This window comes from Helobdella robusta (genome assembly GCF_000326865.2).
Source record: "Helobdella robusta unplaced genomic scaffold HELROscaffold_59, whole genome shotgun sequence".
Classification (NCBI taxonomy): Eukaryota; Metazoa; Annelida; class Clitellata; order Rhynchobdellida; family Glossiphoniidae; genus Helobdella; species Helobdella robusta.
Genome location: NW_008705322.1, coordinates 616,268 through 688,356, shown reverse-complemented (window position 1 = coordinate 688,356; position 72,089 = coordinate 616,268). Strand labels below are relative to the sequence as shown.

The following is a 72,089-nucleotide window of genomic DNA, read 5'->3' as shown; positions in this document are numbered from 1 at the left end:
TAAGACTTATAAAAGTAGCTGCAGCTGGTATTAATGATTGGCTTAAAAGATTGGCAACAGCTGATCCAGTATGTTGGTGTTTGATAGTATAAAAGTTCAACATGCATTCTGGTCTAGCTTTTTTATGATTGAAAAGGGATGCGATATAGCAAGAAAAGATACCTCCAACTTTTTTTTAGTCCACATTTCCATACCAAATGTAATGCAGTTTGACGTCTTTAAAACAATTTTTCATTAGCTGTGTAATTAAATAATTTTGTTCTTCCTAGAATTAAGAATACATTTTTTATCATATGATATATAAAATTTTAATGTAAAATGTCTAAAATTTTTAATTAGAAAATTATTTAATTTAATTAAAAAAATTAACCTAGAGTTTTCGGTTTTGGATTTAGAGTTTTGAACATTCTGTATTTTTTTCTTTCTAAAATTGTCAGCGGCAGGTCTGCATCTGAAAAGCATCAACAATAGACTGTATTTTTTTGTTGTACTCAATCGACTTTTCAGCACAGTATTTATTGCTGCTATTCTTGACTGTTTCTTGAAAAAATTTCAGTGTTACGCACTAATTTGTTTTTCTTATTTCTTCTTTAGCAACTTTTTTTTTTATTTTCCCTGTTCCTGTTCAACAATTCTTGATACTCTTTAAGATGGTTTGTTTCCATGTGTAGTGTATGTATCTTTACGGTTGTTGGATTTTTTCGTTAATTATTTTTTTGGCAATTCCCTTCATTACATTAACATATGTTTAATTGATATTTAAAATAATCCCATACTGGACTATTTCTACGACGGCCTGATGATCCTTCTCTTTCATTACTTGTTTCTCACTTAATTGAACCTAAACGCTCGGTTTACGATCGTCTTCTTTTTCTCCCTTCTTCTTAACTCGTGTTAAACACACTTTTGCTATATCTGCTTTTGCATTTTCTGGCCTTTTTCTCTGGAACTCTCTACCTACTTTTCTGACTACTTCTCTATCACTTACGAAGGATCTCAAGACCCATCTGTTTGCAAAATTCATTGAGAAGCGCTGTTGAACATCGCATATAAAGCGCTTTACAAGCTAATTGATTGATTGATTGATTGATTGATTGATTGATTGATTGATTGATTGATTGATTGATTGATTGATTGATTGATTGATTGATTGATTGATTGATTGATTGATTGATTGATTGATTGATTGATTGATTGATTGATTGATTGATTGATTGATTGATTGATTGATTGATTGATTGATTGATTGATTGATTGATTGATTGATTGATTGATTGATTGATTGATTGATTGATTGATTGATTGATTGATTGATTGATTGATTGATTGATTGATTGATTGATTGATTGATTGATTGATTGATTGATTGATTGATTGATTGATTGATTGATTGATTGATTGATTGATTGATTGATTGATTGATTGATTGATTGATTGATTGATTGATTGATTGATTGATTGATTGATTGATTGATTGATTGATTGATTGATTGATTGATTGATTGATTGATTGATTGATTGATTGATTGATTGATTGATTGATTGATTGATTGATTGATTGTTTACTGGTCTTATTTTGAATTGACTATTGTAGTTTACTTTATTTTTAGCTTCCTGATTCTACTTTATACTCTATAACAGTTAAATAAAGCTTTCAATTCTGCGTCGGATAAAAATCAATAAAATGTACCATTTAAATGATAGCACCAAAATATTTACACCCGTATGCATTGAAACATTTGGTCCAACTGATTGGCAAACACACATGTTTATCAATTAACCAACAGCAAAAGTTATTGAGGTTTCCGGCATTCAAGGAGACAAACGTTATATAAAGCAATATATATCAATGTTATAACAGAAATTCAATGCTTTTTGTATTTTGAAGGGAACAACGAAATAACTTTGTGTGTAAGAACCCCAAACAATAAAAACACTTATCAACAATGGCTCGGGCCATATACACATACATACATATGCACATACACACATTCATTTCTATGTATAGATAATTAGGCAACTCTAGGTTTTTTCAAAAATTTGTATTTTGTAAAAACGCTTGAAAGCTTTTATAGAGCATAACAAGATATTTGATGCCAATAACTGGAGAAAATAAAACTTTAAATCAAGTAATAAATCGTATATCAAACCATTAACTCTTGAACAAAATGTACCAACGCCCCTGGGTGGATTCGAACCACCAACCTTTCGGTTAACAGCCGAACGCGCTAACCGGTTGCGCCACAAAGGCTTGCGTGTGATGCGATAAGTAAGCATATAGATATAGTATCTTACCATATATAACAATGAATGAAGCCTGGATATTGAATGATTTATTTAAGTGTAATCGATAAGCTCAACTGTTGAACATTTATTTTTTACACTATTATTTATATTGAATTAATTATAATAATTCAAATAATACTAGTAAAAGAAATTCAAAGAAACAACATTTTTATAAATTTGCAGATAGAAAAGTTTATTTTTCAGTTTAACGACGATTTTTATAGAGAAAGAATTGTTCCGTCTTAGCGAAATGTTAACATAACGCGCACACATCATTTGAAAATTTCTGCATTTTATATACTTGATTTATTTATTTATTGTTTAATTAATTGATAATTTTATATTTACTGGTTTTGATTTATTGTCTTATTGTTTGTTCAATTGCTTGTTTTAGTTTTTCTATCATTGTTTAATTGATTGCTTGATGGTATACTTGTTTTATAGGTATATCGTTTAATTTTGGTGTTTGTTAGGTTTATTATATAAATTTTAAATAATTTTTTTGATTATTTGTTAATATATTGTGTAATTGATTTGACGTATTATTGATTATTTGGTTGTTTTTTATTAGTAGTTGACTGATTATTTCGTTATATGGTTTATTTTATTTATTTTAGAGACTAAATTAGAATTTTGATTGATTTCTTTAAGTAAATTATTTTTGTTTGGTACATTATTTTTTTATTTTATCGTAAATTCTGTTGACCAATTTTCTAGATAATAGTGCTTGCTAATACACTCATAATAATAAAAATTAATATAATACTAATCAAAATGTTGAGCAGACTGAAAATGGTAACTACAGACCTGACGGATACACAGTGGTTCCTTAAAACCAAGGACGCTGCTTGGCGTGGGACGTAACTTTTTCCCACACAATGGCTAAAAGATTATATAGATTTTAAGTCAACGGAGGCTGGGACGGTTACGATAAAAGAGTCGGATAAAAATCAATAAAATTTACCATTTAAATGATAGCACCAAAATATTTACACCCGTATGCATTAAAACATTTGGTCCAACTGATTGGCAAACACACACGTTTATCAATTAACCAATAGCAAAAGTTATTGAGGTTTCCGGCATTCAAGGAGACAAACGTTATATAAAGCAATATATACCAATGTTGTGACAGAAATTCAATGCTTTCTTGGTAAGAACCCCAAACAAAAAAAAAACATTTATCAACAATGGCTCGGGCCATACACACATACATACGCATATACATACGCACACTCATTTCTATATATAGATTATTATGCATCTCTAGGTTTTTGTAAATGAGTTTGCAAAAACGTTTGAAAGCTTTTATAGAGCATAAAAAAGATATTTGACGCTAAAAACTGGAAACTTAAAATCCAGTAACAAATTGTATTTCAAAACCATTAACAAAAAGTAGTAACCCCCCTAGGTGGATTCGAACCACCAACCTTTCGGTTAACAGCCGAACGCGCTAACCGGTTGCGCCACAAAGGCTTGCATATTGTACGAAAAGTAAGCATATAGATATAGTATCTTACCAATAACAATGAATGAAGCCAGGATATTGAATAATTTTGCTAGTACGAACTTCTACTAACAAGACACCTTGTTTCATTCAATTGACAAATTTCACGTAAATGAAAAAAATCAAATTCTAAAGACATAAAAAATCAAAAAACCAAATAAATCTCAGCATATTTTTGATCTTTTGAAACATTTCGTTAATTGAATTTGCGCGTTATATTTTCGGTTTGAGTAATGTTTAATTTTCTTGTTTTACGACCGATGAATTTGTATATTTTTTTCTCGTACATGAAAGAAGCATTTGATACAGCGAACTAGTTTATCTCGTTTTACTATATCAGATGAGCTTGCTGAAAACAATGATGAAACTCTAAAAGTGCGATTTAGCAAATGTTTAGCTCTTGAGGAGAGCGCAGGCATAAGTGATACGGCACAGTCGGTTGTGTTTGTGTGAGGTGTAACAGATCACTTTGAAATTATCGAGGAACCAATAGACAAGGTTTGTATAAGTTCAATAACTACTTGACGTAATATTTGCGAACACGTAATGATCAACTTTAACCAACAAGATTATGGGCTTAACAACTAATGGGGGATTCTCAATGCCAGGAAAAACAAATTAGTTTCATAAAAATATTTTTAGATGCTATTGGACCAACATGCAAACAAATTATATCACTTTTCGGAAGCACGTACTGCAACAGTTTTTTCCAAAATAAAATTCATTAAAAATAGACACAGAAGTCAGCTAACGGATGAACATCTGGCTAGTCAGCATCGAGTCGGTTAAAGCTAACATTTATAAATTGTACAATTGGTCAAAGATTCAATTTTCCCATTCAAAAAATAAAACAATTTGTATTTATATTCACTGATATTATATATATATATATATATATAGAATATATATATATATATATATATATATAGAATATATATATATATATATAATATGGGGTGAGAATATGTATCACATCATGTATAAATTTCTCATGAAATATTTTTGTCAACGATGACTGTTGTTTTCCTTGTTTCGTACAGTAAAAGTGGCCCGCCATTGAAAAATGTGGCACACCGCTGTATTGCTTACTAGACTTTTAATTCTAGCATTAATTAACAATGTAGTTGACTAAAACTGAGGTTTGGAATGATTAGCTATCAGTAGATTTTTATGTGGTTTAAGCAGCAGTTTTTAAATGTTATCTTACAAGCTAATTTCTAAAATATCTAGCATAATATTTTTGCAAATCCGGTGTACAATCTAGAAAAATTAAAATTTTCAACAACCTTCAACCACATATTATTTTCTTGAATCTTTTTTTTTGTTGCTAATGGTTGCTAAATTCAATATATGATTTCAGGTTCTTGCCTCATTATTGAATATGAAAATAAAATGACTACCGCCTAACTGAGCTATGAGTATTTTATTTAGCAAAATCTGATCAGCTCTTCCACTATGTTCCAAACTGTGCAGGTCCAATTTTTTCGACCTGTTACTGTACTCAAAACCGTAATGTGAGAGAGTTGACAAGACCGCAACATAAGCCATTGCAAATCACTAATTTCATATACCAATTATATAATCAAATATAAGTTTAGCAGAATTAAGTTTATTTGTTAAATTGCGTATTTATCTAATTAAAAATAAGCATAGCTCAATAAATAGAAGAAAACCATTAAAACAATTTATAGAATCTAAACAGCAAGGAAATTAAATTTAAAAATTTTATTGTTTACAAACACGTATTCATTTTATTTAAAATCAAGCCTGAAATTAAAAAACAAGTATAGGAAATAAAGAAATGTCACACCTTACTGACCATACACTTCCAACTCGCAAAGAGCCATCAAGTGATCGGTATCGTTAGCAGACTGTACAATAACATATCTGTGTTTATACGTGTAACTGTTGCAGAGAGTCACAAACCAAGAAGCAGTTTCCGTTACTTTTGGATACTGTCCACATAGGTCGTAGTCCCATCTGTTTATTTTCGTTTGCAAGCTGTTGTTCAAACCAACGATGTGGTTGGATAGTCTCTCTCCTGGAAGGCAAATAAAATACAAATAATGCAGTAGTTCAACGACCTCGTAACTTAATGTTGGACATTTTAAGTGAAGGTAGCCAATTATTCCATCTAATTGTGGCTCTAAGTGGTTGCGTAACAAATTATACAGGCTGTGTATTTAAAACGCTCGTTAAATGTAAAACAACAAAAAATGAAACCCCAACCCAGCAGCAAATTTAAAAATTTTACTCAATAAAAGTTTGTTTATGGAAATAGAAATATTGCTCACCGCAGCAATCAGCTCGATTAACCAGCAGAACATAATAGACGGTGAAGACATCCAACAAATCAACTGCCATCCAGTTTGGAGGTCCCGTCTTGCTATGGAAACAACTGCCCTCTAAGTAAACAGCCGCTCTGTTGCCATCAACGGCCTTGTTCGCTGTGGAGAAATTTGCCAAGTAAACTGAACTGCCTTTTGCAGGTTTTTTGAGTGCCAAATTTTTGAAGTTGTCTTTATGGGTATCATTTTTTGTACATAAAATAAAATTTAATAGATCGAATTGAAAATTCAGTAATTAAAACGTAATTTATGATTTATCATAATTGTGCAAAGTGAATGAAACATACTTCGAAAGTGGTTGTCAGAACCCTCCATCGATTGAAATACAATAACATCGTTTCAGACGTTTGATGAGTTATCGATAAATATTTATTGAAGTTAAATAACCAAAATATCAATTTTATTTCAATAAAAAAATTCAAAATTGAAAAAATATATATCAAATTGAAGTATCATCTAAGGGTATCATACCTTAAAAAAATATTCACAATTTTTGTCTTCTGAGTTTCCAACATGAAAATGTTTTGCTAAGTAGGAAAATATCTGACAAGCACTTTCATTGGAAAGATAATTGAATGATGAACAGGAGGAGAACTGCGTGGCGCACATCAGAGCGCAGTGCAGCTTGTTGCTTCCAGGGAAAGTACTTTTGCTCTGAAAATCTTCTGAACAAACGAGAAATTCTCCATTCCACAACCCATACTGCCAGATAGAGAGCTTGACATTTTCAGCTCTCGACCGCATCAATAGATAGCAGTGGACACAAAATTGAATAACGAACGATGCACTTGCAAGCAATTTGTAATATGGTTTTGTCGGCAATTTAGGCATCGATAAATATTTATTGAAGTTAAATAACCAAAATATCAATTTTATTTCAATAAAAAAATTCAAAATTGAAAAAATATATATCAAATTGAAGTATCATCTAAGGGTATCATACCTTAAAAAAATATTCACAATTTTTGTCTTCTGAGTTTCCAACATGAAAATGTTTTGCTAAGTAGGAAAATATCTGACAAGCACTTTCATTGGAAAGATAATTGAATGATGAACAGGAGGAGAACTGCGTGGCGCACATCAGAGCGCAGTGCAGCTTGTTGCTTCCAGGGAAAGTACTTTTGCTCTGAAAATCTTCTGAACAAACGAGAAATTCTCCATTCCACAACCCATACTGCCAGATAGAGAGCTTGACATTTTCAGCTCTCGACCGCATCAATAGATAGCAGTGGACACAAAATTGAATAACGAACGATGCACTTGCAAGCAATTTGTAATATGGTTTTGTCGGCAATTTAGGCATAATTAATTAATAACGGATTCTTCTTCTTTTCTTTCTCGTGCCTTATCCTTTCAAAATCCGATCTTATACACTTAGTGATAATATTCAACAAATGACACAAGGACTTAACGAATGTTATTCGTATAACGGTTAATATTTTGTTAAAAAAAAGAAAATTTGAACATTTAATCAAATAATGCATGAAGAAACTCATCATGCACTAAACAAACAACGTAGAAACTCATAAATTTATTCAAACTCATTCAAGAAAAAATATTCTACAAACGTTTGTTGAGTTGCAAATAATATAAAATGTAGCAGAAGGCGATCAATAGACTAAGACAATAAACTTTTCCTTTCAAAATTTCTTTATACTTTTTTTTAACTCGAAAAAAATAATTTAGCTAATTAAAATTGAAAAAATTTGTATAAAATTTTTAGACAGAACTACAAATATTTTTTAATTAAGGTAAATTAAATACATTTATCTCATTTGTGGTCATTTTATTCTAAAAAAGGTCATGTCATATATCATCTGTTTTACTCATTTTCAATTGCATCTCTCAAACAATATTTTTTCATTCATATATAATGTGCAATATCAATGGTAGCTCAACTGCGGTGCTCTGAAGGATTATTTGGAGCCCTCGGTAAATGTACAAGAGTGCCCTTATATCGTAAATAATTGTTATCGTACCGTCTTTTAATTTAACGACAACTAATATGAAAGACCGTGTACAACGTTGCAACAAATTGCATATCCCTCCAAGTTACGAACGATATGACTGACTGACGGATTTGGAATTTATAAACAACGGACAGTTGAAACTGACTTGTCTGAAGGCAGCGAGCCTTCAACAGCATTAAAAAATTTGCATACAAACGACTGTATAAAGTCCAATGTACGTAAGGTTTTAAAAAATGTCAAAAAGAGAAAATGTTGGAAATAAAATGTTTCAAAAAAATATTTAAATAATTTTAACTTTATAATGCGGAAAACGATCAATTACATGTCTCCAAAATATTTTCGCCTGATATATCACCAAAACACTTTTCCATCCATCATGAAGAATCAAAACTAAAGTTGCAGTTTGTAATGTTGTGATGAACTGAAGTTTAATCTGAATAATATCTTTAGTTAGTAAAACTGCATCAATGTGTGGCACCACATAAGACTCTTATTAATGAATCTTTATTGGTCCATATTGAGGAGTGTGCCATTTAGGTCAAAGAACAAGAAGCCAATAAAAATCAAGCGATCAAAGTCGGTGAACCAATAAAATCACGATGTTTGAATTCAAAATTATTCAATAACAATATCTAATAAAAAATAAAAATAATAAAAATGTTTTGTAATAAAAATTCTTTCAAAAGAACATTGAATACTTATAAATTATAACAAGAACGATGAGAAGGCGTATAAATATATCTCAAATGTGTTATCGATCTCAAAAGTTCATTTTATCTGATTCAGTTTGGATTTGATTTGCGACTGCAGTCAACAATAACAACAACAACCACAAATACGATTTCATTATCAGCTTCAACAACAAGAATATATATCGTTTTCTATTTTTATAGTCAACTACTACAACAACAAATCTGCAACAATCACATTTACCTTACAAAATGAATAAAAGGAGCAACAGATTCCTGCTACCTTTGTTGTCGCAACAACATCAACAGCCAGCTTTGTACGAGTTCATCCGACTTAGCAACGGTCGCTATGATGCGGTAGCAACACGTGACATCAATGCTGACGTCATCATTGGAGAGTTTAAGTGGGTGGAAGATATGATGAGGTATTGGGAGGAGGAGAAAAATGATGTTGACGACAATAATGGTGATGATTATGATGTAACAAGAAGAGATAAAAATAACTTTTCTTTCAGCATCTCTTGTCTCATTGGTGGGAATCCAGCCAATCATAAAAGAGATGAACGGTCGAAACCAAAACCATTCCACTATATTCCTCCTGCTACAGACTTTTTCAACCAGAATATTCTCATCATCTTCTCCGGCAGCAACAACAACTCAATAATGTTAATGAGAAGCAGAAGATTTATTCAGAAAGGCGAGGCGTTAAGAGCCTGGTTCTCCGCAGACGTAGCCATCTTCCTGAACATCTGTTTCATTCTTCCACACCACAACAACAATGGCAACGGATACAGATGCCATGTTTGTGGCAAGTGCTGGGAATATCCAAATCAATTGAAAGCACATTTGTATGTAAAACATAAAAATATTTATTGCAACAACTACTTTGGAGACAACAACAACAACAATGTTTTTAAAATTAGCAGCCACAACCCTCCAAAAACAGCACAAGGCTTCAAATGCATTCGCTGCGGTAAAGTTTTTTCACGAAAATACGATTTAAAGATTCACATGCGAACGCACACAGGCTTCAAACCGTTAAAGTGTCGCTTTTGTGGGCGAGCATTCAGCGACCCAAGCAATCTCAACAAACACACGCGACTGCACGCTGAGATGAGGGCTCCGTACACATGCGAGGATTGTGGCAAGCTGTTCGTTCGACGGAGAGATCTCCAGAGGCATGTCAAGTCCAAACATTCCAATGTTACCAGTAAAACCGCTACTACTACTGCTGCTGCTACTCCTGCTGACTCTTTCGACAATGACTGGCTTACATCATCCAGCGAGGAACCAACTGAAGTGAAAGAAAAAAATGAGGAGCTGATGGAAATTTACGATGCGGATGATGCAGAAAATGATGAAGATGGAGAAATTGATGTACTGAAATGAAATGTTTTCCACAATAATTTTATTTTGTTAGACAGCTTAATGTTTTATTAGGACGATGTATTTTTTTGCATTATATTTTAATTATATTTCTTATCATTGTCACCTAACTTATTTTTTGTTACTATGATTGTTTGTTTTTTTTATTGTTATTAATATTATTATTATGATTTTTGAAAGCAACGAATGAAATGTATCTTACAAATTATATTCAATATTAAAAATACGAGCATACTTCGAGTGTATTCATATGCAATTACTTGCTTTCCACTAGATTTTATTGCAACAGGAACGAAGCTTGATTAATTATTTGCAATTTTGGCATCTTTGTGTTAGAAAACAAAAATTTTTTTAAAAATTAATAAATCAGAAAAAATTTAAATATTTGCAATAAATAATAAAGACTAAAAAAATTCTTATTGGACGACTTTGAAAAGTGTGCCAACCAATAAAAATCAGTTAATCAAAGGCGGTGAACCAATAAAAATCTATCATCGAATGTCAAACCGTCCAATAAAAATATCGATTTTAAAACTTCAAACAACCATGCTCGGAAATATTCTGACTAATAATTTAAAAATTTTATTTTCATATTATTCATAAACCTTGAAATTTCATATATGCTCGTATAATGTTTGTGAAGGGGAATTCGGTAACTTTTTAAAATTGAATATAGGTATTTAGTAAGAATTTTAGGCAGGGTGGTAATTTAAAAACATGAAATTTAAAAAAATTCCGCTCGAATCATCTTCAAAATTGCAGTCCTTATCTTCAAAACCCTTTTATTAAAATCCCCAACATAACTATACGACTTCATATCTAGACATGAACATACTAGATACCGCAGCAGCTCAACAGGTTTCCTAAACATTCCCGTTGCCGGATCCCGCCTGGCTGACCGCGGTTTTCGTCACGCTGCTCCGTGTGTCTGGAATGCGTTACCTCCTGAGTTAAGACGATATTCCTTGTTGAGTCTTTTCAAAAAGGGATTAAAGACTCATCTTTTTAACACGGGCTCATAAATGTTTATATTATTATTATTATTATAAAACAGTTATAAAAAATTATCTAATGAACATGCATAACTTATATACTGCTAAATAGATCAATTTCAAAATTAATTCTAATATTGCAATTAGCTAACCATTATAACAACTGTATCTAACAAGTTGAGGATTCTGGTGGGCTATAATGTTAATGATAGCGTGGCTGATGTGTAACATACTCAATTGAAATAATAAAAAACAAACTATCAAAACCAAGTAGGTTTAAACTTATTCAGCTTTTATTTTTGATTCTACATGACTGGTAGTAAATGATAACTCCTCCGATGCAAACTTGATGAAACAATGGCAGGTTAAAAATTTTACAGGTGAGGCTAAAGTTCTGTTTTTACCATCAAATGCTTCCCATTGAAATTATTATGGCATTTTTCAAAATCTTTTGAGGAAGAGTCTTTATGGCACTTTGGCGGGTTTCACAAATTGTTAGAGAATGTTCGATTCATTAATATTTCGCCTTTGTTATCGAATTATAAATTGGACAATTTAAGACAATAAAACAGTTTTAATAAATTAAACAAAACCAGCAGTAACTATCTAATGCAGAGGTGTGCAAACATTTTGCTACAAGGGTCACATTGAGAACTATTTTATCTTTGAAGGGCCGCATATGTACTTAAATAGCAAATTTTTTCGGCCACGGGAAGATTTTTTAAAGATTCGTGATTTTTTTTGTTTATAATGCCTGGCTGACGACCTTTATGGCGAACAAGGCCTCGCGAGCCTCATAAAATAGCTTCGCGGGCCGCATAGAATAGCTTTGCGGGCCACATAGAATATTTAGTTTGCCCACCCCTGATCTAGTGTGAACGGAAAAAGGGAAAAGTGAAGCAAAGAAAAAGTAGTAATCAAATTCAAACATAGATATAAAAGTTATTAAACGTTAATAATAACGATGAATTATTTAGTCCCCTATATCTTCTTCAAACTTGCAGCACAATGTCAACCATGTATCATCGCTTATCTCGTTAGTACCAGAATTACAATCATCGATACACCAAACTTAATAATCGCAACTTCTACAACCGTCACCAGCATCGATACCACAGCAACTGCACGTAACATATATATATACACTTTTATGCGATTTTTTAAACATAATAATGACTTGTTATCACCTGTTTTAGAAAACATCATTTAAAATAGAATGACAAGACAACAACATACTATTTATATCTACCCAGCAAGACTAAAACTGTTGCACGTAAGTTTATTTCACAGTGGACCTAGAACTTGGAACGAAATAATTCTGTGACATCAAAAATATTTTGAATTTATCACATTTCAAAATGCACTTAAATTTTAGTTTGAATCGTCATCCTGTTTCTTGATTGTTGGTTTATCAGATTGTTAATGGTGTCCTTTATTATATTTTTTAAATAAAACCACAAATTTGTATAAATTTAATAATTTCAATCCACGAGAACTATTGTTTTGCTTAAAAGAATCTGATCTTTTAAACATAGACTCTGCAGGTCTTCCCGATTTTTTTTCAGCAAATAAAACAAAACGAAATCATTCAGTCAGTAAGTTATTTATGCATAATATATATTTTAGAGTAAAATGAAAACATAACAACACAGAATAAAAAAAGTTTCAATCTTTAAATAACGATATTGAAATTCCTCAAAACAATTTTAATTTTTTCTAATAAGAAATAAAACGAAATATTTAAAAAAAGCCAATGCAACTAATACATATTTTTTAATTTGAGCTAGTTAAATGTATTTGTAAAAACTGATAAATTCAAGATCACCACAGTTTTTGGTGATACTTTTACGATTACGTAAATTGTGATCATATTTGTGGAAGTATTTTCTGGACTGACACAAGTTCATAAACGACTTACAAGATAAATATTCAGATACGTTATAAGGTAAGTAAATTTCTTCACCTAAAAATTTGTCTCTGATCAGTGGAAATATAACATCAGAATTGAGAATTTGTTTATAAGATGATTTATCTTCATCAATTACAACTGTTCCAGATTTTACAAATACAAACACGTCCACGAACGGAAAGTTGTAGAGATCGTATACCTTTGTGAAGTTCACAGAATCATAAAGTTTGTACATTCCATCATAATAATAGTTAAATTTTGGTTCAGTTAATTTGAACGTTTTTGTTGTACGATTAAATCTTTCAACTTCTTCACCAAATGTAACTGTAAAAATATGAAGATCATCTTGTGAGATGACGACATCAATGTCATCGTCCCACGGGATAAGTCGTTTGTCGTGTCGAACTTGTCCAATCAACGATCCTCCTGATAGATAAAATGTGGCATTTGATTTTTTGGCCACATGTACAAAGAACCTGTAAAGTTCTAACAACGTCAGCAAATCATCTCTGTGCAGTTTAGGTAGAAAATACAGTTCGTCGTGGGAGCACCCATCTACCTCCATCTTGAACAGGTCTGTACTGTTCTGATGCACGGGAAACTTCAACGTGAGCATTGCGAAATGTAATTCCTTCATTTCAGTATATTCGACCACGTTTCGTTCCAGCAAATTATGAAAACATGAAGACGGTGAACTCATGTTCATTTTTTCTAAATGTAGGCCAAGATCATAAAATTTTTGAAACCATAAACAGAAAAAAACAGATAATATAAATGAAACAATAAAGAATCGAAAAAACAAAACTTTCAGCATTTTATTAAATTTTGTAAATTTATCATCAAAACGATAATTACGCGCAACCGACAGACGCCGACAATCAAATGACAGTGAAGATTTCAACGCTTCGTAAACTTGACCTATATGTATAAAAAATCATAAATAATAGAGATAGGAATAAAAAGAGCAGACAGTTATATATATATATATATATATATGTATTATTAGATTATTTATATATAAATCTAATAATATATATATTATTATTATTAGATTATTTATATATAAAGCGCCCTTTATTGTTCTCAAAGGCGCTAACAATGTAAAAGTTGATTAAATGCGCTAATGCAAAAGTTGATTAAATGTTTCACTTCAATATATATATATATATATATATATATATATATAAGAGCTTTTGAACAACTTCCAGGAAGTTTATTTTAATGCCTACAGTATAAAAACATGCAAGAATATTCGTTTACTTTTGTGCCTACAATGTATATGAACTTTCTCTTTAAAAGCATACCAAAATTGTGATTTTAACTAGACAAAATTTATTAAATGATTTATGACAGTTATTATTTTTAAAACTTATTTTTAGTATTTCACTTTAAATCATATTAATTTTTATAATTCTAATAATTAACAGTCCTATTAATATACATGTTAAAACGCGTGCAAATAAATGCATGGAAGTTTACTTAATGTCTGCATGATACGTTTTTTATGTTAAAATTGGTTAAAATGCGTGCAAATAAATGGATGGAAGTTTATTTTAATGTCTACATGCTAAGCAAGTTTTATGTTAAAATTTTAACTTAAAAAACGTGCAAATAAATGCAGGGAAGTTTTATTTAATTTCAACCGCACATAACCATTCAAGCATGTGATTTTACTTTAATGTCTACAATTTCTCTCTAAAAGCCTACCAGAAATACGATTTTAACCATACAAAGTTATTAAATAATTGAAGACTGTTAAAAAGATGTTTAAACTAACCTTTACAACAAAAAAAACTACGAATTTACTATAGGAATGCAAAGACATCACACCTTGAATTTATAAATTTGATGCCTGTTCAATTTTTTCTCTTTCCTTCTTCTTGTTTCTTTCTAATTTTTAATAATTATATTAAATGATGTTGTATACAAATAATAAAAATATTAATTTAAAACAGGATGCACACACAATTTCATCATAAATGAATTCATTGATAGGCATCATGAAAATAACGTTCCATGCATGCACACAATCATACACAAACATACATTCGGCTAACTGTTACGATGGATGTTGATACGTTGATAGCGCAGCCAATCTGCGAATGGGCAACTGTTCTCGTTAAATAGTTGTCAGCCAATAGAGCCTGGATGGAGCATATATTATTTCTTTTGTTTCGATATCGAAATGTTTTAAAAACAAAAAACATTATTGGCATCCATTGATAAAAAATGATCGTCACGTTGAACAAGTGTTTTGCGAGGATTAAATATTTTATAAGTAGGATCGGAGCTGGGTTTTTGTTCAAAGTGTCAATGAGTTCGTTGTGAATGTGTTTATGTGTGTACGCATGTGTGTACGTATGTGTGTAAGTAAGTATGTATGTATGTGAGTGTATGTATGTGTGTGTATGTATGTATGTGTGTGTATGTATGTATGTGTGTGTATGTGTGTGTATGTGTGTGTGTGTGTGTGTGTGTGTGTCTGTCTGTATGTATGTATGTATGTTAAAACCAAAACATGATGAGTGACACTGAACCGTCAAACATCAAGTAACAAATGGATTAACACTTTGATTTGTCGTTAATTGCACATGTCGGCATTCAGTTGGATATTTTCAAGCACACAGACACGCAGGAACCGCTGCAACAAGCACGAAATGTGGTTAGTTGCGAACAACAGTTCCCTGCTGTCGCCTGATCTGACGCTGATCATTTTACATATTGCCTTAAGAAATTTAAGGGTGTTGGGGTCCATCGGGCCGAGAACCTCGATACATATTGGCAAGAATTCCATCGAGGAGAGGGCGTTCCCATATGTATGTATGTATGTATGTATGTATGTATGTATGTATGTATGTGTGTGTGTGTGTGTGTGTGTGTTTGTATGCGTGTATGTGTGTATGCGTGTATTCGTGTATGCGTGTATGCATGTACATTGTACAAGACCTCAATCTTCCAGGTCTCCAGGTCAAACCTTCATTGTTTTGATGAATAAACGAATTGTGAATTGTGAATGCATGTATGCATGTATGCATGTATGTATGTATGTACGTAGGTATGTATGTATGTATGTATGTATGTATGTATGTATGTGTGTATGTATGTTAAAACCAAATCAGCGATGAGTGACACTAAACAGTCAAACATCTGAAAAAATCGGTTAACAATTGATATCTCGTTATTCGCTCACGTCGGCGTTTAATTGAACATTTTCGGTAACACAGACGCGCAAAAACCTTTGCAGCAAACAAGATATATGATTCATGGCGAAAAATAGCTCTCTGCTGTCGCCGGACCTGCCACTTATCATTTTGCAAATCTTTTTAAAAAATATTGAAGTGTTGTTGTCCATCGGGCCAAGAACCTCGATGCAAACAGGTAAAAAATCCATCGAGGGCAGGGCACCTTCATATTTTTTAAACTTTTCATCCGATGCCCTGGTTGCGGCCAAACCACTTTCTTTGCTGGTTAAGTGCACGTACCGTTCCGCTAATGTGCCCGGAACGGTTACGTCCCACGCCAGGCATCTACCGGCTCTCCAAGGAATCAACGTGCAGCCATCCGGACGTTTTCCATCCAACGCGGAAATTCCCGAGGGCTCTTTAAGAACGGGTATTGAAGCCTTGGAGAAAAGCCGGCAGATGTAATCATTTAATGCGGAATGGCGCAACTGACGACCTCCACCTAAACGACAGACCAGGCCGTGGTGACCGAGTTCGTTAGCTTCCGCACCGCACCTACACAGATATTTATGGTGGACCGTTAAACCCAGACGAAAACCAATAGCCATCCTGACCGTCTCATCATCCAGTCGGGTACCCACCGATGAGTTGGGCCAGGATCTCAACCAACCACAGCTCGCGTCGCTTGACGCGGCCAGCAGACGAGCCGAAGTTGCATCGTCGGGACTAGAGGACAACAAAAACTGAAAAGTTGTTTTGTATGCCTCTTCCAGCAACCGAGCTTGAAAATGTTTTGCTCGGTTGGGTGATGCTGGTGGGGTACCAAGATTCGTGAAAGATTGCCGGAGCAGGGCAGACTGCAGGTCGAGCGTGGCAGCGGCAGATGATTTGTAAACAATAGGTGCCAGCTGGACCACGCTTAACAACCCCAGTCCCCCAAACCGAACCGGCAACTGGGCCTGAGACCAGCCCCTGTCTGTCAACTCAACATTGCATAGGGCTGACAAAGCTGACCTCAGGGCGCCATCGAATCCGCCCAAAATAGATGCATCAACCGAGAAGGATGTACGAAGGAAGTACATCAATCTAGGCAAACTAAGGGCGTTGCGGACGATGGTCAGCGCGTCGTGGACCGGAAGATGAGACACTCGGTCGAGGGCGAATTTCAGCTCTGCGAGTTTTTTATTAAAAAAAGTGTTTTGAAACTCACCCTCCATCAATGGGGTGCCCAAGAAGCTCAATGATGCCTCAGACACTAAGGGCACTTCCGCCAGTGTCTGTGGCATTTCAAAAGAGTCGTTTGCGTACAATTCGCATTTTTTAATATTAAGCTCAAGCCCAATGATGGAGGCATTGTCTTTTAAAGACAGGAAATCAGTAGCTAAAATTGCACCCTCGGCGGCCAAACTGATATCGTCCAGGTAGCCGCAAACGAATTTTGAAAGAGATTTTTCCAACACCGGGTGTAGGGTCAGAGCAAACAACATCGGCCCCAAAGGGTCACCCTGTTGCACCCCCTCGGACGATTCCATCACCCAGGTGTTATAACCAAGAAAAGAGATTCGGCCATATGCGGAGTGGCAGTAATTGTAAATTTGGGGACAGAGCCGTTTGACTGCCTCCAGCATCGAATCTCTCCTCAGGGTATTAAAGGCATTCCTGAAGTCAATTTTTAAAAAACCCCATTTATCGGGTAAGTCCAGAACCAATTTACGGGCCGCATGTACGGCCGCCTCTGCTCCTCCTTTCACCCCAACGCCCAATTGAATTGGGTAAAGTTTCGCCTTGGTTTCTTCCAACACCAAGATCAGAGCACATTTGCTGGCCAACCTTCTCCAAAAGTTACCGACCACAATAGGTCTAACTCCCCCATCTTTTTTTGTCAACGCTATCAAACGACCCCCGAAAAAGAAACGGCTGGCGACGGATGGGCACGCGCCAGATAAAATTATATTTATAAACTGTGTTAGGGAGCTTACAAACTCGTCAATGGGCAGTGGGCCTGAAATTAAATCTTTAATGTGCTGGGGCCTTAGGCAGTCAAGGCCTCCAGACGAACCATTCCTAAATGACTTCAGGGCTGACAACACCTGGGTGGGTGAAACGCAACCATTTACGGTTTCCGGTGCAGGAAAGACTCTCCTGTCCGATGGTGACCTGGGGTGGATGGCGTTGAGTCTAACCAATGTCTCAGGCGAGTCCCCCGCCAGACCCTCGGGGGAGCAAACAAGCCTGACAGCCGCCGAAAGATTGCCCTGTTCTATGCGGGCGATTGCGGTTTGAATCCAACTGTTTGGATTGTTTTTTCGTGGCTTTATTGTATTGTCGATTTCAAAGCCAGCCGCAATAGACTCAACCTCCAATGTAGAGTAATCTGCCAATCGTTTGTTAACATGATTACCCTGGTTGAATCTTCGACCCCCTCTGGCAGGCTTTTTGAGGATATATGGGAAAAAACAATGGAGCCTGTACCAGTGAGTTGGGTCGCAAGGTTCATTACAAATTGCCGCCATGAGGGACATCAATTCTTTTATTACTTTTTCCCTACATGGTTTCGGCACATGATCAATAACCGGGGTTTTTCTCAAGGCGGCCGTCAGTCTGTCAAAAAAAGCGTTAAGGTCAGTTCCCATGGGAGCCTCCGTGACCGAAGCTGATGTACGTGCGGCTTCGCGACCCTCGTTGACAGGTGCAGCGCGGGGAAAAACTCTCCTGTCCGATGGTGACCTGGGGTGGATGGCGTTGAGTCTAACCAATGTCTCAGGCGAGTCCCCCGCCAGACCCTCGAGGGAGCAAACAAGCCTGACAGCCGCCGAAAGATTGCCCTGTTCTATGCGGGCGATTGCGGTTTGAATCCAACTGTTTGGATTGTTTTTTCGTGGCTTTATTGTATTGTCGATTTCAAAGCCAGCCACAATAGACTCAACCTCCAATGTAGAGTAATCTGCCAATCGTTTGTTAACATGATTACCCTGGTTGAATCTTCGACCCCCTCTGGCAGGCTTTTTGAGGATATATGGGAAGAAACAATGGAGCCTGTACCAGTGAGTTGGGTCGCAAGGTTCATTACAAATTGCCGCCATGAGGGACATCAATTCTTTTATTACTTTTTCCCTACATGGTTTCGGCACATGATCAATAACCGGGGTTTTTCTCAAGGCGGCCGTCAGTCTGTCAAAAAAAGCGTTAAGGTCAGTTCCCATGGGAGCCTCCGTGACCGAAGCTGATGTACGTGCGGCTTCGCGACCCTCGTTGACAGGTGCAGCGCGGGGAGCCAAACCCGAAGTTCCTGTAGACCCGGCCGATGGTTGGTCGACCGCTTTCATAGACCCAGGGCATTCTTGACCCTTCTCTTTCCGTCCGTGCCGGTGTAATTTCCCGTCCGGTCTTAATTTATAGTAGTTGAAACAAAAAGTGCATTTGTGTAAAACCGGAGCCATAAATAAATATAAAATTAAAATTATAGGTAAAATACTAATAAAACTGCAAACATTGTTAAAACTTTAAACCAAAAAATAAAAATTAAAACAAAAATATTGCAAGGATGGTGTACATAAATGAAAAACGGAAAGCTAGTATTGTATACTATTTAATATTCATGAGTTTAAAAAAAAAATTTTGGAAACGAAATAAAATTTGATAAAACCCACCAAACCACCATAAAATATCCAAAAAGCAAAAAGAAACAGTCCAAAACGTTAAAACCAATTTTAATAACCAAAAATTAGTCAAAACTGAAAACTAAAATCCCTAAAACCTTTAAAAACGCGAAATGTTACCAGCAAAATGTTTCAAGTCGGCCGGACCGTGTTGAGCTAACGAGATGTATGTATGTATGTGTATGTATGTATGTATGTATGTATGTATGTATGTATGTATGTATGTATGTATGTATGTATGTATGTATGTATGTATGTATGTATGCATGTATGTATGCATGTATGTATGCATGTATGTATGTATGTATGAACCCATAATTGATTAGAACTATAAGGAAGTAATAATCATATCCGGGTTCAGCTTTAATCTATAATATGTATGTATGTATCTGAAGTATCATGATATCAATTTATTTTCCACTTTTTTTGAATTTTGATGGTTTCCTATGGATACACGTACACATTCAAATACTATATATATAAACGTCAAAAAATAACACTCAATGAGAAAACAGCATGTTGAAGTATTTGCGTGAATCTGAAAAATGTCAAAAAAAACATTTATTGCTGTATTTTTGTTCATCTTCATTGGTGAGAAAAATAAATCTGTTCTTTGTGTTTTTGTTTCAATGAAATTGATTTATAACTCAACTTTTACAGTAAAAGTTCTTGCGTCGATTTCAAGTGTGATCTCTGAAAATTTGGCCTTAAAAAAATTAACAAAAAGCAGTTCTGTGTTTCATAATAACAACACATGGCACTCAAGTTTGATGGTGGATGGCGATGCAAATCCTTTCGCAGATTTGGGACACTGTTTTCATTCTGACGATTGGCCAGGTGGACCTAACTGGGTGGTTGTTGATCTGGCCGATGATTATTATGTGGATCGTGTTAATCTTTATTCAAGAGACCGTTGTCGTGAGTATTTATAATAAATTCTTCAATCGTTGAATGTTTGTTTGTTAGATAGCTAGTTTGTTAGTTAGTTTGTTTGATTGTTTGTTTTGTTTGTTAAAATTTGTTCTGTTTGTTTGTTCACTTTCAACAAATTAACCTTTGAATATAATTCAGCCGAAAGATTGGACTACTTTATAATCGGCCTCACCTCAGTGAATTATTCCGCAATACCGAGAGGAATCTACCCTCTCTGTGGTCAATACAAGTACAAGGCAGTCGTCAGGAGCAAGCTTAAACTGAAATGTAATGCCAATCTTCCTTCGTATCGTTACGTAATTTCTCAACAACCTGCTGACGGAGTGGGGTGGCTTACAATCTGCGAGCTGGAGGTATATGAAGCCAGAAATTTGAACTGTTAGTCGGATTGTTTGTTAAATAAATTTTCAATTTAAAGTTAAAATTTGTATTATACAGCAAAAGTATGGAGTCGTAAAATGAACCACAAATTAATCGGTTACACTTCTCATGAAATGGTGACCAACCGCTTGCTGAAATGTTTGTCCAGCTGCGTGCCGGGCCTCTGTCATTCCGTTAACTTCAAACATGAGGAATCCATCTGTCAGTTGAACCAACATTTGTTCGGGTATCCCCAAACTGCTCTGAACAACAACACTGGTGGCTGGAGTTTCTATGAAGTTTATTATGCTTAACAAACTATCAAGTTATGATCTCGTGCAGGACAAAACACAATGTCGTGAAAACAATTATGTGACATTTATTTATTAGTTTTTACAAAAAATTAATGGTACCTTGATATAATCTATCACTTATTCTGAAATTTTTGAACTAGACCGTTTGTACGAATAAATGCGTTTTCTCATTTCTGAAGATGTGAAATGGAAAAGCTGTAGATTGTATAAAGGTTATTGATTTTCAGAAACAAAATATTTTTTTTGTATCAGTTATCATAGAACATTGGATCATTATTGTTTGTGTCTAGTGCATTTTTTCCACTTTCTATTCAGTGAACAACCATAGCGCTATAATTTACTATTTTTCACATAATTAATGAATTTTGTTGCCAATTAATTTTAGTTTAGGATTTAAATAAATAGCTTGTTTGCAAATCAAAGTTGTTTATTTACAAAACTGTAATAACATTTAATCTTAAATAATATAAATAATGTAAATGGTGCAAATTTACAATGAAAAACTTGGCTATCACATGCACTCTTTTAATGTTTGTTTTAATTGAATATATGAGCCTGGTTTAGTGTTCTGGGCATGACATAAAACTGCATCCACGCTGCCTTGTGTGCTTCTGAGCAAAAAGGTTAGGCCCACCGCTTATAACTGGTGGTTCTTGTCAGAATGGGTGTCCGGATGTAAAAAATTTTCCCAAAACTATTTTATGCCATCACAAACAAAAACAACGGCCCGTAGTCCCCAGCAGGCCTTAAGTGGTCAAGGAGTGGTACATAGATTTGAAACGCTCAATGTTGGATCACTGACTGGCCGCAACATAGAAATCGCAGAAAAGCTTGAGCTCAGAAGGATTGACATCTGTGCCTTCAGAAGACCCGATGGAAACTGAATGGTGTCTGTCATATCAACTCGGACAAAGAAAAATATAAACTATTCTGAAATGGTCAAAAGACGGCCCAAAATGGTGTTGAAATGAAATTTTTGTCAAAGAACCGCTAGCCCAAGAAGTACTAGATATTAAAAGAATTAACTCATGTCTTATATGGATCAAGCATTGCCTAGAAAAGCAAACAAGGAATATTTTTTCTGCATACGCACAACAGACAAGCAAATCAGAAGAAATGAAAAATGACTTTTGGGCTGCGTTTCTGACACCATCTCAACAGCACCGAAATCTGAAACAATCCTGATTGGAGGCGATCTCAGTGGCTACGTTGGAGAGGAAACAGATGGTTTTGACAACTTGCATGGCGATTTTGGGTATGGAGAACGGAATGAAGATGGCAACCGCGTCTTGAGTTTGCTGAAAGTCACGGGTTTTGTTTATTAAACACATATTTTAGAAAGAGGTTGGAACATCTCATAACATACAAAAGTGGACCATCAGCCACGCAAATTGATTTCAAGCAACAACACCGATAGCTATTCAAAAATGTCAAAGTTATACCTGTCTGTTAAATAAAACAAATCCCACCAATGTCAACTTTGACGCTCCAGACATCACTGTAGAGAAGCTTACAGAGGCTTTGAAAGCTATGAAGGATGGAAAAGCAGCAGGGCCCGCTGGACTCACAAATGACGTTATCAAAGCATCTGGTACTGCAGGTATCCAAACGTTACTACAACTTTGCCGTGAATAGGGCTCCCATATGTCCTTTTTTTAAGAGGACAGTCCTTTTTTTTGCATTGGTGTCCTTTTTAAAATCTGTTCTTCTATTTCTTTAATTTTGTCCTTTTTTTTAAAATGTGTCCTTTTTTTGTCCTTTTTTTTCATTATTAAGTCTGAAAATATCAATACAACTTCACATCATAAATATAAATCAATAATCATAATGCTTAAAATAATTAAAAAAATAAAATAATTATTTATACATCATAAATCATAATGCTGCTCTTAATAATTGTTTCCAGGTATATAATGCTTATATTCTGTCCAATCTATAGATTAAAATTTTATGGTTCGAAATAACTTCTATAACAATACTATTTATGATTTCATGTCCATCTAACTTCACTGTGCGTGGAGCGCGTTCTCTTCTTCGCGTGACGTTTATATTATACAGCCACTTTTTTTAATCTAAATTTTTTTAATTTTATCAAATAAATTAATAAATAAAACTAATTTAAATTATAAAATTAACGATGTCAAAAAGAAAAAGTGTTTATCGTGAACAGTTTTCAACTTACTTTCCAGGGATTAAAAAAAGTAAAAAAGGTGAAAATTATGCCTTTTGCGAATATTGTTTAACTGATGTTAGTATTGCGAACGCAGGCGTTTCATCTATTAAACAACATTTTGAAAAAGAAGTTCACAAAAACAACGTGAAAATTAAAAAGTCTACTGTCGGAATATCAACATTTTTTCATAGTGATAATTTGCCCACATCTAGAAAAACTGCTGCAGCAGAAGGAGCATTTGCATATCATGTCGCTTTTCACTCGTTATCGTTTAAAGCTGCAGATTGTACAAATCGTTTAATTTCAACTGTTTTCGCTGAATCGGAAACTGGTCGGAAATTTTCATCTGCTCAAACAAAAACGCAGGCAATCATTTCAAGAATATTGGCTCCGAAATCAATTGAGAATCTTTTGTCTGAATTGGGCAGCGAGCCGTTTTCTATTGCAACCAACTCGTCAAATTTTAAAGAAATCAAAACATTCCCTATCATTATTCGGTATTTTTCGCATGAAGGATTGAAAGTTAAATTGTTAGAGTTTTCAAATTTGCCAGGAGAAACGTCAGAATTGATTTTCAAATATGTAATGACTGTGCTTGACAGATTCAAATTGAGTCCTAATAATTTGGTAGCGTTCAGTGCTGACAACGCTAATGTAAACTTTGGTGGAGCAAAACAGAATGGTCAAAATAACGTTTTTGCCAAATTGAAAAACATTCAATCAAAACTGATTGCTGTAGCCTGTCCAGCTCACATTCTCCATAATGCAGCTAAAAAATCCTGTGAAAGGTTTTCACTTGACATTGAATCGTTGCTGTTCAAAATCTTAAACTATTTTAATGGATCCACGCTGCGACATGAAAAATTTAAAGAATTTTGTGAATTTATGGAAATTCAATATGCTAAATTTCCAACTCATACTCGCACACGATGGTTAAGCTTTCTTCCATTGATTGAACGAATTTTACAGTTATGGGGTGGCTTAAAATTTTACAGAATTTTACAGTTATGGGGTGGGTCTATCAACGGATGACATTCCAAAGGTTCTGGAAAATTTATTCTCTGATGATTCAAATGAAATCTACTTCTGGTTTCTACAGAGCTCATTGCAGCTGTTTCAGCAAATTTTGCTGATACTTGAAAAAAAAGACCTTGTGCTTCCTGAAATGATAGAATCTGTTGAAAATCTGTCACAAAAACTCACTGACAGGATGCAGAAAAATTTTTTTGGTGCCATGACTCAATCAAAGTTGCAATCATTAGAGGATTTTAATTTGGCTAATCGCATAGAAAAGGAGTTTTCAACATTTTATTCGACATCTGTTGATTACATTCAGAAGTGGTTCAGAATTACTGATTATCCGTCTTCTTCTAAGTGGTTAATGGTGAAATCTGTCGATACAATTTCGTATGAGGATATTCGAAAATCTGCAGAGTTTCTAATGCCAGAAATTTCTGTGAAAGATTCTCTGTTTGATGAAACGAGTCTTCTAATTTCACTGTTGAAAGATTCAAAAAAAGTTTCCACGAATTGCCCATTGATAAAAAATGGGCTGTTCTGTTTCAAAATGAACTGTTTTCAGATTTGAAGAAATTGGTATACACAATTTTTGCCATTCCTACCTCGAATGCTGCTGTTGAGCGAATTTTTTCATTATGTAAAAAACAATGGACTGATGATAGAAACTGCCTAAAAATTGATACTGTTAAAGGTTTACTACAGGTAAAGTTTAATTATTCTTTAACATGCTCTGAAATGTACACTTACTTGTTAAAAAACGATGACTTAATTAAGCAAATACAATCAAAGGATAAGTATGTTGGTTGATTTCAGTAGTATTTTCAAGGTTAATTTTATAACTAATTTTTCCGTAGTTATATAGATATCTAAACAAAGTAAGTTTGAAATTTCAAACCTAGATTACGAATACGAACATAAAAAACTAATTCGAAAGTTGGAAAATCTAAAAAAGAAAAGAAATAATTTAATAACAGCGATCGATTTCAACAAAATATGTATAAAAGAGAACCTACTGACGAATTACACAGACATATATATATATACACACACACATATACATATATCTGAATCTGGTTTTATATTTTGAAGTTCAATAAAAGAAGTTTCCATTGTTATTAGTATTTACTGAATTTAGATTTTTTGTAAAAATTGTCCTTTTTTTTGCAAAAAGTAAATGGGAGCCCTAGCCGTGAAGTGTGGAGAAATTGCTCAATGCCGACTGAATGGAACGAAAGCATGACAGTTCCGCTATACAAAAGCAAAGGTGATTCATTGAACTGTTCATCATATCAGGGTATACGTCTGTTAGAACATTCTTTTAAAATTGTCGAAAAAATCATTGAGAGAAGATTAACGTCGTGCATCACAATTGGAAATTATCAATTTGGTTTTCTAGCGGGGAAATCAACGATTGATGCAATTCACATCCTTCGGCAACTGCAAGAGAAATACCTCGAAAAGCATCAACAACTATCACACATTTTTGTAGACCTTGAAAAACCTTGATTGACTTCCCGTGAAACAATCAGGGGGAGTTAACGTCGACAACTCATTCCAGAATATCTTGTTCGACTTGTGATGGAAATGTATAAGAACATTAAGAAATCACAAAACCGATACGCACTGGTAACATTTGGAATCTAATATATGCTGATGATATCGTTTTAACAGCCACGTCTGAGCAGAATGCAGCGCAGATGTTTGAAGATTGGAACACCAGACTCGCCGATCATGGATTCAAAGTCAACATCAGCAAAACCAAAACAATGAACACTGGTGAACCCATCCAATCCACAGCTACTGGACGATGGCCCTGTTCAGTTTGTAAAGCTGGTGTAGGTAACAATTCAATCAGGTGTCAGCAGTGTAACCAGTGGTGTCAAAAACGTTGTTCAAAAATAATTGGTACTTTATCTAAAGTGTCCAATTTTGTTGGTCCTGCTTGCATCAATCCACAACAACAAATTCGAAATAGCACTGTTTTTGAAGCCATTAAGGTAGAGAAAGTCACATCGGATGTTCTGGATTGTACTGGAACAGCTGAAGCTGCCGTTTGAGCACGCATACGTGCAGCCTGGAATAAATGGCATCTCCTTGCCTCTATATTGATGCGACGTGACATCCCACTACCACTTCGATCAAGACTTTATAAATCTGTGATACGTCTGGTGTTGTTATATGGTGCAGAAACATGGCCAATGACAACCAAACTGGAACAAAAACTTTAACGAACCGACATGAAAATGCTCCGATGGATGCAACAAATTAGTCTGAAGGACCACATCAAATCTACCAAAATCCTGCGTCGTGCTGGTTTATATGATATAAAGGGCGAATGCCGGCAACACCGTCTGCGGTGGTTTGGTCATGTCAAACGAAGTGGAAACAGTGCCATAACTTCTCTTGCAAATGTTGAAGTATCTGGCACACGTCCCAAAGGCCGTCCAAAAAAGTCCTAGTCACAAACAATCGAGCAAGACATGAAAGCTCTAAATTTAAATGAAATGAATACAACTGATCGCCTAATTTGGCGCAAAATTCGATGGCAAAGAAAACAACGTCCTACCTAGAGGAACTGGGTCTCTGGACACTCAACGAAGATTGATTGATTGATAGCCTGGTTTAAAAAAGTTTCGATTTTTTCTTTCAACCTGTCTGTATAACGAAATTATCGCATTCAGGCGGTATAGAAATGTGAACACTTGAACGGTACTCTAGAACGTGGCTAATAAACTTAACTACGGTGCATTGCATTCGCACAAAATGATGTCTACCTTCATCAAATAAAATATTGAGTCCATTTTTTAAAATGAGGAATTAAAAAAATTAATAAATATTAATAACATTTGTAAAATATAAAAAAATTAAATAAATAACACACATTAAGATATTTTAAATGTCTTGCTGTTAACGTTATCTTTCTAGGTTGATTGAGCGGTGGTTTGACGCTTATGTTCAAGTTGACGAAGGTTGTGGGTTGTACTTTTAATTCGAGGTAGTATTACGTGATAGGTATTTGTTACTATTTTTTTAAATAATCTGAAACTGAGTGTGACCGAATCATTGAAGGTAGTTAGTTGATTTACTTTTTGATGGTAGTTGTTGAAGCTGTTGAGTGGCGAAGTCGAACCAGGAAGGAGCTGTATACTTGATGTGTGAGATGACGAGTGATTCTATGATCCCGAATATTTCATATCTACAAGACCATATAAACGAGTCCCGGGCAAGGTAGCGATCACCCAGACAAAGAAGGTGGACGTGTTGAGCCGTCGATGGTGGGTACGATCGCCAATCTGACTGCGGCGAAGGCAATGACAACATGGAGATGACATCTCCATGTTGTCATTGGTAACGGAGAAAAAAAATGACCACATATGTGTATGTTTGTATTCGTGTGTAATATTAATAAATCGGAAACCAAGAGTTAATTAAGTTTGCTAGTTGATCATGGTCCGTGATGGTTGGCGCTATATTTTGGATATATTTAAATAGTTCTATAAATTTTTTACTAATCAGTGAATTAAAGTTAATGATTGGCTAAACAACTGATTGAAAGCCCAGATATTGTGTTTCTCATTAATAAAATTCATTTAAGAAAAAACATTTTAATTTAGTTTACATAATTTATTTTATTTAATTTGGACAAAACAAACCTTAAACGAGAGGATGTTTATAATTTTTTGTCATTTAAAAACAAAACCGTCAAAAATACAAAAAGAGAAAATACAAACTACAAAATGACCACAAATGCAAACAACACAAAATGCTGATGGATTTCTAAGCTCGTTAATTAATTTCAATATGCTAAAAGAGGTCTACAAAATATTTTTACACAAATTCGTTTATCACTCATAAAATACAAACTATAAAGAATGCATTGAACAAATCGTTATTCATTCAGTAAAACATCCATCCATCTATCCATTCATCCAACCACCCATACACCTATCCACCCACTCAAACATCTACCCATTCATCCATCCATCCATCCATCTAACCACCCATACACCCACTCAAACATCCACCAATTCATCCAACCATCCATTCAAACATCCACCCATCTATCCGCGAACCCATGCAGTACAGCAAACAATCAATGAAACAGTCATGTAGATTGAACTCAGCATCAATCAAATGACTCGACTCTTGAAGTAGAGGGTGAAGGCGAGGGCGAGGAGGATGATGAGGGTGATGAGGCAGGCGGCCACCAGGGTCCACGTGGCTATCTGGTACTCGATGCGCGGCCGAGGTGTGGGGATGGGAGTGCTGGTGACTGCAGGGTGGAATGAAACCTTTTTTTATCCATCCATTCCATTAATATTTAATTATATTTAAATATTAAATGGAAAACATGTTACAACTCGAATTATTTTTTACTTTTGTAAGTAACGAAATTTATGATGAAATTTTAAATGTGATTGAGGTTATGGAGCAAAGTGACTAAAACTAACTACAGAAACTAAAACATCGACAAACAACCGTTAAACTCCAGCGCACAATTGAAGAGTGGATGTTCGTAATAAAGTACAACCAAACCAAACCGTCGAATAAATTTTTATACATGGAACTAACTAAATTAAACATTCAACGTATTTTGCAAATCCTACTATCGCGTTGCCACCCCACAATGCAGGGACGCAGGGATATATACAATGCAATGCAGAACAGGTGCGACGAACTTGGTCTCCTAACTGAAACAGTTGGGTAATAATCCCTCCAGAAGGCGTAGTGGTTCTGCCTATAAGAAGAAGTATCAATTCATCAAGTTTTTATCTGCATTCGTAATTATAAAAAAAATAGCAACTGGAAAATCCTGCGATGAAATAATTTTTGAAGATAACTTAGTTTAATACAAAATTTATTTCGAGAAGTTGATGTTAAAAACAACGATGAATGATAACAACAAATAAATACTTGAATAAATAAAAAATAATTAAATTGATGAATAGCAAAATGAAGTAGGATAAAAATAATTTGCTCCACCTGTAATTGAGATCCATGTAGCTGAATTCCGATATGTACAAATAACTCAAATTGTAGCGCCAAAACTGGAACCAAGATATATTCCTCGTCCAATCGGGTGTCGGGTTGCTGAAAAGTGCGGGTGATGATTGACGCTTCAAGTCAAAGTTAATGTTTTCTCCAAAAAAATTAACTTTAATAAAGCAGGATATTTCAAATTTTATTTAATTAAATAAGCCAAAAAGAGAAGCAGTCATCATTTGAATTCTGAATATATTTAATTTTTAAAATTTTCTCTTTTGCAAAATACGAACCCGTATCTGGTGAAATTGATGATCATCATTTGGAAGAAATCGCTGATGTTCCTGTCAACAAGAGTCCAAGAGGTTTGTTCGGGTACGATGCCAGTCAGGTTGCCCATGGTCTCGTTGAAGAATGGGTACCCGATGAAGTAGTCCAGATCCCTGCCGTAAGGGACTCCTGAACAAAATATCACGATCAAAATCGAGAAAAAGATTTTCTTTACTAAGTCAACCTTCAACTAAAATTTAACAAATTTTCATGTAAAACACAAACAAATTTATGACAACAAGCATTTTCATTCAACTTGTATTTTTAAAATTATTAGAAATGCAATAAAAATGAAGTTTTTGAAAAACAGTTTTTCACCCATCCATGTTGGCAAAACTTCGTAATCTGATCTGTTTAAAAATAAATATTCAAGAAATTTACTCTCTTGCGTTGTGGCCATATGACTATTTTTATATGTCTATGATTATATTTACATATATACATATATATGCGTGTGTGTGTGTTACTTATTTACATAAATTTAAAATATTCATACAAAGTAAGTCATAATAAGCAGACAGACAGACGGAGCAAGCCACCTGTGCGTGAAGAGGTACATGTAGACGGGAGGACAGGTGAGGTCCCAATGGTCCGTGTCGCTGCAGAATGCCTGGTACTTCAGAAAGTTATCCACACACGATCCGTACATTTGATCAGTCCACAGCTGTGTGCGTGTGTGTGTACGCGCGTGCGTGTGTGTGAGCGATGTAGTTGATAAGATGGAAATGGAAATTTTTTAGGCTATGAGTCTGAGATGGATGGAGGACTAACGTCAATGAAGTTCTGCCGCACGGCTGACTTGTTGTTTGGCTTGGCCCAGTAAGTGTACTCGAACTCGATGGCTCCTACGACCTCGTACACATTCTGCACGTTGGCTCTCTGACGGACCATGCTGTTTATCATGTCCCGGAAGTCTGCCGGCTCTATTCCCTTCTCTATTTCTATGGTCGGAATGTTTTTTACCAGATTCTCTGAAATTAATCATAAATTCAATTTATAAAAAATTAACAACAATTAAGTATTTTTTATGTTTTAATGATTTTGCTTAATCAAATTTTCAAATAATTACAAGCGTTTACATGGCATCTAATAAAAATACATTTAACAAAAAAATACGTTAAGCTAAGAAAATATTCAAAGCTAAGAAAGTATTCAATGCAAGTTGTGATGAAATAAATGTCCATGATGAACCCAGATTAAAAGTATAAAACTGACCGACAATATAAGAACCAGCATCCAACGTTATTCCGGCAATAACTTTGATCTTCATGTACTTACCACTTGCTCTCAAGTTGGCAGGGGTGTCCGTCAATATGAATCCATCTACCACGGGACCGAAGGGGCCAGCCAACGAGCCGTACTTTACATTCGAATGTTATGGCAACATTCATTATTTATTAATGTATCATATAAACGTTGACAAAAAATGAAATTTTTGAAAAAATATTTCAGACCCTTTTTTGTACAGAAGCAGTGGCGTTTACAACCTCCTCGTAATGTTTCCCCCTCAAACATCGAACGAGAAAAGCCAAATCTTGATCGTAATCGAACCCGCAACCAACCAACCTCCCGAAGTCTCTGGTGTACGTTACTGCGTTGGCGTTCCATATAGTTCCAATGGTGGCCCAATCACACAGATCAGAACCACTCATCAACACAGCCTGATGAAAAAGCGGCTTGCCTGTTAATTAGTTGAACAACTTTTGCTATTGAATAAATTTGATGCCATTGTGATACTGACATTAAACTTTAATATGGGGTACGGGGAAGTATTACTAATTTTGTGTGGTCTGTCGGTAGAAAAAGAAATTTTAAAAGAACCTTTGTAGTAAGATTGAGGAGAGAGCATGAGAATGCCGACCATTGCCGCCCCTGAACCATGTCCAACTAATGTGACCTGACGATCAAATATAGCGCTATACAAGGAGTCATCCAACAGTCATGACCGACATGAGTACATAAGCATATTACAAGTTCGATGCCACAAATTCACATGTGTTCAGCTCATATATGCTCAAGTATACTGTTGATACTACTGGGCAATAATTACAATCGAATTTTTTATCATTACCAATAATGTTGATAAAGTTTTATATTCTTTTCAGTTTGTATTTAGTTTTGCAATTTAAGTTTCAGTTTTATTTTAAGTTTCAATTTTGAAGAACATTCGATTTTTCAAATAAATTAAAACAAACAATTGTTGTTCATAGTATACTGCAATTTAGCATAAATTCACTTTAATTAACAAATAATATATATAATAAATGAAAAGGAAAATTTTAACAAACAATTAATTGGTCAATTAGTCAAAAACTTGCTGAATAATAACAGCAATTTTAAACATGAAATTAGCTTTATTTTACCAAAGATGATAAATGATTTAAGTTTTGACATAATTTAAGTTTGTATTTCAGTTTTACAATCTTTTCTATTTCGTTTTTTAAATCAGTTACAGTTTTTTAATTCTTTTAAGTTTAAGTTTTAGTTTCAATCAACTGAAATGATATTTTTCCATTAACTGATATTTCAGTTACAGTCATCTCCAACAACGCTAATTACCAAGATATCCTCATCGTTAAAAACTATTAGTTCGTATAATCATCGTAGGCAGCTTTTAAATCTGGCGTTGCTACTGTATCGCTGGTTGTCTGCGTTTTGATGGTGATGATGATGACTAATGTTTTTATGATGATGACGACCTGATAATAACGATTACATTACAAATATTCCAAAACAGAAGCATCAACCTTATTGGGATCACCTCCGAACTCAGTGATGTACATTTGAATCCACTTCAAGACCTTCAACGTGTCCATCAGCCCATAATTTCCTGGCGAGTTGCTGTCCAGGGTCGTCATGAAACCTGCCAGCAGCATCAGCACAAATGAACAACAACAGTCTTATTAGATTTACTGATTCGTGCCCAATATTGTTTTTTTAATAAAATAATCAAATTGTATTCCATCCCCTGAAGTATCCATAGATTGAAAATTCGCATCGCTCGGGAACTCATTAAAATTTTATTAATCAAAGATATCAGGTGCAGTTTTAATGTTCACTCCACTGCAGCTTGCGTGCGTTGTGTGTGCAGCCGAGTCGTGAACATCGCATTTCAAAGCTTTTTGTTTCATGGTAAAGTGCAAATAGCGGTTAAACTACCGCAACAAAACCTCATTCATTTTAAAGTGTACCTAGAGCTCCGAGTCTGTAGTTGAATGTTATGACTAAAATCTCCTTCCTGGCAATGAGGTGCGCCGGATAGAGCATGGAATCGCCATCTTTGTAGTCATCACCCACCACCAACACCATAATGGGATAATTCTGGTTTTTGTTTCTCGGTCTGTCTGTCAGCTGCACAAGATGTAAGTGTGCATACAATATGAAAACCATTGGTGCAATCAAACCCATAACAATTTTTGCTGGCAATAACGTTTGTTAAATATAAATTTGTTTACACAACTGATAAATAATTTGTTTAACTAATAATTTTACACGTTGCTATTTAAAAATTATTTTTTATTGAAAATTCTACGTTAATGTTGAATTGATGCGCCATACATCAAGCCGCCCATAGTTTTTGGGCAACGTGATGGCCTAGTGGTTGAAAGCGCCTGGTGCTGTTTTGCAGTAACCTGGTTTGAATATGACAATAACATGCTCTTTGTGATGCGTCGTTTAGCACGTTATTCATATATTATGTTTGTGCGTGTTGTTGATTCCTCTGAGCCTAAGAAGAGTGTAATTAACCTTTAACCTGTTTTTGAACAAGAAACAACTTGGGATTAAGCTAAAATTAAATAAAAATTAAGCTAAAACAACTTTGAAGAGCTTACATTCGGAGCAAAAATGTTCAAATGAAGGCAGTCTTCACTCATGTTTCGCTTGGTGTAGTAACGTTCCTGATATCTGAAAAGTTCCTGGGGGCAGGCATCCCTGTAATAAGATGCATCCCAATCCGGATCACCGTAATCCCAATTCGGTCCTACATCTTGAGGCGGCTGGTGGTTGAACGTTAACATTAAAAATTGTAATAAAACAAACTCATAGGTGACAATAAAAAGATTTATTTAAACCTTCTTAAAATTTAAAATATTATATTATATAATAAACAAAACTCTATCAATTAACAAAAAAATTATAATTCCATAAAATAATGTAGTTGGTATAAAGCACTTAAGTAAAATTATGTAAGAAAATCTAAATAACCATGAACCGTCGTTCATAGACAGGAGGCTTGGCATAAGGCACCCCCAAGAACAAATTGATGTATCGATACGGCATGTAAGCGAGACTCCTCCCCAAGACCATCCCAATGTTTTTTACCGATCTCTTGATAACATCGTACGGATAGTAGGGAGGTAACAGGCAGTACCCAGCAGTGTGAGGGGGACATAAAGGTGCGTCCCAAGGGGGAAATTTTTGATCAGCTCCAACTGTTCGTTTGATGCGAGGTTTGTCCCATTGTGGGTCGTCTTTTTTTGGGTCCCACTGACCGTATACCGGCAAAATAGAAAAGAATAAAATCGCGGTTGCTGTTAAAATTGCTTCTTGAATCAGATTGTTAGCGTGCATTGTTTAATGTTTAAAAAATAAAATGATGCTCTAAAAACGAGCCCCTAATTAGCATCGTCCCACAACAGGTTCATGTCGTCCCTACCCATCCAGGTTTCGTTCAACAATGAACATTCATTAAATTAACTTTTAAAAGATGTAAGTAAGGTAAACAATGTGCAGGTAAAAAAGAAATGGGTGCAAAAAATTAATTAAAATGTTTTTATTCATATATTCAGAATACTTCTAGTGGTTTTTAAAAAAATAATACAAAATTATGTATGTATTAAAACAAATTTAATGCTAATTTTTAAAATTTAAAAAACCAGTTATAAATTAAATTAACATAAATTATAAATAAATTAAAAAATTTAGAGTTAATTTGATTTAAACTCTATTTACTTTTACTCATTGTTTATACAAAAGTGCCTCATCTTGCTTATAAATTGCGGCTTCAGTTCAGTTCAGTTTTATTTTTTGTTAGTTGAACTTTCATTTGATCGAACTTATTTTTTTCTCCGGCGTAATGTCTCTGAGGAAGAAATAGGAAGATGAACGTCGACAAGTGGAACTATCGGTGCGAGGGCAACGCTGGCATCGCAATATCCAACAAGAAGGTTGGATCAAACATTTAATTTTAAAATTTTAATTTATTAAATCATTCTTTTGATCATTGATGGCTGTAATTAATTTAATTATAAAATAAATAAATAATTTTAAATTCCATCTATTTATTTTTGTATTATCTTTCAACTTTTTGTTCTTAATTTTTTGCATTCATTTTTGGTCCTAATTTTTATAATTTATAATAAAATAAAGTCAAAATAAAAATAAATATAAACTAAAAAATAAAAAATAAAAATAAACTTGGATGTTATGTGTTGTTTACCTGTCTTATGAAGTTTAAAGGAACATGAATTATATTGGTTCACTGTTATTTATTATTTACAAATTACAAAATATAAGCTGCTCTAGTTTCAAATTTTTTAAACTTTAAATAATCATTAAAAAGCAATTGTTTTTTTTTTTTATTTTTATAGCAGTATCTATTTTTTTTATCTATGGATGTGATGCGAATGGACACCATGATGCCCATTAGATTTAGTTAGAGAGTCTTATCTTATATTAATCACTTCTAATGAAGTCTTTGATTAAATTCTAATGAAAAATAAAATGTCTAAAATTACCAATAATTTAATTATCATTAATTAGTTTTAATTTAGCCAACTTCAGGGTCTTTGGTCCAAGTTTTTGGAACTGCATATAATATTAAGTAAAAATATTAATTAATTAATGGGTTAAAATGCACCATTGTTACTTGTTTTTCCTTTAATAATCTGTAAGTTTTTATAATATCAATCAATCAATCCTCGTTTATAGTCTCCATCTGTTATGGATAGGACTTATGTTTTTATAATAATCTAGCATAAATAACTGATAAATGTCTAGTAGTTACTTTGGTTAGTAAAACAGTTAAAAAAATTTACAGAAGATTTTTTCTAGCTAAATAAAGCTCAAAATATTTTTTAAACTCATTTATCCATTTTCATTTTTTATTTCTTTACATTTTAAAAGTTTAACATTTCAAAGATGTTTGTATGTTTGATCACCAGGTTGATCGTTTTGTTGTTCATGTAGTTCTAACAAAATTTATTAAATGCTTTTTATCTGAATATTATAGCCATTGCATTTTTATTACCAAATGTTCAGAACTGTTTAATCAAGAAATGTTTAGAAATGTTTATCCAGAAGTGTTTAGTTTGATTCCAACTTAACTTTTTTAATAACACTGAGGCTCCTAGACTTCCCCACATAATATTAAAATTGATTTTTGTAATTTTGAATTGATTTATTGCTCTATAAAATTTCTCTAGTGAAAGTTATAACCATTAAAGCTTTCAAATTTGGTTTATTTAATATGAATATGTTAATTAAAACAAAATTGAACAGAATTGGCATTGATGCGCTTAATGAATTCTTTTTTAATTATGTTGTTGGAGACAAAAATTTGTGTTAGGCTTGTTCACTGTTATTGGGCAATAGAGTGTTTTTCTAATGTTTAAGTTTATAAACTGATCATCCAATTGAAATTGGTTGGATGCATTGGATGGTGTTACTTTTTCATTGATATCATTAAAAAGCAGTGTAATTGAATTAACTCTGATTGACAATGGAATTTTCAAATTCATTCAACACGAGATTTGTGTATTTATGTTTACAAATTATATACATACACAGGCTTATGCCAAATACCATTTAATGACACTGACATGAAAATATGTTGATCAGGAGTGTTTTCAAACAAAAAAATAAATGAAGAAGACTAATAATAACCCTTGTAACTGCTATTAGCAACGATGTCACTAATTATAATTTATTATTCTCGTTATCATTTTGAAGCATGCTCACTGATGTTTTTGTATTTGATGATTTGTACAGCGACTCTCGTTGGTGGTATAGGAAGAACCTCAGAGGCGCTATACAAATGTGTCAATCAAGCCATCAACCACTTCAAATGGAGGGGTGGTATGGCAGAATGTGTACGATTATTGTATTCTTTAAATAAGGCTTTTGACAGACATTTATTGTTAAATTTTATTTTAATAATAAGGGTTTTTCTTTAAATTTAAATTCAGTTTATTTTAATTTCGTGGTGATTAACAACATTTCAACAGTGTCAACAACATGATGGTGCATGACATTCATCTCAACGTAATTTGATCACCATTGTCTATGTACTCAGCTCATTTATTCTTATCATAATTTTTTATAATTAGTATTTTAAGCTATTTTTATTCATAATATAATGAATGAAATATATTTTTGTGTGTTATGTATGGTGTATAATTGTAATTATTTTTGTGTGTTCATGTGTGGGTGTATGTTCACTGTGTGTATGTGTGCGTGAGTGTGAGCGTGCAGAGGTGAATCATAATAAAAATTTTGCCTAATCTAATTAAGAGTCATCTGGTTCTTTTTTTCAATTTCAATTCAAACAACCACGCCATCAATTATCACTGACTGCTGATATAAGTGCAGTCAACAATGGTGATATTGGCTGTAAGTTGACTGCTATGTGGGTATTATGATGCAAAGGGTGTATGAATGATGATATTGTAATGATGATGGTGATTATGACGACTGATGATGGTGTTGGTTTCATGGTGATGATAACGTTCAGGGCACTGATATTGATCTGAAGATTTCATGATAATGATGACGATGAAAATAAAAATAAAAAATAAACTAATACTAAAGATGTTTAAAATTTGAAATGACACAACAACCATCATTATATTAATGTTATTTATTGCTACGCATTGTGCCAATGTAGATTTGCTGTGGGTAGTTGCTGCAGATAAGTTACAATGAAACTGGTTGTGACCTGTTCATAAATTATAATAGATTATATTAGATCTTACGTAAAGACATCCGCGAGTTAAATCATGTATGTGTGGACAGTCAGGCAAACTGTATTTTATAATTATATATAATTCATGTGCTGGAGCAGTTGTTAATGTGAATGTAGAATGATGACAAATTTCACTGAGTTCCCTGTCTAATTATATCAGGCACAGGCATGCATCTTTCTTTCAGAGGTTGTTGTTCTGCTGGCTTCTAAGTGTTCAGATTGTTGAACTTGCACATGATTGTGTGATTTATTCAACTGCTATGTTCTTATTAAGTATGGGTATGCATCATGTTTGCCTTTAAGGTTGCCAACGCACGGTTTTCATCACCTCATCATTGTATGATCATCATCATCATCATCATCTTAGAAAAATGTATATAATAATAATTGTAACAATAATAATATTTATTATTATTAATGGTGCATTTATATATGGGTAATTATACAAATTAAATTTTTCTCGGAAGCGTTATGCTAAAAAATTCAAAATTTAGAAATAGTACAAATAATAAGATTATATGCAAGAAAATAAAATTACATTTAATACATAAAATTACATTAAACAAAATATTAATAAGACATCTAATCTCGATCTCTGACGTTTTCAGGCCACGTGTTTTTCTCTGGTAGCCACATGGTCAAATTTAGCATCAGTATGCAGTCAAAACGAGGTACAGGGTTGAATTTCATCTGGTCTGGCAGCATTCTCTCTCTTTTTGAACGTTGGATAACACAATATGACCTCGACATTGTCCAACATGAGTTGTTGAATTATATCAGTAGCAATGCATTTTGCAACATTTTGCAACACAGGCCTAGCCTTTATTTTTATCGATCACCTCACTAAGTCATCATCTAGTCTATCAATTTGCCGTTACTTCATTGCATGTTGTTACAGTTTCTGCGTCTGTCAGATCTTGATTTTAAAGAATAATAAAAAAAAAAATATTACTCGTGTGAAATGTTTTTTTGGCGAATGAATGTTTCACTTGCTAATATATTTGAGTCGATGGAGGGACGTGTGCCGACAATTAATTTCGAAGACGTTAGGTGAAATACGTTTTGAATGTTTTTTTTTGTGGGTAAAAGTTTTAAAATCTTTTTCAACAAGGAATTACATGACTTCATCTTTATGTATTATGATACGTCTGAATTGCTTGCCGCCAATGTGTTGTTTCGATATAAATAACTCGTCCATATCAAATATTTTAGGTTTTCTATCAATAATGTCAATTATCCCCCTCATACCGGAAATTTCTAGATCGCCCACGGGTTCTTTTATTTGCAATCATGTTCACTATCTTTTATTGCCACTATCATAACCACCATTTAAATTTTCTCAAGTTTTTTAAATTCATTTATTTTTCAATTTCAGTTTTTTCTCATAATCTCAAATACTGAATACTTCACTTTTGTACCTCTTTAGATTTTATTATTATTTCTTTTATTTATTTATTATTATTATTATTTGTTTTATGTTTCGCTAACTTGGCTTATACTGTCATTTAACCATCGTCACACAGCTAACTGTTTTACTGTAGTATTACCATTTTTATCATCATCATTATTGTTGTTATTATTATTATTATTATTATTATTATTATTATTATTATTAATGAATCAATTTTAAAACTAATTAACTCTGGTCGCTCTCTCTCTCTCTCTCTCTCTCTCTCTCTCTCTCTCTCTCGATTCGGATGAGCTTCTCAGATTAATACTTTATTTATTGCATTTGACACTTTATTTTATTTCATTATTCTATTTTACTTGTACTGTAATTTTCATTTTTTTTACTGCTGAATAAAAGATCGTTTTCATTATTATTATTATTATACTATTACTGTTACATGTAAGATGAAACGACAGTGCTAAACATGTATTCTGTAAAGGCACCTCATCAACTCACCTTACATATACCTCAGCCGCGTTAATACAGCATACCTCATATACACCACGCGTATATTTCATTTCCACACTTTTATCCTTACACACACACACACACACACACACACACACACACACACACACACACACACACACACACAGACAAACACACACACATACATGCCATCAAATCATCATTTGTTGAGTTAAATTTTTATATAAGCTCTTATGCAAAGACAGACGAGCATGAATCTAATCATGTGCAGGTGAACTATCATAGACACACACATGTAGGACCGTTACACTTTTCAATTCATTTTCTGATTTATGATTCATATATTTGATTTGATTTGAACACTTGTAAAATGTGAATGTAGGATGATGACAAAGCTTAGCAAGTGCCTTGTTGAACTATAAGTATACATCAGTCTCTCAAACGCACATAAATTCTTAAGTACATATATACATACATAGATGCATGCATACATGCATGCATACAGATACATACATACATACATAAATACATATGTACGTACGTACACACATACATACTTACACACTCTCTCATGGCCAAAAGCGAGGTTATACGTACATACACACACACACAAATATATACATATTCATATACGCATGCATACATTATGGGATTAGAGGATGGAGATGCCTTGAATTGATGGCATCCTCTACGTTTAAAATCAATGTTAATTTTTGTGTTCGTTAATATGTAAATTAGTATATATGTGTTTCTAAGTTCATTAGCATACTTTTTAATGGGTTTGTGCGTGTGCTTAGTGTGTGTGTGTGTGTGTGTGTTTAATGTGTGTGTGTGTGTGTGCGCGCTCGTGCAAGCCGAATTTTCGGTTCCATATTTTTTTTTCTATATTAACAATCTTACACAGACAAATCTTAGCTGCTTCTTCTGACAGAATGAATTGAATTTTCGAAGAAAAATCGAATTGGTCACCGAGTTAGCTCAGTCGGTAGAAGGGCAATGTCTCACACTGCTACTCCGCGATGATATGATTTCAATGCTGTCTCTCCGAAACTCAAAGACCATCATGCGCGTGCGATGCGGGGCTTTCGTGTGCTTACCTAATGTTTATGTTGGTCGTGTGTTGTGGATAGTACAGCCTTTGGGGCACGAAAGTTCAATTTTAAGTATAGAGTAACATTTAATAAGAAATTCTGCGTTTGATAGAGCTTCATTATAATAAATAAAAAAAGAAATAAAAATTTTTCTGTGATGTTTGCCTGTAGTTTAAATAACCTTTGTTATTAGTTTGTTGAGGAATGATAGTGTTGATTTGTGATTGGGTCCAAAAGCGAGTTAACGATCTTGTGCTCATGAGACACTTGTGCACTTCTCTGGTCTGGTCTGGTCTCATTCTTTAAAAAATCGTCTCATTTTTTCCGTGATGCAAGCTTAATAAATTGTTTTCACAAGAAAGTTATTCGTTGGTGTTTGCCTGGCTTGCCTTCCCGAACCCAAACGACATGACATGCTAAGGTAACCTTGTGATTCAACCTTTATACCACACATGCCATTACAGGCCGTAACAACTGGCAACACCAGCCTAAGACCCAGGCTGACGCGAATGGCAGCATCGTCTAGCCTTGTGCCGTGGGTGATGTTGGGCATTGCCATCGGTCATTCTGAACCGAGTTCGCTTCTTACTGGGGCTTTATCGAATATCGTAGCATTCGTTTAACTGCATTATTCGACGCTAGTACGTTCCAATTTTTTGCAGCTTAGCATGGATGGTAAGAACATCAACATAGATTGCTACCCAACTGTTGTAGGTCAGGGTGCCTAAGTTGTCAAAATATATTCCGTTTTTTGGCAGAACGACTCTTGTAAAGATAACGTGGTGGTGGCTGTGTGTATGTGAGTGTGTGTGTGCGTGTGAGTGAGTGTATGTGTGAGTGTGTGTATGGTGTGTGTATTTGTGTGTCTATTTTTTTCTTTCTTAGTTAATAGTCTTTAAGAAATTTATAGTGGTGATTTGCATATTTCATCAATAATATTTTTATGCTCATTAGCATTTACCATTTACCAAATATTTTAGCATTCATCATTTTTCCCTTTTATATATTTCAGTTATTTCAATCTTATTCTCTGTTCTGTGTTTATGTTTGTGTGCATGAGTAAGTTTTATAAATTTCATTCATTATTTATGTTTCACAGATATTTCCATCAGTTAGCCATATGATGCCTTATTTGTTCACAAATGAATAATTTTTTTCATTATAGTTTTTCAACCCATCTGTTTATTTGTTGCATAATAACATGCATGCATGCATGTATGTATGTATGTATGTATGTATGTATGTATGTATGTATGTATGTATGTATGTATGTATGTATGTATGTATGTATGTATGATTGTATGTATGTATTCTTGATTTATAACTACGATGGAGCCATTATTTTTCTATGTTCAATTTTAGTGTTTGTTAGTGGTCTCGCACAGACAGATGTTTTAAAGCTCCATCCAAGATACAAAAAGAATTATATTTTTGAAAAATAATTGAAAGAGATAGTTTAATATATAATCTGTCAAATGAGTCTCCTGATATGTCAACTATTTTTGAAATCAGTTCATTTAAAAACCTTTCAGCTTCCCCGTCGATTGGTCCAAATGCTTCTTTACAGATTGGTTGGAATATTTTATTATTATCATAGAGTTGAATGTTTATTATTTTTGAAGGCAGCTTTCAAGGCCACTCAGCCGATTGATGTGAAGGCAATATACCTATCAGCCATAGTGTGGGGAAAAGTAACATCCCAAACCAGCGAACGTCCCATAGCCCATGGTGAAATCGTGTATCCATCAGGTCTGAAACTCCCTTCCTCTACCAGACCCACTGATTTCTTTATCACAGGAATACTAGCTTTTGAAAGCATCTCACGATAAAATTGTTTACAGCGGAATGTCTAGCCTAGGCGACATGATGGGCTGTGATAACCCAATGGCTCGAATTTGGAACCACATTAACATTAAAACTCTGTTACAACTGGCAAACCGAGTCTTAAATCCAAACTAACGCGAGTGAAAGAATCATCCATTCTTGTACCACAAGCGGTATTTGGGATCGCTTTCAACCAGGCTTATCCCAATTCACTTTTTAGAGCCATCATTCTAGCTTTATCATAAGCCGAGCAGTTCAATTTCAGCAAATTTTCATATGATTTGCTGATTGCTGATGCATTCCAAACTTTTTGAAACTGAGTTTCATAACCGAAAACATTTCCATAAACGGCGCGCCACTTATCATACACCTGGGTTCTGATGTTGTCAGGATAAGACTTGTCACTAAACAATAACAGTTCCTGGAGGGTCGCCGTAGCAGCAGCAGAAGCCAAGAAGGCAGAATGTGCCGGCTCAGCCACGGAGCCCAAACCCAGGTCACCAACACTGATTGGTAAAATGGCTTGCTGCCACACCTTTTGGTTTAATGACACATTAAATACCGTTTGGAATCCGTCACGGAGATATTGATCAAAACATTTTAATATTGATTCATCAGGGTTAGGTGACGTTCTTGGGAAAAACGTAAGGCGGGGCAAGTAAGCTGCGTGCAGAATAAGTATCATAGCATCGTGCTTAGAAATAATACTCAAGCGCTGCATAATAAATTTGAAATTTTCCAATTTTTTATTCCAGAAATTATTTTGACCTTCCCCTGACGAAATATTTGCACCAAGAAACTCCATGTCGTTTATTGGTAGTCTATCGGTGTGGTGGGGAGTATTTAATGTAATGGATCTGAATTTCTAGAAAACAATTCACATTTTTTATAATTCAATTTTAATCCCGTGTCAGATTTATGTATGCATGTATGCATGTATTGTATGTATGCATGCTTATGTACAAGCCCGTTGTTAAAAGCAACAGTCATAAAAACCAGCATTTTGCCCCAAATCGCTTGTCAATGTTAGTTTATGGTTCTCGTACGGAAGGGCGTTTGGCGATATTTTCTAAAATACAAAAGCATTATATTTTTGTAATAACATAAAAATATTTTGTTTAGTATAAATTCTATCATTTGGACCGCCTGATATTTCAACTGTTTTTCAGCTTATATTATCAATAAAAAATTATTTCTTTATCAATGGATCTAAACCTTTCAATGACAAAAGAGTTTTGTCTTGTCATTTAAATCTTTATATTTATTATTTTTAAAATCTGCAGCTTTTATTGCAACCGAACCAGACTCAACAGATATGTAGGTTATATACATTTCGGCTAGCTTGTGAAGAAGCGTCACATCCCACGCTAAACAACAACAACCACGGAACTAGAGTGTAACCATCTGATCTGTTATTACTTTCAGAAATTAGGCCTGCAGGTTCCTTTACGGCGGGTATATTAGCTTTCTGAAAAAGCCTACATAGGTGATCATTCATAGCCGTATGTCGTGCCTGTCTGCCTGAACCCAATCTGCACGACAGACCATGATGACCCAAAGGGGAAATGTCGGTACCACATAAACACCTGCATCCAGAAACCACCGGCAATCCAAATCCTGAGACAAAGACTAACTCTGATGGATGCACCGTCCAGCCTTGTACAACACGCGGTGCTAGGAATTGCTCTTATCTAAGCGGAACCAATTTCGCTCTTCACAGCCATCAATCTGGCTTTATCTTGAGGCGAAACATTCAGCTCCTCCAATCAAGCAATTGACCTATTCAAAAATGGATCATACCGTTTGTTCCATTTTTTGTGAACAGGCGTCTATGTCAATTATCAATTATGTTGCCACATGTGGAATACCAATAATTAAACATTTCAACCCTCAGATGGTCTTCGAATACTCCATCATTTGGCAGCATCCTGGCTTGAAGGGTCGCCGCGGCTGAAAAAAGCAGATGGTGCCAAATCAGCCACAACGCCTAAACCCATACCGCCAGGCAAAATTGTCTGACTCCAATCTTTATCAAAAAAATATTGAAAATAGATTGTATGTATGTATATATGTATGTGTGTGTGTGTGGTGTGTGTGTGTGTGTGTGTGTGTGCGTATATGTATGTATGTACGTACGTACGAGCGTGTGTATGTATGTTTGTTTGTATGTATGTATGTATGTTTTGTTTGTTTGTTTATTCGTTTGATCGTTTATTCGTTTGTTCTTTTGTTATTTGTTTGTTTGTTTGCCGCTGTGTATCATTGCAAAACATTTCTATTCTATTTTGTTTTATTTTGGTTTTTAATTTGTAGTATAAAGAATAACAATTAATTGAAGATTTTTAGATGTCAGTTGCTTTTAATGTTTTCTTCTTTTTATTCATACATTTCTCTGTGATGATGTTTATTGTACAATAATGAAAATCTTTTTGTTTTACAAAACAATATAAGAGGTAACAATTGCAACGTTTTGTAGTTTTAATTTTCAGTTGTGTATAAGCATGTGTTAGTATGTGTGTGTATATATATATACACGTGTATGTCTGTGTGTGTGTTGTGTGTCTATTTGTATTTTTGTATGTGTGTGTGTGTGTATTTATATATAATTTCATAGATTCCTGACCACAAAATCATTGTTAGTTTTTGAAACATTAACAAGACGCACCTCCGAGTTTCATGTTCGACCATTTTTGTGATGTTTTACTTTCAAACTCTATTCTTGTTTACTATTTTAAGTTGTGGACTTTTCAGAATGCCGATTTTGAACAGCCGTCTAGTTTGAATTAATAAAAAAAATGATTATACCTTTAATAAATTCTGACATTTTTTACCTATGTTTGATTTAATTCATTAACACACTCTTTGTTTATTTACGCATTATTTGGGGAACCTTATGTCTTATTATTTATTAGTTCACTTGACTTTTTTTAATTTTCCCATAATTTTTTATTTCATCTATTTCAGATCACCGGCTCATATTTGCCAAGAAAACTTTGATTAAAAAATGCATATTATATTATTCGAAGGTGTTAATACGTCAATTATATTTATTTTTCAGTCCATATTGAGGCTGATCAAACAGTTGACAGAAGATTTGGAGAAGGAAACCGTCAAAAAGGTTTGCATCAATAAATCTGTTAATCACTCAGTCAATCAATCAAATAATCAGTTTTATATATATATATATATATATATATATATACATATATAAATATATATATATATATATATCAGTTAATCAATCATTCAATCTGTCAGTCAGTCGTTCAATCAATCATTTATTCAATAAATAAGTAAATCAGTCAATCATTTAATAAACCTGTCTGTCATTCATTCTTTCAATCAAACGATCGTCCCATTTTGATTCTTACCATTTATTCCTCATTTGCGTTATTTAGTAAATAGATATTGCTGTTCTCGCAGTAATATTTAGCTTATTTAGCCATGTTGTACGTGCTCACGTAATTATGCAGTCATCGAATGCTCTTCTGCTACTGTTTACAACAACTTAATATTCGTTTTATTTCTTCTAATTACCTTGTCAGGCTGTTTATTCGTAATAAAAATTTAGTTGTATTGATGTAGTGTAATGTCTTATTAGTAGTTAGATGCACGTTAATAATTTCGATATTTTCATTATCTACTTTTCACATTTTTATAAACATTTCCACATTTGAATTGTGGCAGTTGAAATTGGAGGACCAATCGAGTTTCGTTATAGACAACCAGCTGTCATTTGCCGAGCATGTTATCAAGCCCCTCATGAGAAGAAATTATATCGTGCCTATGGTTAGTCGGTTGGTGGGTGGGTTGGTTAGTTGGTTGGTGGGTTGGTTGGTTGGTTGGTTGGGGTTGGCCGTTTGGTTGGTTGGCTGGTTGGTTGGCTGGCTGGCTTTTAAAAGCTTTCAATTCTTCTAAGAAATGTCAATTTACATTGCATATTTTACTGCTGTGAGTTGTTAGTGAGTGAATTCATTGAAAGATTCTGATTGATTGCTTCATGCTACATTGTATTTGGTTGTTAATCTTAACATAAACTGCAGTAATTCGTGCATATTTTTGTGTTCTTCGTCACAGTTTGTGTAATGTTTGTTGGTCTGTTTGCTTGTTTATTTGTTTGTTTGTTTGCTTGTTAGTTTGTTTGCTTGTTTGTGTGGTTGAAAATCTTACAGATGATTTATTAAGAATCGTTTGGTTTCTGTAATGGAAAATTTAAAGTGTTAGCAGTAATGGATGGTGTTTTATTGCAAATATAATGGCCACTGAAGTATCATTACGTAAAGTTTAAACCTCACATTTACATACTGGCCTGCCTACATATCTACATACAGTACTTGCTTTTTTTATTTTCAAAAATTTATTTTAAACCTATTGTTGAAAAAATGAAATAGGTTTCTAGTTCATGTAGAGTATTGCTCAAAATGATTGGTAATACTAATTGAAGATTACTTTCTAAAAAATAAAAATGTTTAACATGTTAATAATTTTTATTTCTGTTGAAAATTTTTATGGAGGTATAACATTAATATCAAGCCTATAGTTGAAAGATAAGTAAGCATCTATTAAACCCAAAATGTATTTGTATGTCTGTTGATATGTTTTTGTTTGTCTGTGAGTGCCTGCTTTTATTTGTGCATGTGTTTGTGTTGGTGTGTTTTTGTTTATGTTTGTTCATATTTGCTTTTGTTCATATTTGAATGTGTGTGTTTGTGTACATGATTTAATGTTGTGTGAGATATCTTTCAAGTTAGCGAATAATTTTTTGCTTTTTTCTTTGATCATCATATTTTTAATGTTCTGTCTTGTTGGATGAATCTGGTAATAAATGAAAATAATTGTTTGATAACAACAAATCTATAATATTTATGATTTAATATTAACAGAAGATTTCTTAATTAATTAAAATGCAATGAAATATGATAATATTTATTTTTAAATAATTTAAGATAATTATTTAGGAATCGGTGAAAAATAACGTCTGCCCTTTCAACTTTCCACGTCAACTTTAAAATCCTCAACCACATTCTTCCATTCTTTTATGTTGATTTTTATGAAGGTGATTTAAAAATAATAAGAATTCCACTAGTAAAAAATTATTGATTGCGTTTGCATCGGGTTCATATTCATTTGAACATTCATTTCTTCAACTCATATATGTGCGCTAAGCAAACATGCACACGCACATAAATCGATACATTTCATTTATACTTATTTGAACATTCATTCAACACACACACTCTTAAATTTCAACACACACACATAACATTCAACACACACCCACAAACAGCACAAAGTTCCTCTTCCTTATGGATTTGTAGAGAAGATTGCCAGTCGAATCCAGATTTTCAGACCAAGTCAGTTTGTTGTCCATTTGTATATTGTAGATCATCATTATCGTCATCGTAGTCGTCGTCTTTGCTATCATCATTATCATCATCATCAACATGTAATTTTATTTTTTTCCTCAATCATTACCACCATGTGGTTATATGCTCACCATTGATCTGATTGTACTTATGTAAACGCTCGTCTTGGTAAAAACTATCTAAAGAAATATTAAACTCATGTTTCATTAGAATTCAAGTCTTGTACTGCTGCCTTAATACTTTGTCCATGTTGCTGTTGTTGCTGCTGCTGCAGCCGCTGTTGTAGTAGTTGTAGTTGCTCTCAGACTAGTTTTTCTCCAGTATGTAACAACATTTCTGCTGCCTTCAATGGGCGTTCGCCGTTTTCACCGAGATCATTGCCCAGTTCATACCTTCTATCATTAAAAATTGTTACCCATTTGGCGTTAATCAATTTTTTAATGATGGACTCAACGACACACATTTTTTCAAAATTACATATATATATTTTTATTTATTTATTTAATTGTTTATATATATATATTTATTTATTTATTTATTCATTCATTCATTTGCAAACAAGCAGTAAAACTTTGTTATAGCTCAGTCTTCTGACGCATATCATTGGTACTCAGTGTAAGATCCAGCATACTTTGTAAATAACAATTTGACATTTTAAATGCAGAAGCCAAAGTGCACAAACAATTTTTGGATGAAAGTAACTAATTTTGACAAGTAAAGTAATGAAACAAGTTATACAGAAAATGAATTACTATCCACCTTTGTTAAATTTTGACAAAAATTTTTAGCCCACAAGCACTTTGACTTCAGGGTTGATTGTTCATAATTTTTTTCACATGCAAACGTTTGACATTTTATAAAGTTTCATTACAATACTTGTAATGTTTGTTAACAAAATTGTCAAGCTAACAATGAAAGTCGACAGCTTATCCTCACTGAGGCAACAAAAAAGTGAAATTTCCTGAATAATGAATAAATTATGTTTATATAAACACCATATGTATGTTAATTTACAGATGTTTTAATTGCTTAATTATCTTCAACAAGTGCCTCTTATTTTAGGTAATTTAATGAAAATGTTGTTTATTTACGGACATTCTTGTACTTTTTATTCAATGTAAATAAGTAAATTGTATTTCAGCTGCTGGTATCGTAATCACATTACAGGCAACAACTTTAAATTCATAAATGTTGATACATTATATCCTACTGTGAGATTTAAATGAATTTGTTATAACACAGTTTTATTTATTTATATGTGTATTTATTGATATATGTATTAATATGTAATAAGTATAGATAAATATGTGTGCATGTTGTGTGTATAGTGTGTATTTGTTCTTAATTTGTGTTGTGGAGAAACTGAAAGTTAACATGGAATAAGCTGGAAGAATATGAATGTACAAGTAAAGGGTGGATGGTGTGGTAAGTATGGAGGGCTGACTTACATGGAATATGGCACAGAGAAGGATTGTTTGTTGAAGATTACAGAACTTTCGATTATATTTCATGAACTGGCTCAATCAAATAATACACTTGAAAATTCAATGTTAATTGAAGGATATTTTCGTGAACGGAATTCTTACTGGATTAATATAGAGTCTAGAATAAATTTGAGGAGTTAATACTATTGGTTGATATCAAGAAAATACTGGAGAATACATGAAAAGTTTTACGTGGCAGAAAACCTGAGTTGTGCATCATATGAAAACGGAATGTCTTTGATCTAGTTGATGAATTTAAAATAGATAATGAGGATGAGTGAAAATGTTTGTGTGAAAAAATGTTTGAGTGAAAAAATACTCAGAAAATGTTTGATTTGTCTTTAAATTTTGTAACTCATGTGATAAACTGTTGTTACTTATATTGAGAGCGAGATTTACTCCAACGAATGGACCAGAGCAACCATTTAAAGACTCGTCAACAACTCCTGGATTGCAGTTTTAGACTCGGTCTGAGTACTAAATCTTTGAAAGTTAATCTTGATGTTGATGATAATAACGATAATGTGTGTGTTTGTGTGCGTGTAGTGCGTGCGTGCATGTGTGCGTGTGTATAGTATATATAAAATTAAGCATAGGTAGGTAATTGTAGTGGATAAAAATAACTTAATTTAGTTTGATTGATAGTCATGACGAATAAATAGTACACAATAATATAAAGGGTAGAAAAGATAATTAGGTTTTATTAAATACAATTTATACAAGTGTGCAATGCAACTCAAAACATTACAAAATATGTACTAAATGTGAAAGTAAGGTTGTTCTTCTGATAAAAAAGCAACATGTTTTATAAAATTTATTTGGTCAACTTTTGACATAATCATCACTCAATGAAAAATCAAAATTTATTCACCACGTGAGCAAATCTTATTGCAGTATTTCCAGCTGTCAGAAATGAATTCACAGACATGAAATGTGATAAGTTACTAGTTACCTGACTATTACAAGAGAACTAATGACCGAAAAGACTTGATATTTTTACTAGAAATTTAACTTTTTAAGTAATAATTAAGTAATACTTATGTGTTGAATAAAAGAAAAATATATAGCACAGGTAGGAAATCATTGTACTTTCTGGCTTGGAAATTGTACTGCCTTGATCAGAGGGAAGATATTTATGGGAAGGTATATATCTAGGTCAAAGTTAAAATAGGTAGACGAATTTTAATTATGTTAATAAATTAGTGAATAATTCAAATTAGAATTTAGTTTTGATGGCCTTTGTTCATCCCGTTAATCTCAGGCTGTTGTACTATGTAGTTTATTTCTATTAAATATCGTTGAAGGTATAATTAGATTAAGTACTGATGTTGTCCCTTGTCAATGTTGATTTGTTGAAGCAATGGTTTTTTTTTCTTTCATTTGTTTATCTCTCTCCTTTCAACATAATTAGGGCACTTTTCATGTCAAGTGGACTATGTTGTGAAACTAATCTCTGTTCCTTAATTTTAATGAAATACAATTTTTCTTTAGATTTTATTTTTTCATTCTTGATAATTTTGATTCATATTTTCATACTTTTTAGAGTCCACTTCATCTACATTTAAGAATTATGCAGTTTCAATAGTTCTAACAATAAAGTTATATTATTTGATATTTACCATTGACAAACATTCCTTACTTATTTATTCAATCATATGAGTGAAAGTGATCAAAAATTTAAATAAACCGTACACAGCTGTAATAAATTAATCTATCTTTTTATGTTTTATTTATATTTAAAGAGTTAAACAAAACTGATTAAATTATATTAGTAATACAAATTTGAATAGTCATTTTTGATGAATTGGCAGGTCACAGACTGTCGAAGGGTCTCTCCCCGTCTTTGTCCCACGCCATCAAGATGCCCGACCTCTGCTTCCTGAGGACCAGCTTCAGAAACACGTTGAAGTACAAGAGGAGTAGGGAGGGAGGGCATGAAGAATGTTGTGGCTCTCTTGCTGATGAGCGTGCTGTCGGTACCACAAATTATGATGATAATAATAATGACATTAATACGACGGTGTTTGGTCATGTTATTGTTGTTAATGCTGATGATTCCAACAATGTTTCTGTGATAAGTGATAATAATATTAATAAGAATGACAATAAGAGCCATCAAAGTGATAAGTGTAATGACGAAACGAAGACAACCAAGTCTCCGACTGGAATTGATTCCACCTTCAAGATGGGTGACAGTGATTTCAATAGTAGTGTGGCCGTTAAAACTGGTAACAACATTGACAGTGTTAATAATAACAATAGTTTCTGTGACATCGGTGATAGAAACCAAAGCATTAACAAGGGCGATTTTGATGACAACCTGTACAAACACGCTGAACATGACAGCACATACTCAAGTCTCTTCATTGCTGACAGTGGTTATGAGGACGATGATGAGGAGGATGATACGTTCACTGTGGAAATAAAGGTTGTTGTGGTCGTTTTGCCGATCATTGTGGTGGTTATTATTGTGGTCCTTGTGGCGATTATTATTGTGGTCATTGGGGTTGTGATTATGAAAAAATTTTGCCTGAGGTGATAATATTGATTGCATTGCGAGTGTTATTCATTGTAAAGTGGATTTAATATTTGCCATCTTTATAAATAATAAGAAAAAATAGAACAGTAATTATGTTAGTGGGTTTTTGTGTATGTATTTCTAAGTGATATTTAACACCAGAATTTAAAAAAATAATTTTATATATTTTTTATAGTAATTTCAAAAATTTAAGTAGCTAAAATACCTATGAATATAATAATATTTTAATAACATAATAATATTATAATAATAGTAATTATTATACAATTATTACTGTTATTGAAAAAAGGGTTAAAAGTTAATATTGGTAAGACGAAGGTAATGGTGAGTGGGAAAGGTGGGGAGCAAGTGATAAGTAAAATAGACCCCTGTGGGGTATGTGACAGGAGAGTGAAGACTAACTCGGTATTGTGTATAGGATGTCAGAAGTGGGTGCATAAGAGATGTAGTGGTGTGAGGGGGGCACTGAAAAAGGTGGAAGGCACGTTCAAATGTAAGAAATGTGTTCATGGTGTGATTAATAGGACGGATGCAAGGACGGGATTGAGTGGTGGTATTGAAAGAGTGGAAAGCTTTGTTTATTTAGGGGTTAAGCTGAACGCGGATGGAGGATGTTTGAGCGCTGTTACGGCTAGAGTTCGTATGGGATGGATGAAATTTAGGGAACTTGGTGGTGGGGTATTGTGTGGAAAGTAATGGTCAGTGAAGATGAAAGGGAGGGTATATAAAGCATGTGTGAGAGCAGCGATGGTACATGGTGGTGAAACTTGGGTGTTGAGGAGAGAGGAGGAAAGTGTACTGCAGAGGGCTGAAAGAGCTATGGTGAGGATGATGTGTGGGGTTAAAGTGAAAGGATAGGAGGAGTAGTACAGAGCTGATGTCGATGATGGGACTGAATGAGGACATTGTGACATTGATAAGGAGATCGAGATTGCAGTGGTATGGACATGTGTTGAGAAGGGATGAAAGGGTCGGGATTAGGATTAGTCCGAGGTTGAAAGAGTGATAGGAAGGGGTCGTCCGCGATTTGGATGGAGAGAGCAGGTGGAGAAAGACAGAGTGAAAGCGGGGTTGCGTGATACTGAGGCGAGTGACAGATGTGAATGGCGTCGAGGGGTATTTCGGTTTCATCATAGGTAGCCAAACGGCAACCCCCGATCTCGGGGAAAATGTCGTCTAAACGTGTGTTGTTGTATTACTGTTATTTTTGCTCATACTGTCAAAAGTTATCTTCATTCTAAGCATTATCACCAATCATTTTGATGTTTTTTTATGAGATGCTTTAGCAATATAATTGATAAAAATCTAGTGGTCTTGAATTTTGCTCATTTTACACATACCATTATAGTGAAATCATTGATTTTACAATGTACAATGACTTTACAATGAATGACTTTACAATCTTTACAATGAACAGCCAAAGTGGGGTTTCCTGCCAAAAATCAGTGATGATTTCGAAGTTAAGAAATATGTTTGCCGCTACTGCATGCACCAAGCCGAAAAGGTTACCATCGTCTTTCTTGTTTTGTTTACGTGTTGTGGTGTCTGATTTTTCGCTGTCGTAACAAGTATTTTGGACTTGTATGTTTGTGTGTCGGTCTGTTTGGGTCTGTTTGGTATATGTTTGAATGTCATTCTAATTTTTATATTTGAAGGTTGGTTGGTCTAACAATTGTTGATACACAGATATGTTATTTAGTTCGTTTGTTAGTATGTGTGTTATGTAACGATATTTTGCTGATATGAAGGTATATTGGTATAAGTATATAGGTTTGTTATTTTTCATATGTTTTGTCAGCATAGTGTGAATATTTTAATGTTTCGTCAGTGTTGTGTTTAACCACCTGTGCATTTCTACATTATTTCCTTTCCCTACAAAAGTAACACCGAATTACCTCAGCATCAACCACCACGTGTAGTGTACACAAATAAGTTCATTTGGAAATAGGAAAGATGACTGAACTGATGGATTATCTGGGATTATGATGAACCAGTGTACAAACAAAAAAGATATAAAAATTTTTAAACTGTTGTAATTATTTTGGTGAAGGTTGTTGTGATGAAAATTCTCAGAGTAAAATAGATTTCTTGCAACCATCTAGCTATTTCATTCGTAGGAATATAATAATCCTGTTTATTTTAAGTGCAATTAACTGCCTCATGTAATTGTATAATTTCCATTATCTATCAAACAAGTCATTTATATTATGCTGTAGATGACTACTACAAACCATAGTTTTGTTCTTCTCTATGTTTTCATTGCCTAGCTAGCAGCTCCATATATAACACAATTTGTGTTAGAGTAATGTTGAAAGCGGAAAACAACACTTGTTTGTGGTTCAAGGAATGGTATATAATGAAAACGAAATTTCTAAAAAAAATTAAAGTTACTTTTGTGTTGAATACAGTTGTTCAGTGATTTGTTAGAACAGAAATTAAAAGTATTGTTGGTGTGGTGAGCAAGTTTGTGGATGAATATAATCTGTATAAGGAGGATGAGAGTTCTATTATAACTCTTTTGGAAGTCTTTCATGGAGCAACACGGGTTAAATTGAATTCTGATCAGTGAAGGTATTGTTTTATTGACGCTGTCATCCGTCTGGGAGATGTTAGCAGTTTAACTAATGAATACGTTGGTATGGGTTTATAATCAATTCTAGCTTGTCAAATTATTTTCATTTCTTTATAATTAAAGAATCTGTTAGTACCAATAAACAAGCAGGCGGGAAAATGTGAGATAAATTAGGAGATGTTCCAACATTTTCAAATACTGGAACCCAAAGGCATAACTACAAAATAATGTTTTCTATTATTTTCAGCCTTAAAATTGCGTCTTTTCAATCCAACCGACGGCAACAGTGCGGTTTTGTAGTATGTTCTTCATTGTTAGTAAGATATTTTATTTTTGTATGTGTCTATGTAATTTTAATTTGAATGTCAAATCCTCACTTTCAGTCTTTGAAACATTTTCAAATAATTGTGTTGCTGTCTGAAAACTTTTTCCACACATACCGGTCCAGGTTTTCTGCTTCATAATATTCTTGTCTATTCTTGCAGACAGTATTTATCATTATATTTTTTTTTGTACTGTTTTTATTTTTTGTTGGCTTCTGTTACTTTGGTTCTGAAAAAATTGTTTTATTTGAATGCTTTTTCTGAGTTTGTTGATATACATTACACCACTGTTAACAATATTGTAAAACAAACAATTTCAATTAGATGTCAGAAAATTATTCAATGCTTTCATGAGGTCATCTTTAAACATCCATTCACTAACAAACAGCTCACACGCGTTCACCAGCGTACAACAGCTCACATGCACTAATATACACACTTAGTACGTTCATTCAAACCCAAGAGGTATTGTAGGCCTCGGCGCGTTAGCTCAGACGGTAGAAGTGCCGTCTCGTGCAATTACGCGATAGCCTGCTTCGAATGCTGTCTGTCCGAAACTAGAAGACTATCATACACCACGTATGTATATGCGGTTTTTGCGCGTGCACAAAAAATGAGTGTGCACGTCGTGTGGTGTGGATAGTACAGTTTACGTTCAACCTTTTTCTAAATGATTTTAGTATTTTCTGTTTACTCTTGACCTTTTTCAAGTTTCTATCTTGATTACATGAGTTTTTTCCTTATTGTTGAATACACCAACGATGTTCAGCCGCTAAGATGATTGTAACGTTAACGTGATTCTCTTTCATATTGACACATACGAGGTCTTGCAAATGTGTTTCTTTTGGTTGTTGTCAGATTCGTTTATGAGATGAATGTTCATCATCATCATTATCAGAATGTTGTTGAAAATAAATAGAGTCCAGTAAATATTGTTGAAAGCAACATTTACTTGCAGCTTATTTCAACGGTTGACACTTGTTACACTGGTAGGGTGTTCTACATCAGGCCGAATTAATTCATGGTGATAAATAATAATAATCTGATTAAGTCATTGTTTCATTGAAAGATGATGATGGGACAACTGAATCATAAGGACAACCCACGCTGCATTTCATTTTATTTACATTTTCTAAAATATTTTATGCGTGCGGATTATTGCTGATCAATATGATCGTTCTAATAAATCTCTTGATCCATTCACGTTGTTTGTCATCAGTGCTTATTAGTGCATTGAGTTTTTGATTTTTCTGTTAATTTATTCGTTTAGGTCAAACGATTTTCTGCCAAACAAAGTTGTGAAGCATTTGCTCTTTTGCGTTTTAATTGAATTGAGGTTGCGTCACATGCATGCTACTCGTATGCAAATGTCTTTTCATTTAAATCTTTTATGATCAAGTCGGTTGAATTCGAATTAAATCGCGTTTGAAATTTTTGAATTTGTTAAGTTGTCCAGCTTTTAAAAATGATTTGAATTCCTAACAATTAACAGTTAACTTAGACATCTTTATTCAATACTGAGTTATATTACTGCAGTATATATTATCTATCACTAGTATCTTTTATTTAGTTTCATCTTTCTTTATATGCAATACTAAAGTATCAGATAGTATTAAATTACTGTGTCTTGCAGTTTGTTTCAAACTGATGTTTGTCAAGAAGGATTTGAATTTCCACATTTTTTTGTTGTTGATTGAATCATTTTCAAAAGTATGCAGCTGAATGTTTGAGATGTGCAAGTTGGGATATATAAGTAATGGGAATTTTTGGAATTTATTTTAAAAGTACAACTCATCATGTATCGTCAGTTATTTTTGGATTCGTCAACAAATTTGTCAGAATGTTACTAATGTTTTTTTGTGTAGCATTTCATGTGGTGTATTTTTTCTATTTGTACAAAGTGTCTTTGTTATATTGTTGTGTACTTATAACGCCTACTATCTACGTGTTGCTCAATGCAAAGATCTGGATTGAGGATAACTGAACCGTGCATCTAGAATTATCCATGGTGGTACATGATATCAAAAGTATCTAATTGCAGTTGATGTATTTCAAGATTGGAGAGAATATATAGCGGGTGAAACCATGAATGAAATGTAAGAATAACCGAATGGAAGGATTATTTCAATATCTGTCACCAATCTATTGAATTTATGATGAAGTTGAAAAGATGTTGATAAGTGGAGGTGATGGGCGGTTACACATCATAACTATCAATAAATATTTTCTTATTTAGAAGGCTTATTTCATGCCTACAACATCCTCTACTTTTAACAGGTTACATCAGGAAAGTATAAATACAAAAGTCAGTTCTGTCCTATTGACTTTTTCTCAGGGTGAGTAATTCATTTGATGATGGTTCAATGATTCGTTTTTTTAAGTAGTACAGGTGCAATACGCGCTTATTTAATGTAAATAATTATAACGTGGTAACAAACCTTTACTGTGATGAGATAATAAGAGCACTACAATTAATGTGTTGTGATATTTAAAGTAGATAACGTGTCTCTAGTTTGTGGTTTGTAGTAGCTATGAACGAGTCTGAATTTAATGTTCAATGAATAGATTATTAACGTTTATACTTTATAGTACTGCAGCCGTTTAGGATGATCAGATAAAGTTAAAATTTTATATTCATCTATATAATCAACTGATTGATTTGAAATATTTCAAATTAATTTAAATTGTCTTGTTGACCATGTCGTAACTGCCTCACAAGGTGTCGGACAAGAATGAGTCATTCCATTGAAAGCCTGTTCAAAAGTCCACAGAACAACTGCAAAGTGTTTCAGGTCGGTTCATTTTTATCACCTGTTTAGATTTTTCATTCAAGTGATCTCTTCCATTGCACCATCTTTCAATTTCCTTTAATTTAGATTTTCTGTCTGACTGTTTTAATTGGTGCTTGACCAATAGAATTGTGGTGCATTTAATTTATTTATTGCAACTTGCTTTTGTGCTAAGTTGATTAAAATTATTTTTATAGTTCAGCAAATAATAAATCTATTCATTCTATTGACTCTGTTCATTTCTGTTATTAATTACTAGCACAAAAAAGTTAATGAGAACAAATTATATTTTTGTTTACAGAATGGCCACATAATTCTGAATGAATTCAAAAATGAAAATTTTGAAAATGCCGTAAGAGATTGGGTAATGAGGAATTGTTCATCTTTCAATCAAACTGCCAGCAATCAATCCACATCGAGCACTGCTAACAACCAATCAACATTAACTACTGCTAACAACCAATCAACAAAAGCCGATGCAATTAACAATAACCAACCAATGGAAAACCACTGTGCTTCATCTCTGAAGCAGTCCTGTGACGAATTAAGCACTAATAACGATTGCAGTAATAATAAGGACAACAGTGCTTGTAATGATTTTGATCCCACCTCTCTGAACCAACCTGCCTTGAAACAGCTGATCAGCCTGCTGGTCGAATGTTTGCTACACGTCAATAACAATCTTAGTGGATGCAATTATGACTACGACGAGAAAAATGTTGTCGGTGTTAACTTGGATGAAGTTGATTCAAACTACGGAGATGATAACAACGATGATGGGGAAAATAGAGAATGTTGCGTCAATCAAAAAAATGATATCAACATAAAAAATTGTTGCTCTGTTGGCACAAACAATGATCAGAATATCAGCAAAGATGTTCTTGTTTACGATACCGAAAATAATGATGCTAACCAAGATGGCGGTGCTGAGGTTCTCATATGCAGGGAATCAAAGTTTTTCAAAGAGCCATGTTGTGAGAGCAAGGGTACGAAATTGCTCAACATTATTTATATTATATTTAATATTGATTTGTTTCTACAAGAATGTATCATACATGCTTTTGCGAAACGTCATTCCTTTATCTCTCTTTGCAAAACTACTTGCCCTCCGAAGCACGTTCAGATACTCATAATTGTTTTAGTGCATTGTCATTCATTCATTCATTTATTCATTCATTCATTCATTCGTTCATTGATGAATTCGATTCTTTCAACAAATGTGTAGTTGACTCACACTCAGCGTTGTTGCTACATGTGCCTGCACATCCATCTATCTCTGGATAATATCTTATTGAATTACACTTAGAGATTTTACGTTGGTGATATTTAAGAATTTGAATATTTTTAAATTGTATACCTGATTTAATAAAATGACTAGCATGCTTATGTGATGCACAACGTTCAGATGGTTCGTGCTGTGGACTGCCTTGTGATTGTGTCTTGTCCTGTGTACTCAGCTGTCAGAAACTTGATTCCAATTTAACGTTGAAGCACATCCACAACTCCTACAAAGTCGTCTGTGATTATTTCAACACTCATCATGATTCCAGGTTTGTATTTATTTCGACACCTATTTATGTAAATGTATTTCTTTTGCACTGTAAATGTTAAACTGTCCAACGCCGTAATATGATGATTTTTTATATAACATTTTGCTGTTAAAATGTCGGTTTTTATTTTTCTATATAACCACCATTTTTAAACCGCGTGATTCTTCTGTGAATAATTCTGCATGTGTTAACGCTAAGATAAAATAATGCCACAGAGTTTAATAACAACCATGGAGAGAGCATGCAATTTTTTGCCATTTAGGAGAAAAATTTTCATTTTACCGGTCTTTTTAGTAAATTTTTTTAATGTTCTAAAATTTGGTGTGTTGAATGAATAATACACGGAGGCCATGCCAGAAGGTTCTGGGGTTGCTAGAAAACACATTGAAATAATAACTTTTGTAAAATTTGAAAATTTTTGTAAAAGTTGTATCACGCAATCATATAATGTCTTTTTTCTTTTGCAAAAAAATTGGAGGGTGCAAGATCATCAACTATTTAAACACCTCACTTTAAAATGTAGTTGCGAAGCGACATAATATCTTCATGTATATTGATATATCATTATCTGTCTTGATACATCAGTCTAATGTTAATTTAGATTTTTAAGAATTAACAAAAAAATGAAACGGTTGAAAAGTTTTATTGTCTGATTGTTATTAATCATTTTAAATGCTCCAATAGTTTTAATAGTTGTAAAACATGCTTTACATTTTTCAAACGACATCCCTTGTAAATGTAGACAAAAGTGTTCGATACACGGTCCTTACGATGCAGGCTGGTTGCACAACTGCCCACTTGAAGAAATCAAAACAGAGATTCTTGATGTTAGTGCTGTTGTTGTTCTTTTTGTTGTGTTTATATTAGCTATAAATACTTCATGTCTTTATCGACATTAACTAAAAACAAATACATCTTGCTCTCTGTTTAATTGATTTTTTAATCAAAGAATGGTGATATTATTTATGCCTAATCGTTTGTACCTCAACTAAAAATTAATACGAGTTGTTTATTTATTTGCGAATGACAATGCTTTCTTATCTACTTAGCTTCCTACGAAGGTCTCAAATGACGAGCTTTTATTAAAACAAATAACAACAACACACGTTTAGACAACATTTTCCCCGAGATCGGGGGTTGCCGTTTGGCTACCTTTGATGAAACCGAAATACCCCTCGACGCCATTCACATCTGTCACTCGCCTCAGTATCACGCAACCCCGCTTCCACTCCGTCCTTCTCCACCTGCTCTCTCCATCCCAATCGCGGACGACCCCTTCTTATCACTCCTTCAACCTCGGACTCCAACGCTCGTCTAATCCCGACCCTTTCATCCCTTCTCAACACATGTCCATACCCCCGCAATCTCGATCTCCTTATCAATGTCACAATGTCCTGATTCAGTCCCATCATCGACATCAGCTCTGTACTACTTTTCCTATCCTTTCACTTTAACCCCACACATCATCCTCACCATAGCTCTTTCAGCCCTCTGCACTACACTTTCCTCCTCTCTCCTCAACATCCAAGTTTCACCACCATGTACCATCGCTGCTCTCACACATGCTTTATATACCCTCACTTTCATCTTCACTGAACATTTTTTTCCACACAATACCCCACCACCAAGTTCCCTAAATTTCATTCATTCCACACGAACTCTAGCCGTAACAGCGCTCAAACATCTTCCATCCGCGTTCAGCTAACCCCTAAATAAACAAAGCTTTCCACTCTTTCAATACCACCACTCAACCCCGTCCTTGCGTCCGTTCTATTAATCACACCATGAACACATTTCTTACATTTGAACGTGCCTTCCACCTTTTTCAGTTCCTCCCTCACACCACTACGTCTCTTATGCACCCACTTTTGACATCCTATACACAATACCGAGTTAGCCTTCACTCTCCTGTCACATACCCCACAGGGGTCTATTTTACTTATCACTCGCTCCCCACCTTCCCCACTCACCATTACCTTCGTCTTACCAATATTAACTTTTAACCCTTTCTTTTCGATAAAACTTTTCCATCTGTCAAATTTTAACTGCAATTCTTCCATGCTATCAGCCATCAAGACTAAATCATCTGCATACAATATCTCAAATAACAACCCCTCCATTATGTTTCCACACACAACATCCAACACAATTGCAAACAAAAACGGTGATAACACTGATTCTTAATGCACTCCTACCTTAACACTAAAATCTACTAAAATCATTGGTAATATATAAAGTAATAAAAAGTGAAATTCAGTTTTTAAATATTTTGAATTATTAACCATATTCTTGTTAAATTACTAAAATCCATTAAGTTCACGATAGAAAAACTAAACCATCAGGGACTTTTAGTACTTAAAGATAATGAAGAATTCCATAAAAAAAAAGTTTGAATTTATGAAAAAGCGCTATATAAACGTGTTTCATTGACTGGCATTCTAGATGACATTTCTTTTGGATGTTAGAGAGAACGGTTTATTTAGGTAGATAATATAACGGTGAGTTGAAGAAAACATAAAAATAGATTATATATTCTTTTTAATTATAAGACTAACATCAAGACTGTCCAGGTCCACTGTCGTTTAGACAGTTAATATGTCATTTGTTTTGTGATTTAAATTAAATATGGAAGAGTTATCATTTTCATAACATTGTAAGGTCTATGTAATAAGAAACACCATATTATAGCTTAAAACTATCTATACTGGTGGACATCTTTTTGGCATTTACCCCCCCTCCTTGTCCACTTTTAGCTGAACCCCCCTTCCCCCCCCTAGTGTGGACGTCTTTTATGGATGACCCCATAAAGAAATTTGTCCAGCTCAACTCACAATTAGTGATGTTGTTATAGTGTCATGTATGCTTAGCCTTTAACTTATTGACATAAAATTATCTGAATTCAATGAAAAAAATTTTCTATTTATAACATTTTTAAATGTTGATAGACGCTTAAATCCGGCCCTAAACCCGGCCACCAAATCCGGCCGGAGCCGGATTCAGCCGGATTTGAAAAAAAGCCGGATTTCGGCCGGGGCCGAACTTCGGTACATCTCTAACTGTTATATATATATATATATATATATGTTTATTTATTTATTTTTATTGATTAAATTAAATTTTCAACTTCACTATCTAATATTTAGTGATTCCGAACATTAAAACCTTAAAACCATATAAAATACTATTTACATTTATTAAAGGCATTTACTTCTCTAAAATCTCAGACCTTTCTCGTTTTATTATTGTTTCTATGTTATTATTTAGGTCAAGCTATGTTGAGAACTTCAGACTCATAAAATGTTTACCCTTTAAAATATTTCAAATTGAAATTCTTTACGGGGTTTTAACGGTTTCCAATCATTCACCGCGTTAGATCAAAAAGTTCTTGACAGCCAGAAGTGCCAAAGATTGTTCTATCATAGTGTCCTTATCATCTTCAAAATCCAAGTAAATATCTAGTACTTAAAATTCTTTTTCAATTACTTTTTTCTAATAATATTCTTAATAGATTCGGATAAAAGTAATGGATGACTAATTTATTTGATCTAATTGTAAAACCTTAAAGCTTATTTAGAATTGCCTGTTTGTTTTTGACATATCAATTTGTTAATTTTTGATCAGACGGCACCGTGACTCGTAAAAATTTTGAAACAGTAAGAATCAAATTAATTCAATATAATTTAACATGTAAATAAGACTTTAATTTATATAAATCAGAAAACATTTGGTGAAATCGTGCGATAACATATTCATCCTCGGAGACAGCAAAGAAATCATAGCCAACGTGTCAATAATCGATCTGGACATGAAGGACTTTCACAAAATTCCAAGCTATTTGGAAGAGGATCAAACAATCGTCAACTGCTATGAATCCCAACAATGTTTCTAAACTCCTGCTGCTGTCCTTTTATGTTATGCGCATTTACAAATTTATTATCAAACATTTTAATATATTCACGTTTATTACGGTAATATTGAAACAATATTATTTTTGTAATATTGATAAGATATTAGCCCTAAAGTAGAACTATTTTCATGTGATTTTTATAACATCCCCACCCGTGGAAATTGCCGTGAATTTAACAAACGTATTCATTTCTTTACTATTTATCATTCCTTTTTGTGAAATTAATTTTATTGTAACCATTTGTTTTTTTTTATTCTTCATTCATGTTATTTGCGGTGAACAATTATTAATTTGTTGTTTGTACAATTATCATTATTTCAGTCCAAATACAAACCATATAAATTCTTGAATTGATTAAATTATTAATAAGCAGGGCTGTGGTGGAGAGTATAGGATGGTATAAACCGTAAACCCTATGCTTTTCTATGTTTTATTTTAACCTTGAACTAGAGCACAAAAATATTGTATACCTCAAGCGGCCTTTATTTAGGATTGAAGTTTGCCGAAGTTGTTCGAACTTTTGAAGTACTATGGATTTCGGACAGCTTAAGGACAATAAAGCTAACTGCATGGAAATTGTATGAATAGTGCTTCAACAAAACTGTCATCTTGAAAAGCAAAAGCAAAACATTTTAACAAAAAACTATCAAGATGTTGTAAAAATTTAAATGCAGTTGAAAAATTTGTAAAATTGCTTTAGTTCTTAATTTGAAGATAATCTTATATTGATAAAACCAAATTTCTCCTGAATTAAAGCAAGACTTTACAGAATCAGATGAAGAACAGGAAACTGGACTATTGCTCAAAGATATTGCACACAAATTTATATTAGAAGATGTTTGCTAGGTAAAATCAGAAATGAAAAATATTTGTAGACAAGAAACCTTAGATTAAATTTTTTGCATTATGGTTTAGGGGTTTTATTGGTTTTACAGATTTTTCGGTTTCCAAAACATTTAAACCTTATTTATAGAGTTCAATTTAAAAAAGCACATTCAACACATGGATATATATATAATATTATAAAAATATTATTATATCCATTGTTCAACAGCCTAATACGAACCGACGAACCGTCTTTGGCTTAATGACTACTATCGCAAGTGATTTAAGATCATTTTCGTTAAAATATAATGTTTTAAAGAACAAAAATGTATTCAATCGTGGTTTTCACACCACCGATAATTAATACTAAATCAAAAGTTAATTTAAGACGCTTCCATTTTAAATTCAACAAAAATAGTTTTAAAATTTTAATTTTCGATGTTTTACATAATTAAGACACCAATGTATTTATTTAAAACACTTGTTTTTTAAATTGAATTAATGATTTTCTATATTTATAAAAATTTTGATCGTTGAAATATTATATACCCTATGCTGAATTTACGACTACAGCTCTGTCGATGTCACGTGTTCGAGTTGCCGCTTTAGGATGCAGATTTTTGATCGGAACCGTCTTCACATAAACGAGTTTTTCTATATAATTCATGTTTTGTTTCCATTAATTTTGCTTTTGTGGCTTCTAATTCTTTTTCAAATTTGATCGATATTTCTCTAACCTTTTGTAGATTCGAAGCCATCATTATAATATCGTGATCTTTTTCTGATGACAAAAATTTTAAATCTTGTTTCAAATTTTTTATTTCGTTGTCTTTTTTACTTGATTTTTCTTTTTCTGCAGCCAAGTTTTCTCGCAACTCTTTCATTATTATTGAATAGTTGTTTAAAGTATCTCCTAATTCTTTATCAAGTTCAACGTCAATCAACTTGTTTTTAACGTTTAAAATCTTCAGTGCTTTGTTCCTTCTTTTAATTATTTCTTCACTAACGATTATGCAGAAATCTAAAAGTGTGTTTTGTTTATTTATTATGGTATTCAACTTCCTCCACGACATCTTTCTGGAAGTGGGATATTCTCCATTGCATCTCATCATCACTGATTTAATTCTCATTTGCTTATCGTCCGGTAAAAAATTCAAAAGTTTCCTTTTTTGTTTATCCAATTTTTCTTCCAAATTTAAAGCCAACTTTCCTATGGTGACATCACAATCGTTCACTAAACTTTCAGCCTCTCTTAGTTTGGTTTCAATGCATTGATATTTAAACTGCCAACAGTTTTTAACAGTTTGAGTTCTAAGAACTAAAAATTCCTCAATTTTGGTTTTCTCTCTTTCAGGAAGATTTTTAGCCGAACCGAAATATTTCTGTGTGATGTAATGGGATTCATATTTTACTTGAAAATCTATGCGTATATTTCTATTTTCTGCTGCTATCTCTTGTTGCAACTCGTTATAAAGCATCGGCAAGTGTTCGCTTAAGATTTGCCAAAAATCATGAATCGTCTTTTCGTCTGTCGTTTTCAAAACAAATTCTATAACCTTTGATGCTTTCAAATCAGTGCTATCCCAAAATAAAGATGGTTCATTCTGTAAAGTTTTATTTTAAAAAATTAAAATAACACTGATCTATAATTTGAATTTTTGTCAAGTTTGATTAGAAATGAAGGAAGGTTTTGTACAAATATAATCTTAAACGGTATTTTATGTACATTTCTTGGTTTCTCACAACTTTTGACTGAACTAATACAATTTATTTTATCAATGATGAAGTTTCAAAAATAAAATCCGTTAATCGCCCTTGACATTTTATTTCTAACTGAAAATTCATTAGTGAAGGTAGGCCGAAAAATGTAAAATCATAAGACTAACTCGCCTAATTTTACCTACCTTGATGATTGGCAATAAATATTATTTGTCAGATGATAATCAACAGGATTGTCGGAAGCCAATCTGAGTCACAAGTCTACATTAGCTTCTTCACCTTAAACAGGAGATGAGAAACAGCCTGGCCCAAAACTAGAGGGGCAAAGGGGCGGAAAATTTCATGGGCGGCAAATTTTGAAAAGTTACCCGTGTGTTATAACAACACCTCAAAGTACCAGATTGATTTTTATAACAAGTTTATTAAAAATTGAACAATTTTTTTTACTTTTTAAAAATGTTTTTTCAAAAACTAAAAAATATTTTTCAAATTGTAAAAATAGTTGAAAATTGGCATAAACTTACAACGACCTTCATGGGTAAGTTGTTGAAAATTTTTGATGTAGGCGGATCTTCCAGCAAAGATGTTATTTCGCTTATCAATAACGGCTTCTTTAAACGAAAAATAAATCTTTCGTTTGCATTCATCGTTGATGTAACACAAAAATAAAATACACCGTTGCTAAAAAATATTTGTATATATATATATATATATATATATATATATATATATATATATATATATATTTATCTGCTGTAAAAATTCAAACACTTGCAGAGTAAAATTCTGATGAATTATGTTTAAAACCCATACCAACTACTAATGCAAGCGCATGTAATACGTGGAACATGTACGCATACCAATCTTCATCAGCGGACACCACTTACCATGTCACGCCATCGATCGTATCGTCGTATTCATCGGGTTCTCATCAAATATTCTCCGAAGCATCGTCATTCGAACCGTCAAAATGTTTATTAATCTGCTGAATAATGCAAAAGTATGAAATGCATGCACACTGCAGAACACGCACATCAAATGCTGCACGATTTGTCGTCGCTAGATTTAATTATGATTAATATTTACAAATTACGATTGAGCACATCTCTGTTTGTTGTGTGTTTGATCGTAGCGTATGATTTAATATATAGGGTTAGGTAATAGAAATAAAAAGAATCGAATGTTGAATTTTTTCAGCACATCGTCATTAGTTTTAATTTAACACGACTTATTTTATTATATTTACTAGCGGATCTAGACAAATTTGACGGGGGGCCAAGTTTTCAAAAATATTTAACGACCCTGGGGGGATTTTCAAATTTAAAAAAATAAGTTGACGAGCGGGAAAAAGATGATGAATTATTTACGACCGAAGGGAAATTTTTAAATAATTTTCCAAAATTAGTTGACAGCGGGGTAGCAGTTTTCAACAAAAGTTGATGATTGATGACCGGGGGGATTTTTACAAATTTTTTTGGAAATTGAATGTTCACCGCGGAGACTCAACATTTTGACGAGAAGCTAACTTTTCCGGTAATGTAGTCAAATTTTTACCATTTTTTAGAACTTATAATGTCAAGTTTTCCAACGAAAACAGCGTCTTTTACTAACTTTTAACACAAGTAACGCTCACAACTTGCCTCCTCGGCACCCTTAATCTGCCACTGATTAATTGGTCAAAATATCGGTTAACATTGTTCCGATTTTGTTTAATAATTGCAATTTTTAAATAGTATTTAAAATTAATATTAGTATTTTTTCAAAAAACGTTTGTCTGTATTTATTGATTTATAAATATTGTTGCAAACTGAATATACAATACAAGTGTACAAAATAATTATATAACTTTGAAACGTTTATAATGCAGTAAATAAAAATGTAACATTATTTAAAGGTTTTGAATCGTCAACAATTTATACTGAATTGACTCCATAGACTTATCTTATAGATAGAGTATCAGTGATGGGGTTTATCTGATTATCAGTGATGGGGAGGTGTTTTTTAAAAAGAACTCGATAGAGCTTAAAAAATATTTTGAAAATAATAAAAATATAAACTTATAATTATATAATTTATAATTATAAGTTTATATTTATAATAATTACATAATAAGTTGTCGAAAAATAAATTGTAGCATTTAAAAATATTATCATTATAAAAAACACCATAAATTATAATTGGCAAACTCGCTGTATATATAAGCTCTTGTGCTGCTCGGAAAGGTGTACTAGCTTCGGCTGTACATATACTAAAATTGGAACGATACAGAGAAGATTAGCATGGCCCCTGCGCAAGGATGACACGCAAATTCGTGAAGCGTTCCATATTTTTTTAAAGTTTATCATTATACCAAGTTTACGGTTTTTAGATAAAATCAATGCGAGGACAATTTTACAAAAATGCAAGTACTTCTTTTGCGATTTTAAAATGCTATCAGTTCAAGTTTAGAAATAACGCAAGAAATAATTTATATCGAGCAAAATAAGTTTTGTATATTTCTTTCTTAAGTATAAACTTTAACCTTATGTCATTGTTTTATTAAAAAGTATTACAGTTTTCTCAGAACATCCTTCACGTTTACGTGGAAAAATCGCTGTTGGCAGTGGATCTCGAAAATTTTGACGGGGAGGTCAACATTTTGATAAATATTTGACAACCGGGTAGGGATTTTTTTCAAAGAAGTTGACGAAAGAATGGGAATAATTTGAGGTTTTAACTGATAAAAATTAAAAAAAGTTTAATGGCGTTGGATAAATTTTCCCAAAAACATTCGATAGAGTTAATCAAGAAAATAAAAAATAAATATTCATGATTTGTTTTTTTTTTTTTGAATCTTTAAAAACAAACCTTTAAAACAAACCTTTAAAAACATTTTCAATATACATTTATTTGTTTAAAAATTCTGATTGTGTTGAAATAAAATCTTTATTAAAACACCATAAATTACAGTTGACAAATCGACTACATATATAAACTCTTGCATTAAGTACAGCGTTGTACTAGCTTCGGCTGTACATATACTAAAATTGGAACGATACAGAGAAGATTAGCATGGCCCCTGCGCAAGGATGACACGCAAATTCGTGAAGCGTTCCATATTTTTTTAAAGTTTATCATTATACCAAGTTCATTGCTTTACGGTTTTTAGATAAAAGTCAAGTACTTCTTTTGCGATTTTAAAATGATATCAGTTACAATTTTTCATTGATCTAAGAGATAATTTTTTAACATTTTTTAACAGCTTTTTGAAATTCTTGACAGAGACCAGGTTGTCGCTAGTAGCCCGGTAGACTATTCCATACTTCTTGGCCAGCAATCAATCAAGCAATTAGCTTGTAAAGCGCTATTTTCGCGATGTTCAACAGCGCTCTTTAATGAATTTTGCGAACAGATGGGATCCGCTCTGAACTTTGTAAATGATGGAGAAGTAGGCAAAGAAGTAGGTAGAGAGTTCCAGAGAAAAGGGCCAGAAAAAGCAAAATCAGATTTAGCAAAAGAGTGTTTAACACGAGTTAAGGAGAAGCGTGAACAAGAAGACAATCGTAAACCGGGGCGTTTAGGTTCAATTAATATGTCTGATAAGTATTTAAGAAATAATTTAGATTGAGACATATACATAAATGTGCAATCAAACGCTGCACTCATGTCCAAAAGCGCCAAAATAAAGACAGTTTTCGTATCTGTCATTGAAAATAATGTAGACAATTATCCAACAAAGCTGTCTCTGTTGAGCGATGTTGTTTGAATCCTGAATGATGTACAGACCACAAACAATTTTGTTCTAAATGATCAATTTTTGTTTCAATTCCAACATTGTTATCTTTAACAACATTAGTCAGCATTCTATCATTCTGGAGTACCTTCATACAGCAGTTGCAGAACCATTTTAAATTTTTTGTTTTCTTTACCAAAACGAATGAGGCATTATTTAATCTACCACAGCTTTACATTAAAAACATTTTATTTCATCTTTCTCTTCAACCACCTTCGAACACTTGAGGCATTTGACAACCATAATAAATTAGTAGATAAAATGAAAAAATCAGCCTATTCGAAATATACAATCAAATATATTGTTTCTTGAAAGTTAGCAGTCTTAAAAAAAACTATATATATTTCTCTCTCTCTCTCTCTCTCTCTATATATATATATATATATATATATATATCAACTGATGTTCGTTAGTCTTGCTAACACTCAAGAACGGCTGTACGGATTTATTTGATCGTGGTTTTGAAATGTTTGTGAAGGTCAAGGGGTAGACTTGAAAAGTGAAAAAATTTTGCATAACTGCCGGGAAAACCTTAAAAACAGCTCTTATCTTTTCCTTATATAAACGTTTTCTAAATAATCAATAAAGTTCAATTAATATGTCAATCCATCCAGTTGCACTTTAGAACACGGAAAAAAAGTGTTACGATATTGTGTTACGATATCTATGATTACGCGAGAACTTTCTTTACTTTGTTGATCCTTTGTGATAGCGACATACAGAGTAATGAGCTTTTTTTGGATATCTTGTGATTGTGACACTTTACTGCTAAGTGAGCGAGAAATTTTGTCACTTTGATTATTTACAATTTACAATGCCGAGGAGAAGTCGACCTGACTTAGGTCGTCCCAGTCAATCAAATGTTCGAAGAGCTACCTCACGTGCTAACCACACCGATGACCAGAGAGAGACAGATCAAGAAAATGGTCGTATTGCTATGTCAGAATTGCGTTATTTAGTGTGTGATAATGAAGTAGATAGGCTTAGAATGCAATGAGTGATTCTTATAGTATATTACTGTTTTTTTTGTTACTAATGTTGGTTGCATTCATGAAAATTATATATATCCATGGTTGCAATGTTGTTGTTGTTGATTGTTTTTTCTTTGCATTCTATTCTTTTTTAGATCATGGAATTTTTAATCCGTTATTAATGAGTAGTTTAGTTATTCTATCTAGTTCTGTTTTTTTGTATAACAGTTAATATTGATAAATATTTAAATATTTATTGCGATTTCATGCGATTTTTGTGTTTTATCAAAACACAATATTTAGATATAATATGAATGAAACCTTTGTTTTTTTTAAAATGTTATATATACACATAGCTGTGATATTTTACGACCAAGTTGGGTATAAAATTAAGAACTGGACTCATGTTTTGGACGTTTGTAGTCTTTTTTTTGGTAAAAGTTTTGATTAGATGTAATATACGTAAATGGCAACGAAAACATGCTAATGCTAAATTGTGAAAAAGATATGATAAAATACAGTTAGAAAAAAGCAAAAAACAGTTATAAAAATAAATGTAAAACGCACATTACGTTTTTTTCTTTAACTTCGATAATTGTGTTGTTTGATTTTTGTTTTATTCATACACACATTTTAAAAATGAAATGAATACAATTTTGTAATTTTCTTAAATGAAATAACGACGTAAAAAAATGGAAAAAGAAAATGTTTGAAAATAATTTAATTGATAAGAACCAGTCAGCAGGCACCAGCTCCCTCAAGTCTGACACTAGGTCGGACAGGGACGATCCTCGTTAAACGAACGTCTGACATCCCATTGAGAGATAATGCAGACGTGCATTTGAGTCTCACGCTCAGGAGTAGGTGCTACGACTCGTCATCCTGGTTTTGGTGTTAAAGTCAGTTTTGACTGACGTCCAGGCGATGCACACTACAGAAATGATCCCTAAAAGTATGATCTTGAAAACCTCCTGAACTTGTGAACCTATTATACCAGTGCGGTTAATTAGTTAGTGGTGTTTTTTTTAAAGTCTGAAAAATAAATAGATGTTACAGATAAATATACGATTTTGCATTTTTGAAAAGTTTTGTACAACACAACAAAATACAAATAGGCATAAAATTGATACAATTTTTAAAATATAATTTTGAATAATAAAATGATTGCGAAAATTTATTCAAATTTCATACCACTAGCGAATTAAAATGAACAATTTAGAGATGTGTCGATGCGACAACCATCTCTAATGGTGATCCAATTAGTTACCTATCATCATAAAAATTGATGATCATGCGCTTAATTATTTAAAAACTTTTTCTGTCGATAAGGCATGTTACTGTGGAATATTTCATCATAAGCACATTATTTAGAAAAGTTGATAATTGGAATATAGTATACATTGAATTCAATTTATTTTATAAGAAATATTAGGACTGAAAATATTTTTTAAATTAGGTTAAAAAAGATTCGTTG

The 72,089-nt window shown here is 33.3% G+C and overlaps 12 protein-coding genes across 12 annotated transcripts; 5 read left to right on the top strand and 7 right to left on the bottom strand.

The window, feature by feature from the left end:
- Positions 1-841: 841 nt before the first annotated feature.
- HELRODRAFT_180133 (hypothetical protein) lies at positions 842-5,341 on the bottom strand (the record flags this gene model as incomplete). The annotated part of the gene is made up of 3 exons (XM_009028900.1): positions 842-1,007; positions 3,094-3,168; positions 5,202-5,341. 3 exons carry the CDS (start codon positions 5,339-5,341, stop codon positions 842-844), a joined length of 381 nt encoding a protein of 126 aa, XP_009027148.1.
- Positions 5,342-6,043: 702 nt separating this feature from the next.
- Positions 6,044-6,307, bottom strand: HELRODRAFT_87667 (hypothetical protein; the record flags this gene model as incomplete). Its single annotated transcript, XM_009028843.1, has 1 exon — positions 6,044-6,307. A coding segment is annotated over one exon (264 nt), but the record flags the coding sequence as incomplete, so codon positions are not given.
- A 3,438-nt stretch (positions 6,308-9,745) lies between these two features.
- On the top strand, positions 9,746-9,991 carry HELRODRAFT_125499 (hypothetical protein; the record flags this gene model as incomplete). Its single annotated transcript, XM_009028899.1, has 1 exon — positions 9,746-9,991. A coding segment is annotated over one exon (246 nt), but the record flags the coding sequence as incomplete, so codon positions are not given.
- Positions 9,992-12,965: 2,974 nt separating this feature from the next.
- On the bottom strand, positions 12,966-13,793 carry HELRODRAFT_180130 (hypothetical protein; the record flags this gene model as incomplete). The annotated part of the gene is made up of 1 exon (XM_009028898.1): positions 12,966-13,793. One exon carries the CDS (start codon positions 13,791-13,793, stop codon positions 12,966-12,968), a length of 828 nt encoding a protein of 275 aa, XP_009027146.1.
- A 1,118-nt stretch (positions 13,794-14,911) lies between these two features.
- HELRODRAFT_180129 (hypothetical protein) lies at positions 14,912-19,709 on the bottom strand (the record flags this gene model as incomplete). Its single annotated transcript, XM_009028897.1, has 5 exons — positions 14,912-14,977; positions 15,145-15,253; positions 16,324-16,709; positions 17,259-17,440; positions 18,170-19,709. The coding sequence occupies 5 exons, from the start codon at positions 19,707-19,709 to the stop codon at positions 14,912-14,914; spliced, it is 2,283 nt and encodes a 760-aa protein (XP_009027145.1).
- A 764-nt stretch (positions 19,710-20,473) lies between these two features.
- Positions 20,474-21,535, top strand: HELRODRAFT_180128 (hypothetical protein; the record flags this gene model as incomplete). Its single annotated transcript, XM_009028896.1, has 3 exons — positions 20,474-20,846; positions 21,000-21,239; positions 21,300-21,535. 3 exons carry the CDS (start codon positions 20,474-20,476, stop codon positions 21,533-21,535), a joined length of 849 nt encoding a protein of 282 aa, XP_009027144.1.
- Positions 21,536-23,672: 2,137 nt separating this feature from the next.
- On the top strand, positions 23,673-25,296 carry HELRODRAFT_180127 (hypothetical protein; the record flags this gene model as incomplete). The annotated part of the gene is made up of 2 exons (XM_009028895.1): positions 23,673-24,345; positions 24,704-25,296. 2 exons carry the CDS (start codon positions 23,673-23,675, stop codon positions 25,294-25,296), a joined length of 1,266 nt encoding a protein of 421 aa, XP_009027143.1.
- Positions 25,297-30,973: 5,677 nt separating this feature from the next.
- Positions 30,974-34,688, bottom strand: HELRODRAFT_115104 (hypothetical protein; the record flags this gene model as incomplete). The annotated part of the gene is made up of 8 exons (XM_009028894.1): positions 34,248-34,688; positions 33,875-34,039; positions 33,233-33,392; positions 32,789-32,904; positions 31,863-31,938; positions 31,496-31,722; positions 31,257-31,401; positions 30,974-31,012 (listed from the first exon to the last, which is right to left on the bottom strand). Coding segments are annotated over exons 1-8 (1,293 nt in total), but the record flags the coding sequence as incomplete, so codon positions are not given.
- Positions 34,689-41,612: 6,924 nt separating this feature from the next.
- On the bottom strand, positions 41,613-43,603 carry HELRODRAFT_180123 (hypothetical protein; the record flags this gene model as incomplete). Its single annotated transcript, XM_009028893.1, has 3 exons — positions 41,613-41,763; positions 42,642-42,780; positions 43,012-43,603. 3 exons carry the CDS (start codon positions 43,601-43,603, stop codon positions 41,613-41,615), a joined length of 882 nt encoding a protein of 293 aa, XP_009027141.1.
- Positions 43,604-44,363: 760 nt separating this feature from the next.
- HELRODRAFT_180122 (hypothetical protein) lies at positions 44,364-52,187 on the top strand (the record flags this gene model as incomplete). The annotated part of the gene is made up of 6 exons (XM_009028892.1): positions 44,364-44,469; positions 44,693-44,811; positions 45,857-45,916; positions 46,486-46,545; positions 48,086-48,152; positions 51,460-52,187. The coding sequence occupies 6 exons, from the start codon at positions 44,364-44,366 to the stop codon at positions 52,185-52,187; spliced, it is 1,140 nt and encodes a 379-aa protein (XP_009027140.1).
- Positions 52,188-57,814: 5,627 nt separating this feature from the next.
- On the top strand, positions 57,815-63,678 carry HELRODRAFT_193788 (hypothetical protein; the record flags this gene model as incomplete). The annotated part of the gene is made up of 8 exons (XM_009028891.1): positions 57,815-57,874; positions 58,173-58,857; positions 59,277-59,421; positions 60,164-60,248; positions 61,764-61,808; positions 62,367-62,465; positions 62,795-62,868; positions 63,139-63,678. 8 exons carry the CDS (start codon positions 57,815-57,817, stop codon positions 63,308-63,310), a joined length of 1,365 nt encoding a protein of 454 aa, XP_009027139.1. The 3' UTR covers positions 63,311-63,678.
- A 1,080-nt stretch (positions 63,679-64,758) lies between these two features.
- Positions 64,759-66,519, bottom strand: HELRODRAFT_180120 (hypothetical protein; the record flags this gene model as incomplete). Its single annotated transcript, XM_009028890.1, has 2 exons — positions 64,759-65,757; positions 66,397-66,519. 2 exons carry the CDS (start codon positions 66,517-66,519, stop codon positions 64,759-64,761), a joined length of 1,122 nt encoding a protein of 373 aa, XP_009027138.1.
- Positions 66,520-72,089: the final 5,570 nt, after the last annotated feature.